The sequence below is a fragment of the Nelumbo lutea genome, chromosome 4 (assembly GCF_056320005.1).
Source record: "Nelumbo lutea isolate HS-2025 chromosome 4, American lotus-T2T, whole genome shotgun sequence".
NCBI classification, from domain to species: Eukaryota; Viridiplantae; Streptophyta; class Magnoliopsida; order Proteales; family Nelumbonaceae; genus Nelumbo; species Nelumbo lutea.
The window spans coordinates 99681987-99754075 of record NC_142687.1 but is presented as its reverse complement, the minus strand read 5'-3'; the positions used below and the strand labels follow the sequence as shown (position 1 = coordinate 99754075).

Sequence of the window (72089 nt, the reverse complement as noted above, 5' to 3'; positions counted from 1 at the left end):
CAAGGGCACCGCCCGTTGCTCCCAGACTTCGGCAAACCGCCGGACGGAGGCAAGGGAGAGGAGATCCAGCTCCATGACCTGTGTGATTAAGCAATGTCAGTCTGAATAAAATAATAATAAAAGAATTAAACTGATGGAATGAAACAACTATAGTGGAATATTGAATAGTGAATACTACTACTCTACTGCATGCACTTTATAGCCAGGGCGCACGATACCTCAACATTAGGAACTTTTCTATAGTGCGCCTCTACCGTCCACTGACGTGCTATGTCGCTTGCAGCCTTGGTGTTCCTGCAAGCCATGATAACGTGGGCCCCCGCGTTTGCTAGTTCCCTGTTGCATGGAGAGATCAACACACTGATGACTACTGACCCAAATTGTAATATCATTATTTGCCTGTATACGCCATCTTCAAATTATATAAGTTTTTCCACTTTTGCTTTCTCTTTTTCTCTTTTGTGGGGTTTTTTTGTTTTCTTCTTTCTATCTATATACTGTGTTCTTCAAAGGAACCAAGACAGAAACTTCTATAATCTATATTTCATTTTGAGAAGAGAAATTGAGAAGTTGTTCTTCTTGACATTATCTTGACAAAACTAATAATAAACACTGCTAAATTCAAAACATGTAATTTGTAGCCACACTTCTATCAATCTAAGATGCATATTTCTTGCTCTGTCTGTTTGAATGGAATTAGAAAAGAGCAATCTAATAAATGCTTACCATATATTAGGAAAATGGCCGAGGAATGAAGAAATTAAGATACTGATCATCAGGGCATGCTAGCTTTTTGTTGTATATATAAATATATATGTGTGAGAGCCTGATCGAGAGGGAGAGAAAAGGAGTTACCTTGCCGTATGAAGACCGATACCGCTGGTTGCGCCGGTGACGATGACGGAAAGACCAGACAGATGGTTGGGTAGGACGGAAGAACAAGGTAGATAATAAGTAAGGAGTTTCTGGCAAAATATCTCCTTCACCACCTCCCACAGACCCCCTAATCTTGCCCTACTCTCCATGCTCTCTCTCTCTCTCTCGATCATCCAAGTTCTCAACAAGGTTTTAAGCAAATCAATGACCGATCGATCGATGTTAGTATTTTACACAGTCCCAATCTTTAGAGGCTTGAAATGATGACAATTATGAACAGCCAAGATCCAACAAATTAAAACTAGCTAGCTAGGGAAAGAAACACCCCCGTCCCCCTGAAAGCTACATATGCCCATATTTATATGTACGAGCCCTAGCTATGCTGAGACTGCTTACAAGCCACCACATATTAAATGGGGTTTAGGGTTTCGACACTGTAGATTCACCGATCGAAATACTTATCTATGTAAGGGTACGGTTGTTTCTCTGAACCTGGATCAAAGTTTCAAACGCCACACCCATGGTGATGAAACATATGTCAGACCATCAGCTTTTAGATGTTTCACTACAGACGTGTCAATTATATGCATGCATGAAGCATGAATGTACGTAATATATATATATATATATATATATATATACGTACGTATGTATGTAGGGTTTTGTCACTTGTCACAACGCTAGCTGGTGGAATTTCACAAGGACTAATTAATATACACACCTCATGATCTGATTGTATTTGACTTGACCCGGCCCGTAAACAAGACTTATTCTTTAGCTGGCATATTTGGCATGTATACATATGAACTTGGCAAGGGTCGTCATATATGATGTACCCCACCTTATGTGTTAGTGCTGTGTCTTAACCTAGTAATAGCTAGTCACCACCATTTAAAGTAAGTTTTAATATTTTTATGATATGAAATTTGTACTTGCCACGTGGAAGATTCTATTGGTCATTCACAGTCTCTTCGTCAAATGACCTGACTAACTCACCCACTTGGCTTGACCATTCAGGTCCTTTAGCAAATGGAATCATGTGCATATGGTAAATCAATTTGGAAAATTCAAACTTTTTCAATAAATAAATAGAAAATTTTATGGAAAGAGAAACAAGAAGAGGGAGATATAGACCTAGCAAAAAGTTGATCCAATCCACAAATCTGACCTAATCCAATCCAAAAAAATAGGGTTAGGGTCTCATATTTAGCTACCCGAATGTGAAAATGACCCGACCTGACCCAATCCAAAAAAAACTGGGTTGAGTCATGAGTCAACCTGCTAACCCAATTGTTAAGTCTAATTGGGATTATTTATGCATTGTTAGAAGTTTCCACTCTTTAATTTTTTTCTATTTAGTCTTTACTTTTTATTGTTTACTCTTTAAATTGTTAAATGTTCAAGTTTTTTATTTTATATTTGGAATTTTGAGGTTAATTCTTTTAATTTTGACATTTTTCATGTAATTTTTCTTTATTATTTTTTTGGATGACCCTAATTGACCCATGGGTCAACCCTAACCCGAACATTTAGGGTTAGGGTCTAGCACCTTACAACCCAACCCGAAATTCAACCCGACCTTAAATCAACCTGAAGTACCTTGATCCAACCGGAAACCGACCCACCCAATCCAATTGCTAGGTCTAGGAAGATGCACATTAAAACTAGAATCATAGCCAACTCAGATCCGAATAAAAAATTCAAAAAAATAAAAGCACCCAAGACGCCAAAGACAATTTCGCAACAAGCTCTCCACAAACCATCGCCCAAAAAACAAGAAGATCGAACAACCCCACAACTTCTCTAGACAAAGAAACACCGATCTCAAATATCAAACCTAAATGGAAAATGCGATCTACACAGTCTTACAAAAAAATGTAAACTCAAGACTCACAACCCTAACTCGCTGGAGAACTAACTCGAAGCCTGACCTCACCCATCCCTTCCTCTCCCTCTTGTCGCTTTTGCCTTTCTCAAATCCACCTTCACCAAAGCGTCAACATAAAAATATATGATGGGAGTAAAACCGACCTCCGGGTAATTAGACACGTGACATCCATAGGAGAGTTGTCAACCGACTCGCAAGCTGGACATCGAAAGCCTAGCGCGGCCTTAGGTCAAGGAGAATCACATCAGGAGTTGTGAGCCTGTCTCGTCAAGAGATGTGCAACTTGGAACGAGCTTCCCCGAGTCCCTGCAAAGTCTTGGTCTAAGAGCGACCTCAAACAACAATTTAGCCGAGTGCCGAGGAAGTAGTTCCAACTGAGACAAATTGCTGTCAAAGGCAAGCATATATAAAACTCTACCATGTGTCCAAAAAGCGACCATTTGGTAGCCCATGCAATAGAATGCTTGACATGTAAGACACTCCATCAATCAATGGGTCCCAATCCTACACCATGCATTCATAACATGGCACACAGGTCAGCCAAGCATGTTATACTCGAGCACTAGGTGGCCATGTCGCTTGACAGGTGGCCCTGGTTGAGCCCCAGGTGGTCCTGGCTAAACCCTAGGTGGCTTGACTGATCTCCAGGTGGCCTGTAGAGATCTAGGTGTCCTGGAGCCAAGCTCTAGGTATCCTGGTCAAGCCCCAAGTGTTCAAGGCCAAATACCAAGTGTTTCGAGGTATGATAGATGTCCCACACTTATCCAACACATACGCTCACGATGTGCTTCTGAAACCTATATAAAGGTCTAAATAGCATTCAATTCATACTTTATGCTTCATTAAATTCTCACCTACCCCTTGGATACCTCGATGCACTAACTTGATCGTTAGAGTTGCAAGCCCGGGATATCACCCTAGGCCCTCTGACCTTTCTTCTTCCTTTGCAGGTGGACTCCAAGATGAGTTCAATGATCTGGTTCACATTGTTAAGGACATGAACCTCAAAGTTCATGCAAGAGATGAGCTCGTATAGATTTTTAGGCAAGCAACGCGAGATGCGGCAATGGAAGCATAGCAGGACCAACAATAGCCACCACCTCATGGAGATCATCCAATACAACCAATTCAGCAAACTTAAGTTGTATAGCTCATCCAACAGATGTAGCAACAACAGCCAATTCCACCGCCGCCTTCGCCGATTGACCCTCTAGCTCGGCACAATGGAAGGCGCCTTGAACAAAGAGATAGGTCTCCATCTCACCATGATTGACACCAGGGATAGAGGACAAAGAGAAGAGGAGATGAAGGACAGGACCGACGTGACAAGCACTACTGGTAGCTAGATCCACCTGCTTGAGGTTCATATTTCTCTAGGGAAATGAGCAGATCAAACTCCTCCCATAGGATGGATCAATCACAAGCGTCTGAGCAGCTCAGGAGGCACTGACATCATTCACCAACAAGTAACTGTGGTGAGTGAAGGGAACGCCCTGATAGACTTGACGTCACTCACCAAGAAGTAATAAGTAAGTTGACCAGTAACGTACCCAACCTGGCCAAAGCATCCCCCTTGTTCCAGAGATTTTGTTGGAACTTAACCTTTGAGAAATATGATGGTATGACTGACCCAGTAGATCATATGGAGATCTTCCAAGCTTCGATGATGTTTCATGACGCTTCAAAAGCTAGCATGTGCATGGCTTTCCTACTACCTTTAGGAAAGCAACCAGGCTATGGTATTCCGGGCTGCCACCTTAGTCCGTAGAGAGTTGGGCCCAGTTTTTGGAGTTTATTTGTTACTCACTTTGTTACCAGCCGCAAGTGCCAGAAGACGGCAGTAATGTTAATGCATTTCAAGAAGAAGCCTAGAGAGAGGTTGTGGGCATATGTGTAGAGGTTTGAGAACGAGGCATTGGAGATGAACGACCTTGATCCCATCATCAAGCTGTCAATAATGGTTCGAAGTGTCAAAGATAAGCACTTTAGATTTTTCCTAATGAAGACCCCCCTTCCCACAACTTGAAGGAGTTCCTAAAGCGGGAAACAAAGTACATGAATGCAGATGAGACATTTTAGATGAAGAAGGACCACAAAGAGAAAAAGCAAAAGAAAGACAGAGAAGATAGATAAGGACAGAAGAAGACCAAGGGGTCCAAGGGTGAGGGGTCAACAGCACAATCTCGAACTCCACGTTGCAAGTTCAAGAGGTATAATCCCCTGAATGCCCCTCGAGGTTAGACTCTGATACAAATATAGAGTGAGAAGTTCTTGAAATGGCCGAAATGATTGAAGGGGAACCCAATCAAGTGGAACCAAAAGAAGTACTATAAATTCCACCGAACAGTTGGTCATGATATGGAGGACTATTATGACCTGAAAAATAAAATAGAAGAATTGATAGAAAGAGGCTATCTGAAGCAATTCCTGAAGAAGAATTCAGCAAGAAATGAGCAGAAAGAAGAGGATGACGTGGACAACCTCCAGGACAAAATCGCAGGTAATGTCATGGTAGGAGGCTCAATGTTAGCTAGGTGCAATTAGACCATGAGAAGATCTCTAGTGAGTGAACTACGAACCGATCAACGAGGCCAACTCGAGAAGAATCCCAAGACCAGTGAGCCCATTGTATTCACTTATGATGACTTGAAGGATGTTCAGTTTCCACATGATGATGCCTTGGTCGCTACCATGACAGTAGAAAACTACTTGGTAAAGAGGATTTTAAATGATTATGGAAGTTCAGTTGACATTCTGATTTTGACAGCTTTTGAATAGATGAAACTAAATAAGAAGAGACTTGCCTTGACCAACCAGCCTTTGGTTGGCTTCTCAAGGGATGTGGTAAGACCAGTTGGGAAAATTTACCTGTTGATAACAGTGGGACCGTGTTGAGACAAGCTAGTGTAATGACGGAATTTCTTGTTGTCAACTCACCATCACCCTACAACATTATTTTTGGTAGACCTTTGCTCCACTCTCTCCATGTTGTGGTATCAACATACCACTTGGCGATGAAATTTCCTACTAAGAATGGCGTGGGGACGGTCTGGGGTAGTCAACTCAAATTTTGACCATGCTACATGGAGGCGCTGAAGGGGAAACAACCTATGAAGGAAGAGAAGCCGAGGAAATAGAAAAAGAAACCAGCCATAGAAGACAAGGAGGTTGTAGCTGTTGATATGGACCAACCAACCGAGGAGAATACCAGCCGAACTCAGACCGTGGTAGTACCCATCTCGGCGACGGAGCCAAACAAGACTATTAAGATTGGTTCTCTTCTCCCTCTAGACTTGCGAGATGAGTTGGTAAGGTTTTTATGTTTAAATTCTGATGTATTTGCTTGGTTCGAGGCTGACATGCCAAGGGTCGATCCTTCAGTCATAACTCATGGGCTTAATGTTGACCCAAATGTTAGACATGTAGTGCAGAAAAGGTAGAAGTTCACCCCTGAGTGTTTGAAGGTGATCAAGGAGGAGGTCGGGAAGCTGTTGAGCTTCATTAGGGAGGTGGAGTACCCGGATTGGGTTAGCAATGTTGTATTCACGAAAAAGGCAAACGGGAAGTGGCATATCTGTATTGACTACACTAACTTAAATAGAGCCTGCCCCAATGATTACTTCCCTTTACCTCGCATAGACCACCTAGTTGACGCGACCTCAGGATACAAGCTTCTTAGCTTCATGGATGTATTTTCTAGATATAGTCAGATCTCAATGGATTCAGATGATGAAGAAAATGCATCATTTTGTAACTGAAACGGATTTATTTTGTTATAAAGTAATGCCCTTTGGCTTAAAGAATGTTGGGGCTATATAGTAAAGACTTGTAAACAAAATTTTCAAGGAATTAATAGGAAAGAATGTTGAAGTCTACGTCGATGACATGGTGGCTAAAAGCCAAGCTGCATATAATCATATAAGCAACTTGAATGAGATATTCGGGGTGTTGAGGGAGTATCAACTTAAACTCAACCTGAATAAGTGTGTGTTTGGTGTCACCTCGAGAAAATTCCTATGATTCATTGCAACTCGATGTGGCATCGAAGCTAACCCTAAAAAAATTCAAGCTATCTTAGGCATGCAACCTCCAAGATCTATTAAAGAAGTTCAATGGCTAACAGGTCGGGTGGCTACCCTTAGCCAATTTATCTCGAAGTTCGGAGGTCGGTGTTTACCATTCTTCAAGTGACTTCGAAGAATTAAAGTAGTATCTCAACTCGCTTCCCCTGATGACAACATCAGAACCTGGAGTGGTATTGTTCTTTTACTTGTCAGCTAGTGATGAAGTTATAAGCTCAGTGCTCACATGGGAGGTAGATCGGGTCCAACGCCCCATCTATAAGCTTAGTGGTCACCTATTGAAGTGTTTTATCAGCAAGGTTTTACGGGACACCGAGACCAGTTACCCGAACATAGAAAAATTATCTTATGCCCTGGTCATCTCAACTCAGAAACTTCGACCTTATTTCTAAGCACATACCATCATGGTTCTAACTGACCAACCACTTCAATAGGTGTTAGCAAAGCCAAAGGTCTCAGGACGATTGGTTAAATCGTCGATTAAACTCTTCAAATTCAATGTGAGATATGAAACTTGACCTCGATCAAGGCGCAAGCATTGATTGACTTCATTGTAAAATGCACTTTTACACCAAAACAGCTCGCCTCAAAGCAACCACCCACCAGCTCGACACTTGTTCCTAGTCCAAATCATCTAACCAAAAGGGTAGTGGTTGAGTATGAATATGCACTACGCTTCGGGTTCAAGGCATCCAAGAACGTGGTTGAGTATGAAGTGCTTATCGCTGGGCTAAACTTGGCCAGAGAATCCATTCAAGCCAATTCTGATTCCAATTCCAAAGGATTTTGATTTTGATTCCAATTTTGATTTTGACTACAAACTAAACAGACCCTTATGGTATTAGAGCTCTAAGATATTCATAGGAAGGTTTACAATCTTCTTCCTCTTCCTCATCCTGGACTGATGTGGTTTGAGCAATGGTGAAATCAAACAAGATGGCATCTTTGTGTCCCAACAACCTGGTTGATATGTATATCCTTGATCTAGATGAAGCCGAGTAGGCGCATTAACTCATTGTAGCCTATTTTGCATGAGGAAGTCACATCAACGCATAACCATCTATTCATAGAGATCATGGCACATGATATCTATCATTGTTAATCATTTTGCTTTTTGAATTAAGATGTAACGGCTTTAGGATAGCTATAGGCCAAGATGCTATCATTTTACTGCATTTATCACCTATGTGAGTAGTGTAGCAAGTTAGCAACACCATAGCTCAAGGAAAGTCCAAGCGAACTATTAGAACCTAAGGAAAAGATGATACCAATTTGGTATTAGAGCCCTTTGATTCCCAGGACAAAATGATGGATCAGTATGAGCAAAGATTGAGCAAGATGGAGAATGACCAATGGAGCTTCAATAGTTGCTTGGACAAGATCCTTGCCAAGTTTAATCATCTTAGCCCAACAAAAGGAATGTCTCACTGTAAATGAGCTCTTAATCCTTCACAAGTTAAGGTGGAGTCCGCTCACGGAAGCGAATCTTGGGGTAGCTATTAGAGGAGGCTTAAGGTGGACATGCACAAATATTTTGAAGCCAATCTTAATGGTTGGTACTGCTTATATAGCAATACTTCAAGATCCAATGTGTTGGAAGAACAATGGGTCTAGGTCGCTAGTTTGGGATTTGAAGGGAAGGTACTAACTGGTACAGGGAATACCAATTGTAGCCTACTTGGAGACAATTTGTCGAAACCCTCAACAACTGATTAAATGCACCAAAGGGCACTAATCACACTATATGTTCATTAACTGAGCTTATTCAAATTGGGTCCGTTCAAGAGATTTAAAGAAATAATGCACTATAGAATAAACTCAAGATGAATGGGTGACAATGGAAGGTCGACCCCTTATGTATTTATAGAGTTAGCAAACATGATTACAATAGGACTCTTTGAGAGTTCTAGATAGAGTACAACAAGAAGATAAGGAGACTAGAGTTAGGATTAGGAGAGGAGAGATGTTAGATAGTTTTGTATGCCCTTAGCTTCAATCAAGATGATGTACTTTATGAGTTTTTTATAAATGAATAAAAGTGCATATTTGATTCATGTTCCCTTGGTATGTTTCTATGCAATACCCTTAAAATTGACACTTAATGAGATTCGTGTTAGTTTAGAATGTTCACAGCTAGTGGGTCGGTCTGGGGAGACCTATCCTGACAAGGCTGACACTGTGGTGCCACCAAGTCGGTTGGGGTGGCCTGTTTCAGCTGCCAGGGTAAGACCCTAGGGACATATAGTGTAGGATTAGTTGAATCTTTGAACTGGACCAGATTTCTAGTATTGCCCTGGACCTTGGTGATTGATGGGCAAAACTGGAAAGTTACACCCGACCCCTAGACTCGATTATGATACTACACTAGGTGTCGGATTGGACTGTCTTTGATATACCAATCAGTGAGATCCTTAGCGGGGGTCAAAACCTGGGTATGTTGGGACAATCTGAGAATTCATCTGAGTGGGTGATCATAGTGACAGGATCAGCCCCTTTGTCGGACAAAGGTAATGATCGGGGATGCACTCTCACTGATAGAAACCAAGACTGTCGGCAGCCGATTTCAATCGTTGAGATTTGTTTTGTAAAATATATTTTATATAAAAGTATATATATTATGGTTTCTAAAAGGTTTGCAAAAGGTTTTAATTCCCGGGATCCATATAAGTAGAGAGTGCAACATTGTTCCTTACAGCCGAGGAAGAGGTCCTCTTGTCGGGCAATGTATGATCATTATGGGCTGAGAGGTTAAATGTGAGACCATTGAGGATAATACCTGATGGGCTAATCTTGCATCTGCCCACAGTCCCTGGGTGTTATAAGGTGGCTTGGCCCAGGGACCACTTAGGGTAAGTGTTGGGCCCATAGAGCCCATGAGATGGGTTTCAAGGGGTGCACTGTTCATAACAGTGTATTCGGCCAGGCCTTGTAACAAAGGCTGGGCCGAACTCATGTGGCAGATGTGTAGATCAATGTTAGGGTCCCACGCCATAAATGAAGCCCAACTAGGCAGTAGTTTGGAATGCTAAATGAATACATAACTTAAATGGGCCTTAAGCCCATTTCGAACTGGGCTAATTTGATTGGTCACTTAAAGGGGCGAATTCTGAGATGGATCAACTGATAGGATTGGGCCCAGCCCCTACCCACCTAGAGAGTCCAAGATCTAAATGAGATTTAGATCTGGAAGCCTCCTAATTAGATTAGGAGATGGCTGATCTGATTTTCAGATAGGATAAGGGTTATCCCTTATCACTTAAAGGGACTTCTTATCCAAATATGATTTGGATTAGCAACTCCTAATGGGATTAGGAGCTGATCCCTTTAAGTCTATAAAAGGAGGAGGGAGTGGTAGCCTTTAGACATGCAACACAAAACTCCTGTCTTTAGAGCTGAAATCACAAGAAGAGAGAACTCTGCACCCTGCGAATACTCTTTTGCCGCCTCCTTCCTGCAACCACCGCCTCCAGCAGTTCGATCTCCTCTTCTCTACAGGAGTAATCAAGATTTGATCTTGATACCAATCTTTTGGAGAAAAGATTGGTTGGAGCTGTATTCACAAGCCACCCAGTTGATTCTTGCGAAGAGTCAAGTTCTTTTGGAAGAACACTATTGATTCTGCTCCATCCTACACTGCGCCATCTTCAGTGGGAGAAGATTTTGGATCCTTCCTTGGGCGTGAACACCTCCATTGGGAGATACTGTTTCTCTGTATCAGGTATAATCTCTCCCTATTCTTTTTGGTTCAGATCTGATTCAGTTTATGGTTCAAGAATGATCATTGAAAATATGATTTTCTAAATAGGGAATGCGATTCCCAGTTGAAGGAGAGAAAAAAAAATTTAAAATTTACCCCCTTATTCCACAATCTTTGGGCGTCCATGTGATGGATATCCTATCCCTTCAAGCGACATATCATATTCAAATTCATAGAAAAGAAGAGTTCTATTAGATTCAAACTCCCTAATATGCCCCCTCAAGTGAAATGTCCATGAAAGACATGAAGCTTGGACCAAAGAGAAGCAAATCGAGCTCCACTAAACGGTTTAGTTAGCAAATCTACCACTTGATCATCCGAGGAAATAAACTGAATAGAAAGAGATCACTTGAGAACAAGATCTCATAAGAAGTGAAAATCAATTCCAATATGTCTAATACGAGATGGAATACTGAGTTCGCAGCAAGATACGTGGCACCAATGTTGTCACACCAAATCACGGCAGTATGTGCAAGAGGCTGTTTTAGATCATGTAACAAGGAACATACCCAAAGAAGCTCGGTAGCAGTACTTACACAAGCTCGGAATTCACTCCGTGCTAGATCGGGCAATGGTGGCTTGCTTCTTAGAACTCCAAGCAACTAGATTGCACCCCGATAAATGAGATAACCTCTAGTAGAATGTCTGTCATCAGGGTAGTCGACCCAATCAGAATCGGAGAAAGCTCGAAGAGTAAGTAGAGCTGATGTGGAGTAAAAATGAAAACCATTATTAGCAGTATGTTTAAGATACCGAAGTATCCGCTTAACAGTAGTCCAGTGTTCTATTGTTGGAGAATGGAGAAATTGACACACCTTGTTCACAGAGAAGGAATTATCAAGCCTCATAATGGTGACATACTGAAGAGAGCCAATGATGCTATGATACTCAAAAGGATCAAAAAGAGAATCACCACTAAACTTGGAGATCTTAGTAGTAACAACCATGGGAGAAGTGAGAGGTTTAGCTTCAACCAAGTTGGTGCGTTGCAAGAGATCCAAAATGTACCATCGCTGAGTAAAAACGATGCCATGGGATTTTGGTGTAATCTCCATGCCAAGAAAATACCGAGCCGAACCAAGATCCTTTAAAGAGAAGTACGACCAAGTGTAGCAACTAAATCATCAAGAGCAGAAGAGGAGGAAACAATGAGAAGGATGTCATTGACATGGACCAACACGTATAGAACGACCGAATCCTTGTGGTAAATAAACAAGGAGGGGTTGACTACTAACATGCAAAAACCAAGTTGAGTAAGATGAGTGCTAAGGCGAGAGTACCATGCAGGTGGGGCCTGTCGAAAACCATAAAGAGCTTTGTTGAGTTTGCAAATATAAGAGGGAGAAGCCAGATCCTTGAAACCCTTAGGGTGATGAAAGTACTCCTCTTGTGAAGAAACTCCAAGGAACCATAACCTTGCTCTAATACCAAGTAGAGAAGTGTTGAAATAAAAAATCTGTAAAAGAAAAGAATATTTCTTGAAGTAGAAGAGAAGAAAGGAGAAAAGGAAGAGAAGAGATTTGAGAGAGAAAAGAGAGCAATAATGCTGGTCGCCCTCTTCACTATTATTTATAGTCTAAAATAATAAAGAGTATAAAGACCAATATACCGTTATAGGTCGGCTAACACACAAAATAGTATAAAACAATTAAAATAATTACTCAAAAATAACTCAACAAGAGTGTTGTGGTCCCTACTTCTTATCTAAACAATAAATAATCAAAAAACTACCACTATAGACTACACAACTTGTCTAAATCCTTAACATGTACCAATGGGGTTAGGTTTATTAACGTAAAGGTCTAAAGTTTTGTAAAATTCCAAAAGTGTCCCTAGTTCAACTAAGAGAGGCAGGGACACTTTTGGAATTACAAAGGTCTATAGACTACCTCTCTTTGCACCCATTGTAAAAATCCCCATGTGTTTATTTTGGTCTTTGTTGTTCCATAGCCTGCTACCTAACAACAAAGAGATGCAGTTTTCAACACCCGATTTTTGCTAGGTCCTCTGCCTAAACCCCCAACTCATTCTTGAATATCCAATTAGACTATTCATACATATATGAATGCATGCTTATATGCAAAATATATAAAATTTCTATTTAAAGGTTTAATTTAGTGATACTAAATAGGTTCATACAATTTTTTACTACATTGGACCTAATAGGCCCACTTAAGCCTAATTGACCAATCCAAGGCCAACTTAAGTTTAGGCCTAGGCCCAAATTGAGTATGTAAGTTTTAAGTTTGGGCTAGGCCTATGTTTGAACGATCAAGCTTGACCTCAAACCTAATCTAGGCTCAACCTTAGACTCAATGTGAAAAGTTGGACCTAGATTGACCTTAAACCTAACCCAGCCCACCTAACTTGTACCTAGGGGTGTCAATTGGACTAGATTTGGTCCAATTCGATCCAGTCGAATGTGAGTCCATTACACTAGGTCCAACCCAATCCAATGAATATTTTGGACCATTTTGGAACGGTGCAATTCAATGTTTGGATGTTCATATTTGCTTTAATGTAGTTTAATTCTAATCCAAACTTGGTCCATTGACACCTATGTTCTTATCTTCTATCACTAGACCAGATATTGGCTCAATCCAACCCAGTCCAATAAATACTTTGGACCATTAAATTTAGACTGGTCCAGTTCAATGTCTTATTGGTCTGTCCAACCCGTCCAAATTAATTTTGGTTTGGATGGGATCCAATCCAAAACCGGTCCATTGACACCCTTCTTGCACCCATGAAATAAATTACTTAAACCTCCCATGTAGTTTGACCAACTTCCTCTCTACTTTGTCCTATGCAAAAAACCTCCCCTTAACTAACTTGATCATCATCATCATCCAAGTCTTATACAAATTAAATTATTGATTTTAAAATTAACTTTTACTAATTTACTGTTATTTTAAAAATACTAGAAATTAAAATACAAACAAAGTTAATTATTTTAACAATTAAAATTTTTAATTTAAAAATAAAATAAAAATTAATAAAATATAAATACAAATTTGCCTACACTTGTTGGGATATACAACTTACTTGATTTGTAATTAGACTAACTAACCAGAGAAAACAAAAAAAAAATGCTTAATTTTTACATAAAAAGACTTAGCTCCTAGCATTTCTAAATATTTTCCCTACCCCAGCCTCCATTCCCTCCTCTCTTTTAATTATTTGCATTTCTGGCTCCTGGGGGCATGCTACCCCCGTCTCCCAGCATTTCTAAATATCATAGGATTCCTTTGTTTTAATTTCCTTTAATAAAATCCGTATATTATTCTGGTGTCAATAGGGAATTTGATAGGACTCCTTTTACTTTCAATCTTGCTCTGCATTGCACGAATCCCAACCAGTAACATATAGCAGTGTTGGGCCGCGAAACATGCAACAAGTGAACACTTTGGGTTTCATCCGAGACCAAGAGGCACAGACCAGTCCTCTTGATTGCATTTATTATTGGAGGAAGTTTGACTGATAGATAGCAAATGCCAAATGGTTTAAGAGTTTAACTACCAAACAGATTTTGACCGAAAGGTCGGTACTTATTCACAAGATTTGGAATGATTGGTGGTCTGGTAGACCCGAATTAAAATCTCTTTCCCTGTCTCCCAATTGTTCAAACAAACTTTTTGGGACATTTGAGTTTCCATCTACAAAGTAAATCCCTTTTGGGGACATTTGCTTTGATCTGTTCAACCCGAACCCGATCTGACTTTCTCCGTTCCACATATAGTATCTTTGCACTCGGTGGCTCTATTTACAAATGTTATGGCACTGTATTAACGATCGGATTTGGCACACCTTACCACCTTACCTCATCCATTTGACATGCCTACATGTAAAATAAAGTAGTTTAGTTTATATGACAATTATTTTAGAAGGTTATTAAGGCTTAATTTGAAAAGAATATAAATACAAATATGTACAATACAAATACATATAAAATAATACAAAATATAAGATTTTGTACTTTATTTATTTGCATTTCTATTCCTTCCAAATTGAGCCTAAATAAATATTTAGGGGTTGCAATTTGTAACCCAATCCAGCCACTTATAACCTATTCAAATCCATCCATTGATTTAAATAATGGGTAAGAAATTAAGGGTCATAAATAATATTTTTAAACTGTCGTTCCAGATGGTTTGGAACCATCCATGCAATCGGTTCCATTTTATCTCAAATCTGGTCTCTGGCCAAAAACTGTTGAATTGGTCAATGATCCATTGATCAAAGCGATTAAACCGTTAACTTGTTCAATCCATTCAACAGTCTTTGGCTGTTTTTTTTTTCATTTAAATTATTTTTTTAATTTATTTTTCAGAACAGGTTATCAGTTCGAACCAGATTTCTTTTTAAAACATTGGTCATGAATACCCATTTGGGTCAATCACATCTCTCTCCCAACTAAAATTGTTTAAATTGAGTCTTATTGTCTACATCACCTAGTTGAATCAGTAACGGCACATAACACTATAAAAAACCCAACAAACCATTTATCAAAAGATACTTGCTGAAATCAGACTCCTCATATGATTCTTAGGCCATGTTTAGCAGTGCTTAAAAATAAGTGCTTATTTGGGCCCTTAAGCACTTATTGGTATTTAGGAAATGAGCCCGAAACAAGTGCTTATTTTTTAAACCAAATTTCCAGCTTTTTTTAAGTGCTTATACAATAAGCACTTATTCAACTTTTTTCTTCCAAAATTATCCCTAATTGAATTTTAAAATACCACTAATAAAATTATTCTTAGTTAAATTTTACAAAAGTACTTTTATGAAAGCATTTTACGAAAACAATTTTATAAAAGTACTTTTATGAAGCACTTTTACAAAAACATTTTTATAAAACTACTTTTACGAAAGAACTTAAATGAAAGCACTTTTATGAAAGTACTTTTATGAAAGCACTTTTATGAAAGTACTTTTATGAAAGCACTTTTATGAAAGGACTTTATAAAAGTAATTTTACAAAAGTGCTTTCATAAAAGTGCATTCGTAAGGGTACTTTCTTAAAAGTGCTTTGGTAAATGCACTTTTATAGAAGTGTTTTTGTAAAAGTGTTTTCATAAAAGTACTTTTGTAAAAGTGCTTTCATAAAAGTGTTTTTATAAAAAGTAATTTAACAAAAGTGCTTTCAAAGGGTATATTTTGAATTTGAAAGAAACCGAAGGACAAAATAGTCACAAATGCTTATTTAAGTACTTATTAGAGAAAAAGACTAACAAACACCCAATATAAAATAAGTGCTTATTTTTTAAAATAAGCACTTGAAAAAGTTGGATGCCCAATGCAAATAAGTGCTATTCTTGTAGCACTTATTTTTAACTTAAGCATTCCCATACATGGCCTTGTCTGCCAAAACCCTGATCCAAACCAATTTCGGTTTTGGAATATTTCTCCTTTTTTGTTGGAGGGTTGCTCTTCTTATAAATTATGACATCATTACACAGATTTTTAGTTAAGACTTCAAGTCTGGTCCTGAGACTTAATAAAAAGCTTGCTTCATGGTGAAGTGTAGAAGTTAGATAGCAGTAGCTACTTCCCTTCTCTGAAATCTGGTAAGCACACCAAGTCAACAGTCCAGAAGGGTAGATGTAGTCTTCTCCTTTAATTCCTTAAAGCGTGCACGGCGCATTCCCTTGTATTTGCATATGTCTATGAGCGATAAATAATCAACTGAGCCCAGTTACAGTGGTTACAAGCAAAACAGAGATCTCTGCACCATGGGACAGAGCAGCGTCAGTGAGCCATTGTTGCTCGGCCTGGAAAGCTTTCCCCGGCTCTCCGATTTGTCTTCCGACGCCGTTGAAGAGATATTGTCACTTGAAGCTATGCCTCTGAGGTGGTGGTCACGGCTGTTCGCTTGGGAGTCCAGACTGCTTTGGCTCCTCTCTGGGTCTTCTATCATTGTCTCCATTTTCAATTTCATGCTCAGTTTAGTAACCCAGATGTTCACTGGTCATCTCGGTTCCTTGGAACTTGCCGGAGCTTCTATCGCCAACGTCGGAATCCAAGGTCTTGCTTATGGCATCATGGTGAGTCTCTCTTCAATCCAGCTTCTTCATGCTTTTCTTTTCACTGCTTATCAGCATCTCTCTCTCTAGAGGCTGGACGTCGAAGTTCACTATAAATTAATTTTGATTCCAACTTATTTTCTAATCCTTTTATGATAAAACTGGGATATCTCACTTATGATAAAGGGGAAACTAGTTCATTAAAAATAAATATTTAAATAGGATATCTCACTTAAAATAAAATAATAAATAGGGTCATTTTCTAGAACACTCCCTATAGTTTTACGGATTTATTTAAATCTATCCTATAGTTTTTATTTTACTAAAACACCCCTATAATTTGCAATCTATTTACATAATCCATCTTTCACTAAAGCCCCGTTTGCTTTTCGATAAATTATGCACGCCTAACACGTTTTCATACAGAAAAAAAAAAAAAAAAAGAGCAAAGTTTACCAAAAGGTTTTTAACCGTTAGATAGAAAAACACAAAGGATTAGTAATCAAGAATATTTATACATGCTTTTATAACTTCATTTATTTTCTGCTGTTAATTTGTCGTGATGCTTTGTCTAGTTGGGCATGTCTAGTGCAGTGCAGACTGTGTGTGGCCAAGCTTATGGAGCGAAGAAGTATGCCGCCCTTGGTATCATTTGCCAGAAAGCCATAATTTTGCATTTGGGAGCTGCTGTGATTCTCTCCTTTGTTTACTGGTTCTCAGGCCCAATCCTCCGAGCAATTGGTCAATCAGACAGCATAGCAGACAATGGCCAAGTCTTCTCACATGGGCTCCTCCCTCAACTTTATGCCTTTGCAATCTACTGTCCCTTGCAGAGGTTCCTCCAAGCCCAGAACATAGTCAACCCATTAGCTTGCATTTCTGTAGGGGTGTTCCTCTTGCACATTCTGCTTACATGGCTGGTTCTCTATGTTTTCAAGTGTGGGCTTCTAGGAGCATCTCTTACATTGAGTTTCTCTTGGTGGGTCTTACTTATAATAACTGGGCTTTATGTACTTTTAAGCCCATCTTGCAAGAAGACTTGGACTGGGTTCTCTATGAAGACCTTCAAAGGACTATGGTCTTATTTCAAGCTCACAGCTTCCTCTGCTGTCATGCTGTGGTATGTGTGCAAAACATTTTCCTAAGTTCTAATCTTTAATCTTATTAACTCAGGTTATCCAATTAATCCTTTGAACATGTTGATACAGCTTGGAGATATGGTACAACCAGAGCCTGGTACTTATATCAGGCCTCCTCCCTAATCCTACGGTTGCACTTGACTCTATTTCTATATGGTATGGCCAAGTAAATCAACTCTCTCTCTCTCTCTCTCTGTGTTGTACACTTACATGTTCTGTGGATATTTCAGCATGAATTACCTGAATTGGGACATGCAATTTATGTTGGGTCTAAGTGCAGCTGCCAGGTTTGTAGCATTAATTAAATTTGTAATTGCATCTGAATTCAATAACAGATAAATGCAGAATTTTAGTGCTTACAGTTTTCTGGGGTTTGCAGTGTTCGAGTGGGTAATGAGCTCGGGGCTGCTCACCCAAAGGTCACCAAGTTCTCAGTGATTGTTGTCAACACAACCAGCATCTTGATCAGTTTGGTTTTTAGTGTAATTGTTCTTGTATGCCGAACCCCTTTAAGTGAGGCTTTCACTTCTAGCAGTTCAGTTATTAAGGCGGTTTCCGAATTGACACCATTGCTTGCAATCTCAGTCTTCCTAAATGGCATTCAACCCATACTCTCAGGTACAATTTTCAGAAATAAATACGCTGTCCAAAAGAAGTTAACCACATTCCAAACTTTGGACTAACGCCATGTTTGGGAGTGCTTAAAAGCAAGTGTTTATTCAAATAAACACGTCAAAAAGCTCTCAATATTCAGATGGACTAGGCTTAAATGAGCATGCCTGAATTCAAAGTTACAAACTCTTTTAGGGTTTCATCAGAAATGTTTTGGGATTTCAGGTGTTGCTATTGGGAGTGGATGGCAAGCCCTGGTGGCTTATGTTAATTTAAGCACTTACTACATTATTGGTCTCCCCGTTGGATGTGTTCTTGGGTTCAAAACAAGTCTAGGAGCAACTGTAAGTGTCTCTCTCTCTCTCTCTAGTCTCTATTGTTCTATGTATTAATTATCTATTCTGATCACTGAACTGAGTCTTTTTCAGGGGATTTGGTGGGGGATGATATTAGGAGTTTCTCTACAGACGGTAACCCTTATCATTTTAACTGCCAAAACAAATTGGATAAAGGAGGTAAGTCTTCTTTGTTCACTTTATATGAATATATATATTAAAATCACATATATTAAAATGGAGCAAGTAATCAATATTTTTTGATCTTTCATAGGTTGATAAAGCAATGGAGCGCATAAAGAATTCTGCAGATCATGAAGAAACTCTAAACTTGGTGGACAACATTGCATGATCATTCCGTGCTCATTCGATTTTCTTTTTGTTGAGATTGAAGAAATTTTGTCTCGGCGGCATATGACAATAAATAGTTTTTCTTTTTTTCTTTGTTTTTTCTACTTCAGCTGCAGATGAATGTGTTGGTGCAGTAAAGTTTCAGCATTAATTTAGATTTGACAATTGAGCATGGAGAAACACCATCACTAAAAATTTAATATACGAATTTTAGGCTTTATTTGTTTGCAAAGCAAATCTGAACCAGATGCAAATTTTGCATTCCATTTAGTTTTGTATATATTTATTTGTAATTGTGCTTTACACTTTTACCTGATATAAAACTTGTACTTTTGTCTCATTTGCACTTACTATCAATACAAATTTTACATCTCAAAAAGATAATCAAAATTTGCACTACCTCCTACCTCAGTTCTCTCTCATATAAAATGGAGACCATATCAATGCAAATTTTACATCTCAAAATGATAATCAATGCAAATTTTACATGCCTTTTATTTTACTCCCAAACAAATAAAGTCCCAATCAGTCACTCAAACTTTTGTTTTTTATCTTATGTTGCTTTTTGATAGGGATGGCAATTTTCCCCGTCTTCAATGGGTACTTGGGCTCTCCGACCTGGCGGGGCTGGGTATGGAGAGTGCTTTAGCGGGGTCGGGGATGGGACTAACATTGAATTCCCAATCGGGGTGGGGAATGCAATTTTCATCCCGCCCTGGCCCCGATTAATATAATATGTATAATATATTATAATGTTATATATTATTTGATTAACAAAATAACAATTTCAACTAACAATTAATTAAACATTACATAAATTACAAAAACTCAAAAAAGAGTAAAAAAGTAGACTAAAAGGACAAAAACTTAAAACTCTCGAGAGACTCTTCTACCACCCGACAGGCGAAGAAGAAATAACAGATGCAGCGGCTGAAAGCCTGAAACTCAAAACTCTAGTATGGTAGTGCCCTACTCTTCAGCTCTTCTTCTGTTGAGAGACTCTTCTACTACCATTTCGACAGACAAATAAGAAAGAACAGATGTGGTGGCTGAAAGCCTGAAACTCAAAACCCTAGTATGGAAGTGCCCTACTCTTCTTCTTTCATTTATCTGTTCTTCCTTCTTCGTCTCTCTCTCTCTCTCTCTCTCTCTCTCAGGTGAGGCAATGCTGCAACTCAAAGCCCGTAATGGTCCTCTCTTTCAATGCTTTTGATTTCTGATTTTTGAAATCTCAAATAGATTATAGATTTGAAAATCTACTCGCAAATCGCAAGTCTGGAGTCTCTCTCTCAAATCGGGGTTTCGAGTCTCCGACAAGGATGAATTCCCCGTCGGGGTCGGGGATGGAGGGGAATTTTTTTCCCCGACAGGATCAGGGTCGGGGACGGGGGATGATTTGGGGGTCGGGGTCTCCCCGCCCCGTTGCCATTCCTACTTTTTAACCCTCCTACCAATTCTCATTTTACCTCTTAAGACAGTAAAATATGAAGCCAAAATACAGCAGAATTTACACTCTGTATATTTTGCTCTCGTGCATTTGCAGTCAGTAGGTTGCTGAGGCTGAGAGCCTGGGACATTAATTGTTGCACCGACAATGTGGGTGGTAGAGTTAATTGTTCAAGATCCAGTTCACCTAACAAGCATTGTATACCTGTTATAATCTTGTAGTAAGGGACTTACATAATCTGCTTTAGGCATGTTCAAATTCTTTGGTTAGGCAGAATTGAAATCTCATTCCTATTTCTGGTGGAATGACATTCCCTCATTTCCTTTCCCTCCCTTAAGAATAAGATTTCATTCCAATTGATTCTAATTCCAATTCTAATTTCTATTTGAACCAAACAATCTATTCTTAGTACACAGTCGCAAGTAGCTGTGAAAACGGTATGAACAGGACTGAATCTGATTTCACATAGATTGTCAAAAATTATTTGACAGAACCTAACCATGAATTTAAGTGGATATTTCAAAATTAATTTGATTAGGAAATATGTGATCATTTGATCCCAATCATCAGAATGCAAGAAATGACTCAGTTATGTACCCTAGATTGTGTCTGCAGGCAACCTTATATTTTATTAGTCCTGGGAAATCTCTAGAAACCTGAAAGACAACCCTATAAAATAACATAAGTCCAGCCTTGGATGTGATCAGGCAAGTTGGACGAATCATTTGGTGGCACATAGCCCAATTTGATTATACATATCAATTTTAAAAATGGATCCGAAGGTCAAATCATTTTTGTTTTCACGTCGTGGGTTATGAATTCGACCATCCGAATGAAATGCGGCAGACCATTATACATCACCATATATATAAATATATTTAACTATATTTTTTAATTCAGTTTTTAATTTTTTTATTTATAGAAAAATGCTAAAATTTACATCTGAATGCAAAGTTAATCATGACCTCCAGAAGTTTGTACATACTTCGAGTGTACAACTCGTGACCCATTACTGGATCGAACAGGTCAATGATTTAACCACCCGGTTTGGGCAGTTTTTGACCAGATAAATTGTTTTTGATCAAATGGTGAGTTTCATGCAAATCAGACTTGGAATCTTGACCAAATAACAATGCAAGCCATTCGACCAGTCGGATTAATGACAGATTGAAACATTATATGCACATGAAATTAGTCATTTTACACAAAATATACAATTTTTCTATTTAATAGCTCAGGCAAATTTTCCCAACTATATGGGTCAGCTACACAAATCCTACTTTGCATTCTATTATATATAAGGATCAGTTTAGAAGAAGTACAAATACAAATATATACTTATAATACAAAATACAACGTTTTACACTTTATATATTTGTATTTCTATTCCTTCCAATCCGAGCTTAAAGTAATATCCATTGTTAAATTATTAGTGTTTAAGTCATTTTTAACCACTTTTACCAAAGTCCTTTTTTTTTCTTCCCCTGACCATTTTAACCCCTTCAATTCTTATTAAGGCTTCTATTGACGATCTTCTTATACACATGACCAAACTATGTCTAATTGTCTACCACTTATTAAATAAAGAAATAAATAAACATCTAAGTGTTCTTTCTCTCAAGCTGGGTTCGGATCCGCTATATCAGGTTTGACCTTCAGCTCATGAGCTCGAGTCTTGTGCCTAAGCCTTGGGCCTGAGTTGACCTTAAACCTGGCCCAGCCCGCCCATGTTGCCCTACCGATCCATGACCTTCCCACCCAGCAATGCTATTAGTGATGCAACTTGACAAGTAAGGCTGTCAATGGATCAGGTCAGACCCGATGGAACCAGACCAATTGGGGCGGTTCTGGTCCCAATGGATCAGTTCCGGTTCTTAAAAAAAAAGTTCCCAATTATTATCAGGTCAGAACCGAATCCACCTTGTCCCAAACTGATTTGGACCCAATCCATATATATATATATATATATATATATATATATATTATTGTTTTTATCAATTTCCTTTTCAGCAGGTTTTTGTATTGTTTTTAGTAGGATTTTTGTTGTGTTTTAGGTTTTTACAGGGTTTTTATTGCACTTTTTAGCAGGGGTATTATTAGCATACATATTCAAATCGGGTCCATTGGATTAGACTCGATTGTCCCAAAAATCGATCAGTTCGGTTCTGGGTCCAGAATTTCAGACCCTATAGGGTCTGGATCGGTTCCAGGTCCATGAGTTCTTCTATCGGTTCTAGGACCAGTTCTACCTGGTTCCAACCCAGAACCAACCCGTTGACAGCCCTATTGGCAAGCTCAGGTTGAGAATATGTTAAAATTTGAGTGCTCCTAACCCAGAAGCCCAGGCCCAATGCAAAGCAAATTCCTCAAGTACATGATTTTCACCTCTTATAACCACATGTGAGTCCAGATCTTCTCCTCACACAGTACATCTTACACCGACCTTACAACATGTCCTAGCTGTACATCAGAAATTTCTCCCATATTTGTATTTATTATTCATAGAGATGTTCTTACAGGGTGAGATGTGGCTGTAAGGTCATTGTGAGCGTGTTCAATGAGTAGCAGATCCCAATTCGCCACATGTACCTTATATAATAATTCATTAAATTCTTTATACGTAGTTTTGATAACACTAATTGATTCAGATGAATTGCGATCTTCTGCCAATAAAATACATACCAACCTTCTACCAATTTGATCTGGGAATAGACATTTTGAACTTGTCATCTTTATTGTTAATATCCAAGACAAAGGTATACAGAATTAATGGTCCTGATTCCTTTTTTCCCAGTCTTTATTAATAAGAATTTTATCACAGTTCTTTATTATTTAGCCTATTATCCCAACAGGGGATAAAGAATGGTAGGAAAATATCAAATAAAATGATTAAAAAATAATTTAGTTATTAAGATAATAATGGAACCGAAGGGATCTTGACTGCAGTTTGGAAGAAAAAGGAGATTTATTAATAACCAATGGTTTTAGTGTTTTACAATATTTAATCAAGATAATGAGACAAGTGCTTAGTAATCTTGAAGATATTTTCTAAATCTCTTGCCCTTCTGCAGGAAAAAACTAAAATTGTCTGGACAGAATTTGGACCGAATACCAACAAAAAAGAGAATTTGGACCATGTCTGCTGTACAATAAATGGGAGTCCGATTCACCTGCCAAAAAAGTACGTTCCAACCCTTTATCAACATTACTTTTATAAAGGGTCTGTCTTAAGTCTTATTATGAGATGTGCGATGGTAGATAAGTTGGTAGAGGGTTGGATTGTATTTTATTGGTAGAAGATGTCAATTCAATAAATTGGTGTTTTAGAAAGGGAAAAAATATCTAGAAGATAATATCCAAGCTTTATTGACCCACTTTTGATTGTCTTCACATATGAGAGTTGATGGAGTGCAATCCGATCGGTCTTAGCTGTCAACGAATTCGTCTCTGAGTTGGAACGTTGGGGAGTCTGAAACGGGAAAGGAGAGAGCTCCGGGGGAATCCGATGTGATAACTCCGAAGCTTAAATCATTAATTTCTCAAAGGCAAAGTGTAGATTAGATAGCGCAAAGTTCACATACCTTGTTTGTTGGGGGCAGGGGGTTCTTATAATCACTTTGTGCACTCGTTCCGAGGCCCTTGTCAGGTCAGGTATGATTACCCTTGCGTCTGTCAATTCGGTCGTCGTCCTTTCTGTTGGGACAGAACCGTCACTGCCTAACTGTCTCTCTAACTAGAGATGGCGGTGTCGGGTGGCGGTGGTAGGTGGCCGTTTAGAGTGCGGCCGTCAAGCGTCAGATCCCAAGTTAGTCCGGTGCGGCACCCTCGGGTACGGACTTCCTCAGTGTCAGGCATGGTACGATTTGTTTGGTTTTGGTGCCCAGAAGGTGATGCAGAGTGGTGAGCGAGGCGAAGTCTTGAGTTCGGAGGTATGTATAGGGCGGGCCAGTTCGGCGAGGTGTACCCCGAACTGTTACAAGGTTGGCCAGTTCGGCAAGGTGTATTCCGAACTGTTACAAGGTTGGCCAGTTCGGCGAGGTGTATCCCGAACTGTTACAAGGTAGGCCAGTTCGGATTACTTTCTGGTTTGGAGCCGAGGGTGAATTTGGGCCCCCAGTAGGGAGTTCGGTCCGCTGGTGTCTCCCCTTGGTGTTCGCGCCTTAGGCTTGCTTTTGTGACGAGCTGTTGTTTTTGCCACGTATCGCGTAACTATGAGGTCGGGCCAAATCTTCCTTAATCAAGAGTAGTTGACCTCTTTGGTCTGTTTTTCAAGGAATAACATGAAGAATTTAATATTTGATTGGCTTGCTTGAAACATTATGGATTATTAGGAGTATTTCTTACAGAAAGGAATTAGGAATTTTCAAAGCCTATCTGCTTTGCTGACTCAGAAATCGTTGGTATGATGTATCATTGTGAGCCTTTCATTCTCATGGGAATGGATAAAAAATGTCTTGTTTGGACACTTTCAACTTTTTTCTAAAACTCTCAATTTGTTGACAGGATATTTATGACAAGTATGTCATATTTTTTACAAAATATCTACAAGTATAATATCTTTTTTTTTTCTTGCTTTGCAGTCTACTTGTATCCTGACATGTCATTGTTCTTTCCATGGTCTTTGAACCACCATTGACGCAGAAGATCGGACCATTCAGCCTGAAAACTATTCAAGCAACCAGTTTAGTTCTGTTTCACTTTTAACCTATTTTTTGAATAAAAATCATTGACTTGGTCAGTGACCCATTAACTTAGGTCAAACCAATAATTCATTTGTCCTAGAGAATGGTTTTTAACTGTTTTTTATTTTTATTTATTTTTAATTGAAATGGAGGTATCCATTCAAATTAGACAATCAAACTACTGACTAGAAAATCAATGGCCAAAGTGATTTCAGTTTGAAGTCAGTTTTTAAATCATTGATTCTTTCTCTATGATTTTGCCTGATGTAATAGACCATAATGTCCATTTACTTTTCTGTAACTCTATCAACCAAGATGAGATGGGGTGTAGTGCATATAATATTTGAATAGTGGTTGGTATAAAATCCAGTTTTGCTTTTGTTGAGAAAAGTTATCGGTTAACTGATTGACGAAAAAAAAAAAAGAAAAAAGAAAAAGTTATAGGTGGGTAGTAATAAGTGAAAAATGTCAATCAGAAAATACTTGTAAGTTTGAAAGAAAAATTTTGTAGAAAATTTTCTACAAAATTTCTATGTATCCAGTGAGAGTAATGAATAGGAGAGTAAATTTTCAAACAATGTCTACTTTAGCAAATTAGATATGTCACATTAATTAATACGTAGAAGATGAATTTAACAAATGACTTCACTAGTGAGAATAAATGATTATATTCAAGTTGATCACTTTAATTAACAAACGTTTTAACCTCTCCAAATTCCTTCCTTATATTTCAAAGAAGAAACCCCCTTCTCTTAGTTTGACATCAACAATCTAATCGAATATGATATTTTCATGTTTTTAATACAAAACTTGAAATCAATCAAATGCCGTTTAAAAGAGTCATTTTTAATACAATTGTAAGCGGGCAGTTCTGATATACGTACTACCAGCTTAGATCGTTTTTGTTGTAGTGATATTCATAATTTAAAAGGATGATACAGAGATGCCACGTATAAGAATCTGATATCTACTCACCTTTCAAATGATTTTGATGCTAGCTGATTTTACTTTCTGTTTACATAGTCCATTCTGCAGCTATGAAAAGATTCTACAAGTGACACTACTGAAATCGATCTCTATGTATACATCTTTTAATTTGCACCCAGTTACATGTGGGAGAAGTATTGCTTATGATATTTACAGTGGATAGAAGATAACAAGGAATAATCAGCTGATCCTTAATTAATTAATATTTTTTTCTCCCTTCTTCCTGAAGGCCCAAAATAATTGCCTTCCATTCAGTATCCAGAGGGTTGTTCTTAATGCATGGGCAAAATAACTGTCTTCCAATATTGTAATTCATGGGAAAATTGGAAATTTTAAAATGCTTTAAAACAAATCTTCATTTTTGGTTAAGTTCTTAATGCATAAAATTTATCATCACAAATGCAAGAAGCTCGATCTACATATGTATGAAACACTGGTATATTTACTCTGATTGGTCAATTGGCCAAATTTGTATACTTGTATTTGCACCAAATCCGGATTCACATATTAATGTCAATCTGACAGATGGGGTGTATTTAGAATTTCATTGGAACGTTGGGGTGGAATTCTAAGAGGTTAAAGCATTTATCTGAAAACACAAAAGGTTTAATCTACCCTTAAAATGATGATGGAATTACTAGGGCCTTTTTGTAAAAGGTTGGATAACAAAGGTTGCGTCTGGAATTGGTGTAAATTAAGAATGATATAAAAGATTACATCAGTTCAGTTTTGTTGGCGTTTGGAAGGAGTGTAAATGAAGATCGATGTAAAATTTCATTCCGCTTTAGATTTGTTGATGCTTGGATGGAGTGAAGTTTTACATCATGAATCGATATAGAGCCTCATCAAGTATAAATTTTTACATCAATTATCGATGTAAATACTACATCGATTTTATTGATGTAAAACCTTACATTTTTTATCATGGTTTTCAAAATGTAATGGTCATCTATTATACGATTCAGTGTAAAACATCATTAATGTACTTTTACATTGATGACGTTTTACACTAGATCCAAGTTTTTTGAAATATTAATTTGGTCATATAACGCAATGAAAAATGTGGCAATCATGGGTAATAATTAAGAAATAGGGTCGTTTGCTGCATAGAGAAATGATAACTTACCCTGATAATTAATAATTGCGGCCATAGTAATAATGGTGACTAAGGAGAGCCCAGATTTCCTACCTATTCTCTACCCGCAGTGAATTGGAGTCACACATCTCTCAATTTATAATAGAGAGGTGTGGCTCCAATTCACGACGAGTAGAGAGTGGGTAGGAAAAATGAGTAGGAAATCCCGAGTGGACTAAGGATGCTCACAATTCAATTAACCAAACCATGGGTCTTTTTTTTTTCAATCAAGTCGGTATCACTAATTTTTTTAAAAGGATAATTGAAACCGAACTAAAACCAAATTGGCTGAGAATGAAAATGTCCAAAAAGCACAGGCTTATGTGCGGACGAGCTACAACCACTGGATATTGGAATATATATAGCTGAAGATGCTGAACTGAAAAACTTATTCTTTTGTGTTTTAGTCAATAAGATTCCAAGGAATTTGTGTGGTCCTAAATGGCTGAAGCTGAAGTTGGGCAAATCGTTATACCTTTTGAAATTTTAATTATTTTATTATTTTATTGGCTAAAAGACAAAGCAATAAGCCTTTAAATTTGGTGTTGAACCAAATTCAGACTTGCTCTCTTTCATTTGGTGTCTTGTCCAGCTATAAGGCATGTTGGCAGCCTTTAAATTTCTTTGGTAACAAAATGAAACTTTTATAAAAATAAAAGAGAAAGAAAGAGGTATACAAAACGGCCCAAAAAACATAAGCAAACCTTGGGCCAAATAGACCACTAATGACCACAGCCCAATGACTGCCCAGCCCAGTAGAGCAAAAAATGGTCCTTATAATACTATAGGTCCACCCCTTGAAATGAACAACTTTACAAAAAGGACCCACTAAAGGCTCATGGTTTCCATTAACAAAACCGAGGCTTATGATAAGCTTTTTCACTATTATGTTATTAAATTCAAAAAAAAAAATAATTACATCCAGGTTTTTCAGGGAAAATTTGCCTATCCAATGCAATTTAGTAATATTGTTCTTGATAGTCCTCAACATATTTGTCCTTTGAGAAGAAAATAGTAAGGCTTAGTTTGGAAGGAATACAAATACAAATATGTATAATATAAATACATACAAAATAACATAAAATATAACTTTTGCACTCTACATATTTATATTTGTATTCATTTATTTTACCCTCAAAATAAATTCTGAACTCTACACTTTCACTACACACATTTTATGGTGGATACGTTTATTTACTGTATAAATTTCCAGAACATAACAAAATTTATGTGCACCTTTACAAGCCTACTTAGTGAGGGGCTTAACCAGTTAAGAGAAAATATGTAAAGTAAAAACCACTTATGCCGAGTGAGATTCAACAAAGAAAATATGTGAATATCGATTACTGAACCTGTTTTAGGAAGAAGAATAAAAAAAAGAAGAAGAAGAAAAGACGATGATGACGACCACGATCATCACAACAAAAAAACTCCTGGAGGACAAGGAAGGAGTTTCATTAACACTGGCATCTCTCTCTTCTTCAACAATTGTATCTAATACTTTCTTCGTTCTTTTCCTCATGATACATACAACTTGTGGCGGAGCAACCTCTGTAACAAACCTCGCCACCCGTGGAGTTGCCATTTTGTTAATTCTTGACGATGAAAAATGTATAGCAGAAAAGAAGAGAGAGAGAGAGAGAATTGGGAATGGCTAAAGAAGCTACGCTTTGGATGGAATTTATAAGCCAATCTTAAAGCCCTTAAGCTCGTATTGACTGAATGGTCCTATCAAGGCCTGAAAAGTTTTCCAGCTACAGTACAAAATACACTTTTTTCTTATCAATTGCTCGGTAGAATCTCATGATACTACGTGTTACGTAGGGAAAGGATAATAATATATTTCAAAAATTTCTTGTTTATTCGGACTCGAAATTCTGTGCTTCTATTACCCAGATTAGATAAACACGTTCGGTGATTATCATTCACAAGTTTCAATTTCCACAATGGAGCTGACTTATCCAACTGCACCCTAAGCTTCAATGGTGACCAATTGAACCATCAACAGCACCTAAACAGTAAGAGCCCGTTTGGATAATGGGAATAGGGGTCTGGAATGGAATGAGTCATTCCAATTTCAATTGTTGCTGGTTGGGCGGAATCGGAATCTCATTCTTATTTTTGGTGAAATGACATTTTTTATTTGATGGGATGATTATTCTTTCTCTCTCTTATAAATAAAATCTCATTCTAGTTGATTCCAATTTCCATTTTAATTCTTGTCTGATCTGAATCAAATAGACTATAGAAATAGATCATTCCAATTTCAATTCTGAAAGACTTTGATTCCAATTCCAACTGTGAACCAAACGGACCCTAAATATTCTCTTACAACAAATCTTTTGATTGGTGATCAGTTACGTTGTTAAGAGGACTTTGTTACTTTGCAAGGATTGAACCCTTAATTACCCACTTGGATGTCCTATTCCATCCCTGGAGTACTAGGCCCCTACTCTGTATATTTTTACTGTTGATTTGGAAAATCTTTTATCCATATAAAGTTTCCAAGTGGATAATTACCTGGCAATGTCAGGGATTGATTTATAGCTACAGGAGTTACTGGATGGCCAATAAGGACCTTAGCTTATAGGTATTAATGCACCTCATTTTCAGATATCAGGACCACCATTGAAAAGGTAAAATCCAATAAGTAATAGTAGAAATCAGGCCGAAAGCAAAGCCAATATCAAATTGTTCTTCATTCTTTTTGTGTGGATAACTCTTTTTGTAGGACCCTTTAATTTCAGTGGTGAGTCACAAATCCTTTAAGAATACAACACATGGTAAATTAATTATGAGGAATTCAGGGCACACCACGAGCTATCTATCAACAGGTCTTTGGCACCTGAAGCTTCTCAACTCCGCCTCAACCTCTCAAGTAGTGGATAAAGACAATTAATTCCTAACACAAGGAAGGATAGAACTTTATCAAGGAGGAAAATGACGATTATATCTATTATATGGCCCTCGCTAGCTGTGTTTCTTTTTTATTTTTATAATTTCTTTAATTCATACACTTCTTACCTTCCAAAACTGTTTTTTCTATCCTGAAAATTTCCCCTCCTATATCTGAACTCTATTCTGGTTCTGGCGAAGCTGGCCGGTCTGCCGTGAAAAATGCTTCCAACATGATCTATACCCGCACTTCTTAAACATGATTGTCATCTCTAAGTGCGACCCTTTTAATGACTGAAAACATGTTTGAGATGTGTGGCCATGCATATATACATCATGTTGGAAGTAGATTCTGGTCACCTCTCCAATCGTTAAACCCAACATTGTTGGTCCTAGCCATTTGGGATCTTGGTAGGTTGGACCCTGGACATGGTCTTAACCTTTGGCAATGACAATCTGAACCAAGGGGAGGAGAGGTGAAAAAGGGGTTGACCGAACCCTATGAGGGGCTGCTTATATGCCCTCTGGTGAGGAATTAAGCCACTGTAGAACGCTAGTTTGGGAACTTTGATGAGAGAGAGAGGATATAGTTAGCATCCCATATTATCAACATGGAACAAATAGATGGTAACATCCCACCACGCTTCCGCAGTCTCAGTGCCCACACAGGCTGGCTTTGCATTAGTCCACTTAGTCCCGGCCAAATACTGCAATACCGACGTCATCACTTGCGCCACATGATTGCAACTGGGAGACATATTGTAGGCTTTGATACCATTTGTTACGTGCCTTAGGAGAACTCACCCCTAAAAACTAGCTGTTAGAGGGAAGAAATCCAAACACATATATGCTCCACAACAACATCCCATTTTACCAATATGGTATACCTCACATTAACATCCCATTCTACCAACATGAAAAAATGAATCTTAAGAGAGGGAACCTTTGAAGGTTGAGGGATGAATAGAGGTTCACACAAATGGAAAAGCTCAAAGAAGATCCTGATATGTCTCCTTCAAGAGACCTCTAGTTATAGGTTCCTAAATAGGTTTCCCCTGCTGGAAAGTCCACTTTTGGGTTTGTCATGCAGTTAACCGATTTATGCCACTTGGACTAACTAAAGTCATACCAAGTTCCCATATGGTTATTTTAGTACTTGTACGTACATGAGGACATGTGCCACTAGAGTCTTTAAGTGTTTAAAGGTAACGTGATAAAAGGGTTGAGTGCAAAGCTGAAATGTGGATGCAAGGTCCCAAGGTTGCGAGGTCGAGGACAAGCACAAGACAAGGTCCCAAGGTTGGCGAATAATAGAGAAATCATATGATACCTGAAATGTTCATTGTTCAGAACCATCCTTAGGGTAAGGTTGTTGTGCCTTGTACCATGAGGTCAATATAGTCCTTTCGATTGCACCGGTGCAATTTTACCAAGTCCTAGGCCTCTAATGTTTCATTAAGGCAATAGCGTAAAATCCTATGAAACTAAGGATTTTCATTGTCCGGGTCTCCAGGATTATCCTTCAAACAACTCAACTAGGTTTAGGTGGTGCCTTACTTGATGTGGTCAATAATATTAATTCAGATGCACTAGTGCAATTTGGCGGCGTTCTAATTCTTCTACAAGTGGTTATGGTTAGCACTGCCTTGTAGATACATTGGTAAAATTTGACGACATTTCAATCCTCCTACGATCCGTTGTAGTGAATAACAGAGAATTAATCTTGCAAAACCACGAATATTCTTCACCCTCTGAAATCGTCTTAAAACAATTGAATCACGTCTTGTCTTGTAATAGGATATCAATTCCACCTTATAAATGCATTGGTACAATTTGGTCAAGACTGTCGACCCTAATAATGAAAACGGCTGCTTCTGGTGGTTGTCAGCTTGAGGTGTTTTCAACATCTCAATGCATTGGTATGTCAAAACCATTGGCTTAGCATTGTTAAAAGTGGAAGTCTGGGCCACCACCTCAGACATCACTAAACAGTAACTAATTCTGTGAGGAAGCGGTTTAGACCACCACCTTGGATATTGCTGATTGTCGCCAAACATAACTACACGTCACCCTTTTAGGCAGCATTCTAGATCGCCACTTTAGACTTCGCCAAACATTGCTTATTTCTTTTAGATGGTGATCCAAACCGCCACCTTAGATATTGCTAACTACCGACTTAGGTTTCACCAGACATTGTCTGACCCTTTTAGACAATAGTTTGGACCGCTGCCTTAGTTCTTATTTATGGCTATGCCATAGATTTTTTATAATTCTTAAGCTATGTTAATTTCAACATTTTTTCTATCTTTTGTACCTACCTGCATTTTTATTTGATTTATCACTTTAATACCTACTTGATGCAAATCCCATACATGAAAGGTTAAACTTATATAAAAAGTGCAATGTAAAACAAAATCTATTAATTTGATGATTAATTATTACAATATCCAAAATAGATTGTTCAAATACACTTGGATGGGGAAATAAATTTCACTTATGGGAAGTTGCTAACACTTAGATGGGACAAATTACCCTTTTAATAGTAGCTTTGTATGGCTATAACGGTCATTGTTTTATTTACTGAAGAATAAACATGTTCATGGACCGGGTAGCCCAACGGATTGGCCTAGCCTGGCCCATTATAAGTCGGGCTTGGTCATAACTTTTGGCCCACAGGCTCGGGCTTGGGCCTAAAGCACTGGGCCCGACTTTTTTTTGGGTCGGTTTGAGCTTTCTCAAAAAAGCCCAATCTGAGCCCAAGCCCGACTTGGTATTATATATTAAATAATAAAAATATATTTTATTTAATAAAATATATATATAATATTTTTTCTTTGTTACTCTTTTTTTTTTCCAAGCCCGGCCTATGAACAGGTCTACCGGGGAAATAAAAGAACATGGGTAAATGCACTAAACCGGATAAGTATTTCCTTACTCGGGTGAGTATTTCCCAATAAACGCTTACCCAAGTAAGCACATATACCCGGGCAAATAATTTCCCGAGAAACACTTATTTACCCAGGTAAGTACAGGGCCTGAAAGTAAGAGTTCCAAGATAAATACGTGAGTCACCGCAATGAGAAAATGGAGCACAAAGCTGGATGTAAAATTAGCACATTAGCAAATTTTAATGAAAATATCTTAACTCAGATGGTTAGAACTCAAAAGATAATGAGCTATTTAATGGAGTCTTGGAAGATGAACAATCCTGGTGGCATTGTGGCATTGCAAAGTAGCATAGATGCTCAAGATAAAGATGTTTTATGATACAAAATTCACATGTTTTATACATCAACAAAACCTTTGGTTTCTAAAGGCAAGGGATATTGGCCATCAAAAATGGTTGCCACTGGTTCATGTAATTTTTCTTTAAAAGATACTAAGCTCTGCTCACTATCATTGTAATCATCATCATCATCTTTGTCCTCATCGTCTTCATCTTCATCCTCATCATCATCGTAATTGTACTTGGATAACCCAGAAACAATTTTATTTTCAACAATATTGTTGGTATTTCCCACAAGCACATTAGCTTCCTTCAATTCCTCCTCTGTTTTTGCCAGAGAGAGAAGGATATTCTTTGCTTTCTGATCAGGAGGGAAACCACAATTTCCCATTTCCTTAAACCAAATTAGAGCACTACCGAAGTCCGTGTTCTTACCATAGGCATCCATTATTGTAGTGAAGATGGTCTGATTGGCTTCAATACCCTGGATCCGCATTTCCTCATATTTCTCCATCATCTTATCTAGATTATTCATCTTTGCATATCCCTTTATTAGTGTTCCGTAAGTCACCACATTGGGTTCAAAACCGTCTTGCTTCAGTCTTCTGAAGAACTTCTCAGCACCTTCCATGTCAGATGCATTGACATAAGCAGATAGCATTGTTGTATAAGAACAAAGGTCGGGCATACATCTGTGGGAAGAAATACAATATGCCTGAGAAAACAAATACTATTTTGCCAAACATGACTAGAATGAATAAGATAATAACCCGCAAACCTAACCAAAATATCTTTAGGTTCTACTCTAATGAAAGAGGCACATTCATAAAGAATTATTTAGTTATGGTATTTTAGGCATGGGAAAGGTAGATAAACATAGCCTAATCTGAAACTTACATCTATAATCAAAAGATAACAAAATTATCATCAGTAAAAATAACCCAAATATTTAACCTGTTAATAAAGTTTGTCTTTGACACAAATTTCCCATCTGTATCATCATCAGAATTTCTATATGAATAATGCACTCTATGTGGCATAATAAGGAAAACTTTACTTGTCTCTTCTCATGCTCTTGAATATAGTTCGAGCTTCCTCCACCATTCCTGATATTGCAAATGCATCAAGCAAAATGTTATATGCTTTGCGGGTTGGCCTGCAAAAGGAAATAAGAACAACCTATTATACTGATAAAAAACATATTAAATCTTCATTAGTAATGATTTGTAGTTTTAAAGTTAAGCATACAACCTCCTTGAAATGGGTATAAATCATGATACACCATGCTGGTTTTTATTGTTACTGTGAAAATGGTAACCCATGCTTGAATACTTGGTAATCACACTGATGCATAAGCTGAACTGTTAAAATGAAGCCAAAGTAGCAAGCAAGGACCACAATCTCACTCAAGGTGTGTTGCCAAATTCAGTTAATAAAAAGATATTTTTTAAATACAACTTATCAAATCTCCTATACAAAATGCCTTCCATCTATTGGAGCATTTGAAGGGCATAAACAATTGCTTGTTTGATCAATTTATAGGTGGGGTTGACTGCCTTTATTTATCTTTTCTATCCTTTAACAATACCAAAGAATCAGATTGATAGCCTTTGGAGGAACTCATGATAATCATTTTCTATCTGTCATTTTCTTTTGGTGTTTTATTGCAACTTTAGTCCCCATAGGGGTGAGGTGCCATATGCTAGACCTAGTGAGTTTGAACCTGTGTGGGGTCTATTTGCACAACACTGAGAATCTGCCTATTTGTGGGTTTGAACCTGTGCCTCCTCACAGAGGGATACATGTAACCAAGTCAACTATGGGGTCATTGGCTTTTATCTTTCATTTCATGTATATAACTTCTCGCTGCTTGTAAATGTTTCCATATCTCATGACCAATGTAGCATTATCTCATGGGGCTTCCAACTATCTACTAGCAAAGATGTGCTTCTGGGGTATTATATGATGACAGATAGATCAAGCTGAAGGGAAAATTTTATGAGCATTATAAGATCACCCATGTTTTATCAGAGAAAATGTTTAAACAACCAAGTAATGAACATATCCATAGTGGTCAATGAAGAAAACCAAGACAGGACCTCAAACTCCTTGAGGGGGCTCAAAGTACATTCGGGGGGTCAAAACTTGATGATAGGCTCCACATAAAAATCTGTGAAGAGACAAAGATTCTCAAGATCCACTTTGGTTAGAGAAATCCTATCTCCCTGTAAGGTAAGATGGTGATATTTCTCTTAATCAGAGCACAGAGCACCATAAAAATATGGCTACCTTCCATATGGCTTCAAGGTATGCTTGTAGTTTGACACTCCACGCTACCAATAACCATATCTATCATCTCAAAGCAGTCAGCTAGGAGATAAGAAATGAGGCACATTTTGAAGCCAGATGCTATTCTATTATGAGATTTCAGCTCCTTGATACATTTGGGAATTTGAAAATTTGTCGTTTTCAAAAACCCTGTCTGAGGATCATCTGTTGATCATTGAGGCTCACATAAATTATTCTTTTTTTCTTTGATAAATATTAACAATCAACAATTTTATGAACCAGACAATCATAACAAAATTAAAAAAGATACAGTCAGGCAGCTCTGTGGATAAAGTATGTTTATGATAATCTGAGCTTTGACAGTCCAGTTTATTACATGATTGGATTTGTCAGCATCCACAGTCCTAAAGGACCAAGTATTTGAAACACAGAAAATGAGCAACATCTAAGCACCTTCTACATCGTGCCTGAAGAAGCTCAACAACTTGTAACTCACCAAGTTTACAATCTTGATTTCATACTCCAGTAAACATATTACAGATTAAATGATACAGTGACACAAATTAGTCTTTTCCATCAATTAGCTAGGTCTAACAGAAAACCTATAAGATAAATTTCGGTCACAATAAACTGAAAGATGAAACAATCAAGAAATAAAGTCCCAAAAATGTCTGCATACCTGACACCCGCATCCAGCATCTCCTCAAAAACTGCCAATGCTTCTCCTTCCCTTCTGGCTTTCCCATATGCACTAATCAGTAGAGCATAGCTCACCACGTCAGGTTGAATGTTGGCTCTTTGCATCTACAAAAAACCACATATAAGAAGCTGACAAATCCATTTTCAATAAAAGATTGACACAACCAACAGAAGGATGTAACAAACTATTTAAGTATTTACATTGCCTTTTTCCAAAACAGTTCATACAGTGACCTTACATGGTTGAAACAAGGCTTTCTTGAGTTGAATTGAATCTTTTAAAATTTCATAACTCAGATTTCTCTTTTTCAAGAGTGCCTGCCATGAATGTCTGGATGTGTTTTAGACTTTTCGTACAATATATGCATGCATACCCACACATGTTTTTTTCCAAAACAGTTCATACAGTGACCTTACATGGTTGAGATAAGGCTTTCTTGAGTTGAATTGAATCTTTTAAAATTTCATAACTCAGATCTCTCTTTTTCAAGAGTGCCTACCATGCATGTCTGGATGTGTTTTAGTACAATATATGCATACATACCCACACATATGCATGCATGTGTACATATAAATACTTGTATATATTAGATAGGGTTCATTGTTCATTAGTTTAAGCAACAGAAGTAAACTATTCAAGACTGGAAAACTATGCCTAAGGTCACGTTGCTTATGGAAACTTGGATCAAATGAAACAATTTGGTGGCTCAGGATATCAAAATTTTTTAATGAAATTATTTCATTAGCACAAGATAGGTAGAGCTGGTCAAAATTCACACAGGGTTCAATTTGCTAACTGTTTTTAGTCTACAATTTCTTTATGCTCTGTTAAATATTTATTTCATTACAACATTGTGTTTAGAACATGGATATCAATAGATTTAAAATTCCACTTTCTTATAGATATGAAGATTTATTTGTTTTTTGCATGAAATTTTTTACCATTACCTTTTTCACTATAGATGCCCATTATGCTTTGTAAAATCTAAAGAATTAATATATGATCTACAATCTAGTTTTGGAGGTTTATTAACTTTGTTCATTGATTATCAAGAATAAAATAATATAGTACATGAATTATAAAACCCTACCTGGTCATAGATATTTGAAACCTCCTTGTAATTGGTTTCAAACGACATGAGGCTATTATAAGTAACTGTAGATTGTGGGACTCCCCTCTCAGACATCTTTGCAAATATTTTGCGAGCCTTTTCATATTTTCCAGCCTTCCTATACATGTAAATCATCATATGGAACATTTTCTGATCTGGCTTCAATGGCGATATCTTGTCATCCAAAAGGGTCTCAAAAATTGCTTCAGCTTCTCTAAATTTGTCCCCCTGCAAAAGCCCCATGTACCTTCATTAAGTTGTAACTTGTAGCATAAAAATCAAATAAAGTTGTTCTATGAAAATGATAGATTCTTAGTATAAATATCTATCTAATCCTTCAAATTGCATGCTACTTTCGGTACAAAATTGCTCCAAGCTAATCTAGAGAACTCACCATAAAAACAGGATTGAACCATTGTTCATTTCAACAGTTCTCCGTATAACAATATTGAGGTACCAGTACGAAAGCAGTAAACCACCTTTGCAATACAATGACAAATAGAATAATCAAGAAAAGAAAATTAAAGGAAGAAAAAACAAAAAGAAATAAAAGGCATTACTTGGAAATCATAAAGAGAAATTAAAGAAATCAAGTCCAAGGGCCTGTTTGATAACAGCTAAAGTTTTTTTGGAAAAAGGTAAAGTAATTTTATTCAATGAGAAAGCCAAATACAACAAGACTCAGGCCAACTAGGCCTTCCTGAGCCCAAAACATATTACAAGAACATCCATGATTTAGTACAAAGGAGAGAAACATTCTGACTTTTAAACTCCTCATTCACCAACACCCAGGAGCAAATCTTCCCCACCACTTTCTGCACAATCTCATCTGAATTTTTAGATTGATTACAGAAAATTCTATTGTTTCTTTCCATCCAAATGGACCAAAGAACAGCCTGCGGAATAGTATTCCAAACAAGCCTGCCTTTCATACTAAGACCCTCCAATCTCCAACTCATAAACAGCTCCTTCACAGACTTAGGCATAGCCCGACACACCTCTAGTTTTTTGAAGAAATGTCCCCAGATTGAAGAGGAGATCGGACAGTGAATGCACAAGTGATCTATAGATTCAGCACCCATGCCGCATAAGACACAGGAGGGATCAGGAATCTGCATACCCCTTCTCTCCAAGTTGACCCTAGTTAGACATTTATTCAAAACCATTGTCCAAACCAGGAAGTTAACCTTGGAGGGACAGGTGGGGTTCCAAATCTGCCCATCTGGGAAAATCTCCTGACCTGAGCTGCACATCTTAAGGAAAAGAGATTTAATTGTGAATCTACCATCTGAATTCCACTTCCAAGTCCATTCATCTTCCATACTCGTATCAATTCTCTGATTTTGAATCTGCCCCAACAGACCTACATACTCCTCCACTTCCCAGTCTAGCAAATTCCTCCTACATAGGGGAGTCCAAGAGAAGGAGCCCCCAGCAGTACTAATGTTATCAGCAACTGAAGAATCATGATTCACTGCAATTTGGAACAGCCGGGGAAAAGCATCAGCCAAGGGGCCTTCCTCACACCAAGAATCCTTCCAAAACTTGATTCTATCCCCTTTTCCAACTTTAAACTTGACCCCTTTCATGAAAAGAGTACTGATCTTAGAAATACCAGCCCAAAGAGAACTACCCCCAAATGATAGGGGATCGAGAGTTTTCCAATTTCCCCAATCCACACCATAGTTAGCCGCAATGAAGCCCCTCCACCAAGCATTTCTCTCATAAGCAAATCTCCATATCCATTTGCTAAGAAGAGCAGCATTGAAATCTTTTACTTTCCTAACTCCCAAACCACCCTTCTCTTTAGGCTTACACACTTGTTCCCACTTAACAATGTGAGTTTTCTTCTCATCCTCCCATCCCCTTCATAAGAAGTTCCTTTGAAGCTGTTCCAACCTCTTTGCAATTTTATTTGGAATTGGAAAGAGAGAAAAAAAGTGTGTTGGGAGATTGGACAGGGAGCTCTTAATCAATGTAACCCTACCACCAAAAGATAAATATTTAGCCTTCCAAAGAGCCAACATCTTCTCCATTCTCTCAATGATTGGACTCCAGATTGAAGAAGAGGAACATTTTGCTCCAAGAGGCAAACCCAAATACTTAACTGGAAGGAGCTCCATTTGGCAGGCCATTATCTGTGCACAATCTTACAAATTTACCACTTGACCCACTGGGATGATCTTACTTTTGTTCAGATTGACTTTGAGACCCGTAACCACTTCAAACCAACTCAGAATTCCAAGAACTGTTTCCAACTGAGGCAGAGATGTGTCCACAAAGCAGAGGGTATCATCGGCAAACTAAAGAATATTAATTGTCTCTTTACCTGGAGAGATAGCAAACCCATTCCATAATCCCGATTCTGCAGCCTTCTTACTAAAAAGAGTGAGGATTTCCATCACACAGATGAACAGCAAGGGTGACAGAGGATCTCCCTGTCTCAGCCCCCTAGAACTACAAAAGAAACCTGTGGGCTGCCTATTAATTAGGATTGAAAATTTAGAGGTCTTGGTACAAACATTAACCCAGTTTCTCCATTTCTGTCCAAAATTCATGCAGTCCAACACCCTATCCAAACAATTCCAATTGGCATTGTCATAAGCCTTCTCAATGTCAAGCTTACGAACAACCCTCGGAATACCCTGTCTTCTCCTTGAGTCAATTAACTCATTAGCAACTAAAACTGAGTCTACCATCTGTTTGCCTGGAATAAATGCACTCTGATTATTTGAAATAACATCACCTATCACCCCTTTCATTCTTTCTGCCAAGACTTTCGCCAAGATTTTATAGACACTGTGAAGTAAGCTAATAGGCCTAAACTCCTTAATATTCATAGCCCCTCAATTTTTGGAATAAGGGAGATAAAAGTGGCATTTAGACTTCTTTGTAGGGACGCATTTGCATGAAACTCCTGCAACACCTTCATCACATCTTCTTTCACAAAGTTCCAGCACTTCAGATAGAACAGATTGGTAAAACCATCCGACCCAGGTGATTTATCACCTTCAAGCTTCTTAATTGCTGCACTGACTTCCTCTTCTGTAAAAGGCCTTTCAAGCCAACTTTTCTGGGTCTCACTCAGTTGCCTAAAGGAGAGATTGAAGGGAAATGGTCTCAGCTTCCACTTTTCCTTGTAAAGTTCTTTATAGAAAAAGGTTGCCACTGCTTTAATCTCTGAATCAGATTCACCACAATTCTCATTCCATGTCAACTTCTTAATAGTTGAGACTCTAGCCCTAGCATTAGCCATTTTGTGAAAGAAAAGTGTATTTTTGTCACCTACCTTTAGCCAATTAACTTTAGCCCGTTGTCTCCATTTCAATTCCTCTTTCATCACCAATTTTTCCATGCTGTTTTTTGCTTGAAGTCTTTTCAGCCTTAACTCTTCAGAAATAGGACCCATTTCTTTTGCTTTATCAATCTCTTCAATAATACCCAATAAGGCTTTTCTTTCAGTCCCCAACCTTAACTTATTCTCCAAGTTCCAGATTTTAATTCTTTTTTTTTAATAGCCATCAGTTTTTCAGTCCCCACACTTTCTTCATCAATGGTCCGAGCGTTTCCTCCTCATACCAAGAGTTTTCAAATTTAAGAGGAGTTTTGACCTTCTCCCTCTCTCCACAAATAAGCTGAATAGGAGTGTGGTCTGAGATAGATCAAGCCCAATCCTCCCCTCCTGTACACAAGGTCGGGTGATCCATGTCGGTTCAAACCGGTCTGGAGAAAAGGCTAGATCCAGGCTAGTCGGGCTGAACTGTCTTGGTCTACTTCCGGTCCATCTTGGTTCACTGGCAGCTTTAAGGTTCTTCTTTCTACTAGGCTTCTGATTAGGCCGGGTAAACGGATTTAGCTAACCAAAATCTGAATCCCTGGACCCTCTTTGAAATTTCCACATCTGCACCATCCCCAACTTCAAAGAGAAGTCTTGCCTCATTAATTGCCGTCAGCGAGCATTCTTCCATAGGCACCACTTTTAGGTCTCTTAGGCACTCTTTTATTAAATTTTTAATATTATCAACCAACTCACCATCTCCAAGAAGACCCATTTTCAAAACAGAGGCACTTCCCTCAAGGCCCGCCCTGACTTTTGAATCTTGGCCCTCTGTTAGTATTGGGATCGAACGGTTCCTATCAGAACAGTAGGACCGATCATCTTCTTCTTCCTTCTCCGCCAATCTCACCCGCTCTAGTCCTCCTCCCCCTAGATTAACTGGATGAGCATGCAGTGGGGAGCATTCACTGACGTCCTCTAAGACTATTGTCTCCGAGCCCATCTAGTCCTCCCTGACCTTTTGATTTCCCTCTTCTGTGAGCCTCTCCGTCTTCCACCTCCGAACTGACGGAAGGACTTCTGACCAGATGGAAACTGAGAAGAGAACTTCCCCAGCAACAATCTCCACCTTCTCCAGAATCAAGCCACCTTTCTTCACCTTCACTCGAATCCATTCGCAAGTAGCCAACTCAGAGGGAGAATCATCTGTTTCAAGAAAACCACCGCACGCATCCCCGATTGCTCTAATGACACTCGGACACCATAGAAGTAGAGACAGGCTGAACACCCTAATCCAAATATCCTCCGACCGGTCGAAGTCCTTTTCCAACTCCAGATAAAAACAGCCCGCGCTAGCTCCCCACCAATCGAGAAGAGGGTTCCTCCCCATTGACCATGGACCTTTTTCAAGGATCCATCGCACCTCTACTTTGGAAGGCAGGATGAATAAGAAGAGCTCATCCGCCAACTTCTTCACCTTCACTCCCCGCACCTCCTTCCAGATTTGATTAGCCCAGATCTCCACCTCCTTTTACCCCACCTTCCACCCAAATCTCCCAACTAAACAATCCCTTAAAAACTTCCTTCTTGCTTCCACCCCTTTCATCTCCGTAAATATCATAAGCTTACCTTCGACAGATTTCAAATCAGAACGTCCAAAGTCCGGCCAAACTCTTGCTTTCACCGCTTTTCTGTAGGAGAAATTTGGTCTTGACCATGCCCCCATGCCTTCTCTCTTGTACCAGTTCTGAGCTTCCCATCTGTTTCCTCTCCTTTGGACACTCCTAGGAAAACTTTTTTGGAACATTTTCATCGACCACCTTCTCGTCGGAGATGAGTTCAGTTCGGTTCCCACCTTCTCCCCGGAGATGAGATCTGTCACCTTCTCGCCGCACTACCAACTTTCAAAGCCATGTCAAGCTCCTTCTTGTCGCACTACCAACACCAAATCTTATAGTTTTGATAACAGCTAAAGTTGCTAAATTGAAAGACTTATAGTTTTGTATTTTAGTAGATTAAATGATTAAATAATAAAATATTCAAGAACATAGTAATCTATCCAACTTCACCTTCAGCCATTATGGGGTCCATAACCTCCTTAAAAGCCTGTTCACTAAAGGTCAAAGCAATAAGCTTTTCAGTTCAGCAACTTCAGTTGTTATCAAACAGCTCCTAACCTGCTATATTGGCTGAGAGGAAATGAATAAGTTTTCCTTGCCTATCGAAAATAATAAATAAAGCAAACGGGCCAATACCCAATGCCCCAGCTATATGAGGCTTGGGAGGGGTAGACTGGAAATGGTCCCAAACTTTGGCAATTTTTTGCACACAGTGGCTATTCTCAGACTCGAACCCATATTCTCATGCTTGCCAGCCCAAGATTTTACCATTGGACCAAGTAATAAAAATAAAAAAGAACAAAAACACAAGATTTCCACAGAAAAAAAAAAAAGGTTTCATAAGACCATTTAAAAGTGAGATTTCATTCTAGAAAAAGAGACTTAAAAGTTTCAAATTTTGAGTTGCAAAAATAGACAAGAGCTACTCCACCTTCTTTACATTATAAACTATACCTTGTAAAATTACTGTTAAGCTAGCTAGAACAAGTGCATCAAAGTAAGTATTAGAATTGAGATCTCTAGGGCCAATACAGTTATTTCATAAAAGAATTTTAGTTATTCCAAGCAGTGTTGTTGCATGGACAAGACATGGATAAAGCAATCAGAATCCAACATGTGTCACAAGTCAGGCTCAGCAAGATGAAAAAACCTTATTGACAAGTCTATATAAAAATACAAACTATAACCTATATTGTTTTCAATTCTAACATACATACCTATAGAACATGCTCTAAACATTTATAGACATTAGCTAATAGCCTTTTATATGAAAATGGCAATCATTGTGTAAATTAGTTGTTCAATTAAACAAAGAGAACTGAAAATGTTTAGAGTGTCCTTCAAGTATACATGGAGTTGGAATATGATGAATGTCCAACAGGAACACTTCATATGTTCAGGAAAGTCCATCCAACATTGATACCAAGTATTTTGCGTGGTTAGAGTAGAAATAACTAATTGCAGATTTAGTCGAGTTTCTTGTGAAATGAAAAAGGGGGAAGATGAAGATTTCAGCAGTAGAGAAGAAAGGAGAAGAAGAAAAAAGTAAGAAGTCAACCAGGATTCATAATTAACCCTAGCTACCTACCTCTCATTATATTTATACTTAACTTAAAGGATGAGATATTACAAGGATGCCCTTAGTAGGGTGGCTACTAATATAGCTGAACAGTCACAACTTAAAAAAACATAAACTAATGGGCCTAAAGCCCAACAACTTCCTAACTAAATAAAAAACAACCCGAACCAACTCAACACTCCCCCTCAAGTTGGGAGTAAATGTCACACATTCCCAACTTGCGTAGATCATGCTCCAGCTTGTTCTTTGCAATACCTTTTGTGAGAACATTAGCGAGCTACAGATCAGAAGCAATATATGGAAGACAAACTACTCCAGAAGTTACCCTTTCTCTGATAAAATGTCTATCCACTTCAATGTGCTTAGTTCGGTCATGCTAGACTGGGTTATGGGCAATGTTAATTGCTACCTGGTTATCACAGTATAGCATCATAGGTTCTTCTGCCTGTACACCAATTTCTTCTAACAGGGAACGGATCCAGAGAAGTTCTGAAACTCCATGTGCCATAGCCCTGTATTCGGCTTCAACACTTGATCTTACAACCACTGTTTATTTCTTACTCTTCCATGAGACAAGGTTACCCCAACAAGGATGCACACTCCTGAAGTTGATCTCTGTAGAGAACACTGATGTGGGCCCCACAGCTACGGTCCCACTATGTTCGTAGGGTAGAAGATGTTCTAGTCTGCCTAGGGTTAGCTATTGGTCATTTAGTTGTTTCAGTTGTTATTTATTTCAGCCCTTGTTTTCTCTATTTGTTATGTAAAGACTAAGGGCAGATCTATCCTTTCCATGTAATGGGCATAACCTATAAATATTAATTAAAGTGGCGGCGGCAGAACATTAAGCTTCTGCTCCTCCTTTCAACCCTTGTGTTCTACTGCTTCTCCTCCCTCTTTCTCTTCTCTCCTCTTCCTCTCTTCTTATATTTGATCCTGAGATTCATTAGGGTTCAAGACTGATAACAGTCCTGAACTTCTAGTTGGTATCAGAGCCAAGTTCTCTCATTTGAGTCTAGTCCAGCCGACCACATGAGAACCATCTAAGGCTGGAAGCTGAGAAAGCAGAGTTCGTTGACTGGTTCTTGGAAATCTCCAGAGGATTAGTAGTTGTTTGAAGAAGTGTCACAGTTGTAGCAAGTTGGTGATCAAGAAGAATCAGAGAAGGCTAGGGTTCAGGTAACCTTGGTAGGCAGCGAACTGCATTCTACTATAAGTTTTTACTTTCTGAGAGAAGTAACATCAGAAAAGATAGGTTGGACCTATCCAGTAAGGGTTGCCGAACTACTCTAGGGTTTTATCTCTCTATTCTCTAGGGTTTCTCTAGGGTTTTGTCTTATCCCTACGGCAAACCCTAGTATTAGGCCGAAACTTGTGATCTTATTCCTACGGCAAACCCTAGAATTCTCCTCAACATTGATCAGTTTTAGGGTTTCATATTAACCCTAATACAAACCTTATCCGTACGGCTCTTAGGACTGATTAAAACCTCGAATTGGCTTCTGCATATCAGATTGCTCTTCAAACTGTGTTTCAGTCTTCTTTTGGGGTTTCGAACACTTTTGAAGGGGTGAAAACAGTTCGGACTGTTGCTGTTGTGTGTGGTTATTGATTTCAGATCAGTCTTATATATATTTCATGCACATCTATCGTGAGTACAGATTGGTTCTCTACTGATTTTGTGACTGTTGTTGGGAGTTCTAGTGCTGGTTTTGACTGTAGTAACCATAATCTTTGATACTTCTGGTTCTTGACTGAAATGGAGTTTAAGAATCAGGCAGAAGGCAGTTTTGGGAACAGCAGTTATGGTGGTGGTTCTGAGACAGGTTTTCAGATTACAACCGTAAAGTTTGATGGATCAAACTACTTGGAATGGGCCCAATCAGCCATGATGGCTATTGGGGGAAGAGGCAAAGTAGGGTATCTCTTGGGAGATGTAGCAGAACCTTCCAAGGGAGACCCTATGTATACCAAGTGGGTCCAAGAAAACTACTTGGTTATGACATGGCTCTGTAATTCAATGTAGCCCCATATCAGCCGAAATTACTTATGGGCAAAGACAGCCAAGGAGATATGGAATGTGATGAAAGAGACTTACTCCCAACCCCTTAATGTTGCCAGAGCATATGAGTTAAAATGTGAGGTGAATGCCCTTAAACAATGAGAGAAACCGGTGTCGGTCTATTTTTCTAACTTGCAGTCCCTATGGCATGAGATTGATCACTTAGAGACTCTTGAGTGGGAGAGTCCCAAAGATGCTCAGATACATAGAAAGCACATTGAGACAAACAGAGTGTTTGAGTTTCTGGCAGGACTGAATTCAGAATATGATATTGTGAGGCAGCAGATCTTGACCAGAGATAGTGTGACCCTCTCTCAGGCATACTCCTTAGTGCACAGTGAAGAGACCAGGAGGAAGGTCATGATGCAACCTCAGCCGCTTACACCTGCCTAGGTAGCTGTCAAACCCAAAACAGAGGGTGATTCATAGAGGGACAGAAAGAAGGAAGATAAAAGGGATGTGGTGTGTGAGCATTGCAAGAAACCTAAACACACAAAAGAAACATGTTGGAAGCTGCATCCACATTTGGTCCCGGCAAAGTTGAGAAATAAAAGGAGTAATGCTCATGTGGCTACGACTACCGATTCAGCATCCTCATCTAGCACGAGAGGCACACCATTAGAGACCTTAGCTGCAGTCCGGGCAGCTCTAATACAATTGGAGAAGGAAGTTGGCAGTTCAGCTCAGTTACCGCAGTCATCATTAGCTTCGGCTACATCGGCCTTTGCACACTCAGGTACTCGAGCCTCAGCCTACCATGCCTCCGCTCCAGGTACTACTGAATCGTGTTGGGTAATAGATTCAGGTGCATCTGACCATATGACCAGCTTGCCCTCTTTGTTTACTACTTATCACTTATATTCTGGTAGGGATAAAGTATCTATAGCTGATGGCTCTCTTGTCCCTATTTCTGGCAAGGGTGACATCAAACTATCAGATACTATATCCTTGTCCTCTGTCTTGCATGTTCCTAAACTGGATACTAACCTCCTTTCCGTCAGTAGCATTACCAAACATTTGAACTGCTCAGTAACTTTCTTTCCTGACCGATGTGTTTTTCAGGACATGGAGACGAAGAAGGTGATTAGGACTGGCTGTGAGACGAATGGGATCTATCTGCTCGGGGAGAGTTCTCGTCGGGAAGAGTCAGTGGATAAGAAGTTACTTGTTTCTCAAGTTGTGAGTCCGGTTATGTTGTAGCATAACCGATTGGGTCATTTATCTTTTCGGTCCTTGAAGAGTCTGTTTCCTATTTTGTTTCAATCTGTTGAGTCATCTCAGTTGAAGTGTGAAAGTTGTGAGTTGGCTAAACATTGTAGAAACTCTTATTCATTGAGTAATAAAAGGAGTAATAGTTCTTTTGATATTGTGCATACTGATGTTTGGGGGCCATATCACATTCCTTCTATGGGGGGGGTACAGGTATTTTTTGCTATTTGTTGATGACCACACCCGGTTTTCATGGGTTTATCTTATGCGATCACGAGATGAGGTGCCTGTCCTGACCCAAAATTTCCACCAAATGATCCTAACACAATTTGATGCCAGGATAAAAGTGCTTAGATCTAATAATGCAAAGGAATACTTTGCTAAGCCATTGGCATCGTACCTCCTTAATCATGGGGTTATCCACCAAAGCACGTGTCATCATACAGCTCAGCAGAATGGGGTTGCAGAGAGGAAGAATAGGCACATCTTGGAGGTGGCTAGAAGTATTATGTTTACCTCCAATGTCCCTATTCGCTTCTGGGGTGATGCTATCCTTACGGCGATATATCTTATTAATCGGATTCCTTCTCGGGTTCTTGATATGAAACCTCCTTTTTCCCTTCTATACCCCAATGAGGAGTTGTTCACTATTCCCCTCAATACATTTGGTTGTACCTGTTTTGTTCAGCTTCTTGGTCCCAATCACTCCAAGTTTCAACCCAAGGCTTCCAAATGCATCTTTCTTGGTTATGCACAAACTCAAAAGGGTTATTGTTGTTATGATCCTGTCTCAGGGAAGAAGTTTGTATCCATGGATGTCACTTTCTTTGAGGAAACACCCTACTATTCTCGGGTCTCTCTTCAGAGGGAGAGTAGTGAGCGTGGAGATTTGGGTCTTTTTCTTCAGGGGGAGGAGGAGTGCAGTGAGGACAGGGTTAATACCTTTGGGGTTGTTCCTTTACCTATTCCAATTGATGATGAGGGTTGTAGTAGCAAGGGTGGTCAAAGGGATCGGGAGTTGAGAGTCTATCATAGGCGATGCAGGCAGATTGATCCTGGTCATCAGCAGTCCCAGGCAGCTACAATCTCTTCCGTGGCTCCAAGTCTAGATATTACAGTCCCAGGGCCCACAAAGACTCCTTCCATTGTTGCTACCTCACCCTCTGCAGATGACCTTGACCTTCCAATTGCCCTCCGTAAAGGAAAACGGCATTGCACTACATCTACAGCCCACTGCATCTCCTAGTTTGTGTCCTATGATCGCCTATCTCCCTCCTATAGGTCCTATCTCACCTCTGTTGCTGATGTCCCTATTCCGAGAACAGTGCAAGAAGCCCTATCAATCCCGGAGTAGAGAGGTGCAATGCAAGTTGAAATGGATGCCCTGTTGAAAAATAATACCTGGGAGCTAGTTGACTTGCCCAAAGGAAAGAAACCAGTTGGATGCAGGTGAGTATTTACTGTGAAGCATAATGCGGATGATTCCATTGAGAGGTACAAAGCTCGGTTAGTTGCAAAGGGGTTCACTCAAACCTATGGTATAGATTACTTTGAGACATTTGCCCCGGTAGCCAAGATGACCACCATTCGGATTCTATTATCTCTTGCAGCAAGCTACACTTGGCCTTTGTACCAAATGGATGTTAAGAATGCTTTCCTGAATGGGGACTTGCAGGAAGAGGTCTACATGCAATTGCCTCTTGGATTCTATGATACAGAGGCAGGTAAGAAAGTTTGTCGGCTCAATAAGGCATTGTATGGTTTGAAGCAGTCACCTAGAGCTTGGTTCGACAGATTCAGACTAGCCCTTGGGAAGTTCGGTTATGTACAGGCCCAGTTAGATCATACACTGTTCATCAAGAGGGTGGAGTCGTCACTGACACTACTTGCGGTTTATGTTGATGATATTGTGGTCACAGGAAACGACAACCATGAGATTGAGTCCCTCAAACAGCTCCTTCATCAAGAGTTTGAGGTGAAAGATCTGGGTACACTACGGTATTTTTTGAGTATTGAGGTTGCTAGATCTAAGCAGGAGATCTTTGTCTCTCAGAGGAAATATGTGTTAGATCTCTTGGCTGAAACTGGAAAGCTAGGTGTCAAACCTGCAGATACACCCATTGAACAGAACCACAGGATTAATGCAGAGAGTGGGGAGCTGCTTGAAGACAAAGTTATGTTCCAGCGGTTAGTGGGAAAGCTCCTATATCTATGCCTTACCCGACCAGACATCAGTTATGCCGTCAGTGTTATCAGTCAGTACATGCATTCTCCTAGAACCACGCACCTTCTAGCAGCAGAAAGAATACTAGCATACTTGAAGAGATGCCCGGGTAGAGGTATACTGTTCAAGAACAATGACCACATGAAGGTGGAAGTCTATACGGATGCCAATTGGGCTAGGAGTGTTGATGACAGAAGGTCTACCTTTAGATATTGTGCTCTTGTGGGAGATAACATAATTTCTTGGCGGAGTAAGAAACAAATTGTTGTCTCTCGATCCAGTGCTGAAGCTGAGTACAAGTCAATGGCTAATGGAGTGGCTGAAATTCTTTGGTTGAGATCACTACTTGAGGAGTTGGGTGTTGAGTATGAGAAGCCCCTGATGTTGTATTGTGATAATCAAGCGGCTATTAATATAGCACACAACCCAGTGCAGCATGACAGGACTAAACATATTGAAGTTGATCGACACTTTGTACGAGAGAGGGTCTCATCACAAGAAGTATGTCTCCCATACATCACCTCCAATATGCAACTGGCAAATATCCTCACTAAAGTTGTATCCCGGAAGAAGCTAGAGGCAGATCTATCCAAGTTGGGAATGATAAACATTTATTCCCAACTTGAGGGGGAGTGTAGAGAACACGGATGTGGGCCCCACAGCTATGGTCCCATTGTGTTCGTAGGGTAGAAGATGTTCTAGTCTGCCTAGGGTTAGCTATTGGTCATTTAGTTGTTTCAGTTGTTATTTATTTCAGTCTTTGTTTTCTCTATTTGTTATGTAAAGACTAAGGGCAGATCTGTCCTTTCCATGTAATGGGCATAACCTATAAATATTAATTAAAGTGGCGGTGGCAGAACATTAAGCTTCTGCTCCTCCTTTCAACCCTTGTGTTCTACTGCTTCTCCTCCCTCTTTCTCTTCTCTCCTCTTCCTCTCGTCTTATCTTCGATCCTGAGATTCATTAGGATTCAAGACTGATAACAGTCCTGAACTTCTAGTATCTCCTATCATCAAGGCATCCTGCCTAATTTGCATCTGTATAAGCCTCTAGTTACAACTGTACATGATCGGTAAACAATATGCCTCTGCCCGGGTGTCCCTTCAGATAAGCAAGAATCCTATCAACTGCCTCCCAATGCTGGACTCGTGGAGCATGCATCTATTGACTTACTACACTTACTGCATAGGAAATGTCTGGTCTTGTCATACACAAGTATAGCAACCGACCCACAAGTCTCTGATATCTCCCAATATCCTTTATTGGTTCACCTTCTAATGCATTGATTTTATGGTTCTGATCAATAGGGGTGTTGATTGCATTTGTTCCAAGCTTCCCTGTCTCTTGAAGGAGATCCAAGACATACTTCCTTTGAGAGATAATAATTCCATGTTTTGATCTTGCAACTTCAATGCCTAAGAAGTATATCAGTTCTCCAAGATCCTTAATTTCAAATTCTTTATGTAGGTTCCTTTTCAGACCACTAATCTCACTCAAATCATTCCTGGTGACAACAATATCATCCACATAAACAATTAGGACTGACACCAAAGATCCCCTTCGCTTCACAAACAAGGTGTGATCGGATTGAGTCTGTGTAGCCAAAAGCAATCAAGGCCTCTCTGAATCTGTCAAGCCATGCTCTGGGAGATTGTTTCAAACCATAAAGTGACTTCTTAAGCCTGCATACCTTTCCCTTTTCAGTATCATTGTAAAAGCCAGCAGGAAGATCCAATATACACTTTTTCTTGCAGATCCCCATTTAGGAAAGCATTCTTCACATCAAGTTGAAACAAGGGCCAAGAGTATGAGGCAGCAAGAGAAAGAAGTATCCGAACAGAGGTCATCTTTGCAACTGGTGCAAAGGTCTCTAAGTAGTCAACGCCATAAGTCTGTGTGTAACCTTTTGCAACAAGTCTTGCCTTGTACCCTTCTATACTTCCATCTGCCTTATATTTTACTGTGTAAACCCATTTGCATCCAATTGTCTCCTTACCTTCTGGTAAATCCACAATGTCCCATGTCTGATTCTTAATCAAAGCTGCCATCTCTTCCCACATAGTTGTCTTCCACTCAGGTTTGGAGAGAGCCTCACTAACACCCTTGGGTATAGACACTGAATCAAGAGAGGAAAGAAAAACACGGTAGGAAGGAGAAAGTCCACTGTAGGATAAGTACTGTGAAATACAATGAGCAGTACACTTTCTCTTCCCTTTTCTGAGAGCAATAGGGAGATCAAGGTTATCTGTAATAGTGTTAGTAAGATCAACGGGAACTGAAACAGTAACGGGACCAAGAGGAATACCTGAATCCATGTCAGTCGAATCTGGAGTCTCCAAGGAATCGACAGGAAGTGACGTGAGTTCTGCTGTAGTGGAATCAACCTCCTTGTGAAGTCTTTATCATAAGTAATGCTGAGAAGCAGAACACAAAGTAGGTGGCAAGGTAGGTGACATAGGGTAGTGGTCAAGCACAGAAGTAGACACAGGGATTGGAACTGGGAGAGGAATAGACTGCTGACTCACTTCCCCAAAACACTCCCCTTGAGAAAGATTCTTTGAAAAGAAGTACGTGGATTCAAAAAATGTGACATCCATGGTAACATAACGGCTCCCAGAGACTGGATCATAGCAGCAGTACCCTTTCTGATTCTCTGCATATCCAAGGAAGACACACTTATTTGCCTTGGGGTCAAGCTTCGAGCAGTGAGGACCAAGGATATGTGCAAAGCAGACACACCCAAACACCCTGAGAGGAATATGAAACATCTCCCCCTGAGGAAAAAGGAGACTAAATGGGGTGTTGAATCCAAGTATACGAGAGGGCACCCTGTTAATCAGATATACTGCTGTGAGAACTGCATCACCCCAAAGCCGAACTGGAACTGTAGATGTGATCATCATGCTTCTTGCAATCTCAACAATGTATTTATTCTTCCTTTCTGCAACACCATTCTGCTGTGGACTATAGGGACAACTGCTCTGATGGACAACACCATATTCTAACAGATATGAGGCAAGGTGTCTTTCAAAATATTCCCTGGCATTGTCGAATCTGAACACCTTTATTCTTGTTCCAAACTGTGTTAGTACCATCTGATGAAATTGCCTCACCAAGGATGGTACTTCGTTGCGGGATCTCATCAAGTAAATCCACGAGTATCGTGAGAAATCATCGACAAATAAGAGAAAATAGCGATAGCCTCTCATAGAAGAAACATGGTAAGGGCCCCACACATCCGAATGAATAACATCAAAAGAAGAAGAACATCTTTTATTACTAGGTTTAAATGAATGTCTACAGTGCTTTCTAAGCTGACACGATGACTCTGATGAGAAGGAAGTACATCTAGAAGGTAGATTCCATTCACTTCACGACCACTCCCAATCGTCCTCTTTGAATCCAAATCCTACAAAATACAATGACCAGGAGAAAAAATTACTAAGCAGTTCAGGTTCTTAGTCAAACTACTAACAGATAACAAATCAGTGCTCAATCTGGGAACATGAAGGACAGAGAGTAGAGAAATAGAATCACTAATCTTGACAGATCCCTTCCCAGCAATAGGAACATGGGATCCATCAGCTGTGGAGACCTTATCTCTACCAGAATGGTAAGTTGAAAAAGTAGTAGAACTCTGGGTCATGTGCTCTGATACCAAGTAGAAACATAATTTGTAGTGGCGTGTGAACTACCTATGTGAGCAAAGGAAGTAAAGTGGACTCCACCAGTGCCACCTGTACCTTGTTGTCCACTTGCGGCTGAACTGAAACTGGTTGTATCCCGCTGGTTCAGAAGTAGTCCATACCTCTCAAGTTCGGCCCTTACTGCAGCAGGTGTAGTAGGAGGGGCCGGAATGTCACCAGTAACTGCCATGTGTGCATTTCCCTTCTTATTTTTCAATCTAGTCGGCACAAGATGAGGGTGAAGCTACCAACAAGTATCTCTTGTGTGTTTAGGCTTCTTATAGTAGTCACAGATCAAATCTTTTATCTTCCTTCTTGATTTCACTACCACCCCGATCTCCACTTTGTTTAGGTTTCACAGCACTTACCATGGTAGAATGATCAGGAATAAGGTTTTTCATCATCACATCTCTCATGCACTCATCCCCTGACACAAAGGCATATGCCTGGGAGAGAGTAACATTGTCCATGGAAAGAAGGTGTTGTCGTGCAATATCATACTCAGGATTAAGGCCAGCAAGAAATTCAAACACCCTATACTTCTCTGGATGTTTCTAATAGGTAGTTGCATCCTTAGTGGTTTCCCAAGCAAATGTCTTTAAATGGTCAATTTCCTGCCACAGGGTTTTAAGGGCTAAAAAATAGGCTGCAACAGATCTATCTCCCTGCCTTGTAGAAATAATCTGATTTCTCAATTGATAAGCCTTAGCAACATTCTCCCTCTGTGAATAGGTTTCTGCAACCCCATCCCATATTTCCTTAGTTGTATTTGCCCATAAAAAATTTTTACTTATATGGAGCAACATGGAATTAAACAACCAAGTCATCACCATATAATTCTCCTATACCTACCGGGAGTTGCTAGTTTCTGATTTCACCTCTTCAGCAATGATATACCCTAATTTCCCACAAGTACCAATGGCCATCTTTGCAAATTGTGACCATTTTAAGTAATTTGCACCATCCAACCTAACTGTAGTAATGGTCCCAGCCTCGAAAGGGTCTCTAGCACCTCCTCCATTGGTCTCATTTCACTCCCAGGCTTATTTTCAACTCCGTGGCCCTCCATGCTTCTCAAAAAATGTAAAGAAAATAACTGAAACTTGCAACAAGATCAAACAAAACAATTTTTGGAACCAACAACACCTTTCTGTTGTCCTAGACTTTCTTCCCACAAAAGATTCATTTTCTGTGGAACGGGAGAAGAGAGAGAAGAGGCAGCCGCTCTCTCTAGAAGCCTCCAAATCAGGTAGGACTTGAATCACCCCTTACAAAAAACTCCAAAGAACCCTAAAAAATTAGGACGCCACTTCCTAGGTCAAAATTGAAGAGTCCAACAGAAACAAAACTCTTTCCCTTTCTCCAGTTTTTCCTGATTTTGATGAGAAACCCTAGACCATCTACAGGGCACATAGATCCACCAAAAAAATCTAAAACTAGGCTTACCTGAGAGCTTCGATCGGCCTCTTAAATCACCATGCAGTCGGTCGATCTAAGGCTGCATGAGAGAACAACTTCAAGGAACCTTCGATTCGCTCTGATACCAAGTAGAAATAATTAATTGCAGATTTAGTCGAGTTTCTTGTTAAAGGAAAGAGGGGGAAGATGAAGATTTCAGCAGTAGAGAAGAAAGGAGAAGAAAAAAAAAGTAAGAAGTCAACCAAGATTCAGAATTAACCCTAGCCGCCTACCTCTCATTATATTTATACTTAACTTAAAGGATGAGATATTACAAGGATGCCCTTAGTAGGGCGGCTACTAATATAGCTGAACAGTCACAACTTAAAAAAACATAAACTAATGGGCCTAAAGCCCAACAACTTCCTAACTAAATAAAAAACAACTCAAACCAACTCAACAGTTAGCTTTGGCTTTTTATATTGTATTTTACCATCCACATTAGCAATAGTAGTTTGATTTTTATTTTCTCCAATATGAGTGTATTTACTATTGACAATATTGAACTTTTTTCAAGCTCTTCTAAGTCCTTGGTTTGGTGGTCAAGTGAGATTCTTGATAGAAATCAGCGTGCAGCTTTAAACATTAGATTGTCGGAGTAGGGACTGGTCCAATATTCTTCCAATAATATTGATGACAGCTCCATTACAAATGCAGATCATGAAGGAAGTGGAGGTGCCTTTATCCCAGTGTTTTAAAAGCGCAAGGCGCAAAAAAGGCATAGGGGTCAATTTGTGCCTAAGGTGCAAGGCGCAAGGCGAGGCACGTGCCCTTTTGAAGCAAAGGTGTAAAAATTTTAAAAAAAATGCTCAAAAATAAAAAATAAAAAAATCAGAAAAATAAAAAATGCCATAAAATAAAAAAAAATTAAACATAATATTATTAAAAAATATAAACTTAAATTTTAAAATAAATGTTTTAAAAACCTATTATTAAAATTAAAATACATAAACATAACATATAAAGCATATTCAAATGAGAATTTAAAAATAAAATCAAACATATAAAACATTTTCAAGCATGCGAAACCCACAATCTCTTTTTTTCTCAATTGCATTACTTCGAGTAGCTAATGTGATGTAAAACATATTACATTCATGATTCTACGAGCCGCCTTTGTGCCATGCCCCTCGAGGCAAGCCCAAACAAGTCCATGTTAGGGTCTTTAATTCTTAATTCTCACACAAAAAATAATGACTTTATAATTTTAATTGCTTTTTAAGAAGATATTTTATTAGGATGAATGAAGGAACAACATTACCAAATAGGGGGTTCTTGAAGCACATCAGGCGCACCAAGCGTGTGCCTTTTGAAAGGACTGCACCTAGGACCTGGGCAAGGCGCCTGCACTAAAATGCACTTTGCCTATGTGCCTAATGCGCCTTGAGAGAGGGAGATCATGGCATGAGGTAGTGGCAAGCATTCATGGCTACATGGAGAATAGCCAAGATACTAGTGTATCATGTTCGGCTATGTTGACAGCACCCTGGAAATTCATGGCTTTATTCCTCAATTTCACAGGTTTGTCAAGTATGATGTGTGTTTAGAGAACTCTATTTGTTTTTGGGAGGATGTTTGTATTGGTGACTCTGGTCTAAAAGACCTCTCTTTCCCTCCTTGTTTCCATCTCTTTTTATAAAACATAGTTGTCAAGTATGATGTGTATTTAGGGAATTCTAATTGTTTTTGGGAGGATGTTCGTGTTGGTGATTCTGCTTTAAAATACCTCTTTCCCTCCTTGTTTTCCATTTCTTTGTATAAAACATAGTTGTCAAAGTGTCTAGGCGATTTTGGGTGATGTTGAGGCACCTAGTCGCTTAGGCAATAAGAATTTTATAATATAAAAAGCTAAGTCTTGGCCAGTTCCCTAGTTTTATATACCATTCAGCATGCATATTAATTGAAAAATAGCAATTCTCTTTATTAAAAACATTAAATTTCCTCTAAAAATGCGTTAAATCATCAGCATGCATATTAATGCTACTATAGTAAGCATTTAATAGAGAAATTTCATATCGATTACCAACTAAAGAAGGTTATTAATTTTATATGATAAAAATTCAAGATGGAATGTAAAATAGAAAAAAAGTTCAAAAAAAAAAAGGTTATTGGCCTGGAAAAAGAATTACATCTCTTTGGAGGGAAGAATCACCTTAATCAGAGCTACTCTCACTAATCTCCCTATTTACTATCTATCCGTTTTTAGGATACTCACTAGGGTAGCTAAAAGGTTAGAAAAATTAATGAGGGATTTCTTGTGGGAACCAGGAGAAGAGAAAAAGGATCACTTGATCAGTTGGGAGGTAGCTAGTCGTTGTAAGGAAGGGAACTTAATCAACAGAAATGAAGCTCTTTTAGGCAAATGGCTCTGGAGGTGGCCTGTCGAAAGAGAGAGGCTCTAGCATGAAGTGCTGGCTAGTATCCATGGATGTTTTGAAACTGGTTGGGATGTTGGGATATCTCGACGAGTTCAACTCACTACTCCTTGGAAGGCAACTTCTAGTATTCTCCCTAAATTCCTCAAGTTTGTAAGGTATGACGTCTGTTCAAGTAACTCTGTTCATTTTTGGGAAGATGTTTGGGTGGAAAATCAACCTTTAAAAGATCTTTTTCCCTCTCTTTATATTATCTCCCTCTTTAAAAAGGAGCTTGTTTCGAGGTTTCTTCATCACCCAGTTCTCCCTTTGTCTCCTGCGTAGGATCTCGGGTTTCGCAGAGGCCTAAATGATGAGGAACTTGCTTGTCTCTAAGCTTTAATTATTGTTGGATTCTACTTGATTGGACCCCCTCAATCCAGATAAAAGAGTTTGGACCCTGATGTCGAATGGCCTTTTTTACTTGTGCTTCCTTTTTTAAGTCCCTTTGCTCTTCTTCTTCCCCTTGGATTTTCCTAGTGAAAGAAATTTGGTCTAGGCCTATCCCCCAAAAAAATAATAATAATAATAATAATAATTGCCTTTGTTGGGAGAGTTATCATGGGAAGATTAATACTTAGGATAACCTGCAAAAGAAGAGACCTTATTTGTGTCTATCCCCAAACTGGTGTACAATGTGCGAAGTGCAAAACGAGGACTATTACCATTTGCTGCTATCTTGTTCTTTTGACGCAGATATTTGGACTTGGGCTTTCTCTTTATTTGTGTACAGGTGGAACTTGCTTTTTGAAATTAAAATGCTTTTTGATCCATCAACTTTTCGGTGGCCAACAAAGAGAGGAAAACTGATGTGGAAATGCACAAAAGCAGCTACAATTTGGACTATTTGGGAAGAACGGAATGCCAGGATATTCAAAGGAAAATAAAGGAGTCTTAAAGAAGTTAAGGAGTGCATTTTAACAAGGACCACCTTTTGACTAAAGATTTCTGATTTGTTTGTGGATTATTCCTTTGATGACATTCGGAGGGGTCGGGTAATGGTGGCTTCTGTAGTCTCTAAGAAGAGTACGACATCCTACTTATAAATAATATAGTTCACGCCACCAACCTATTCTTTTGGCTTTCTTTCAATTTTCTCTCTTCTTCCTTTCTCTTCTCTCCTCTCCTCTCCTCTTCTTTTTTTTTTTTTTCCTCTTTTACTTTTTGCACCAAGACAAGATGGTAACCAAACAAGGTGTAAATGGGTGTTCTTTGTAAAACATAAGGCAGATGATACAATAGAGAGGTATACAGTCCAACTAAATACAAAGGGCTTTACACAGGTGTATGGAGTAGAATATGCAAAGACTTTTGCTCTAGTTGCAAAGATGAACTCTATTAGGGTTCTACTTTCTTTGGCTACAAATTTGGATTGGGAACTTCATCAAGTAGATATCAAGAATGCCCTTTTAAATGGGATTTGGAGGAAGAGGTATACATGGTCCAACGCCTAGTTTTTGTGCTAAAGGCAATGAACAAAAAGTGCACAGATTGAAGAAGTCTTTATGTGGCCTAAAACAGTCTCTAAGGGTCTGGTTCAACAAATTCCATTAGGTTGTGCAACAAATGGGATTCAAACAATGTCAAACTGACCATACTCTCTTTATGCTGCTCTGATAGTCTATGTTGATGACATAGTCATCACTAGTAATTGGACATCAAAGGTGTAGAAACTAAAGAAGTTCCTAGGAACATAGTTTGAATTGAAGGATCTGGGTCCATTATGTTAGATTCTTGGAATTGAAGTTGTCTGCTCACAACAAGGGATCTTCATTTTACAAAGGAAGTACATCCTAGATCTATTAAAGGATACATGCAAGGTAGGGGGCAAAACCAACTGACACCTTATGGTTGTGAATCGTAAGCTAGGTGACTGTCATGGGGAACCTATAAAAGATGTTAAACAGTACCAAAAATTTGTGGGGAGGCTCTTATTCTTGTCTATGACTCAGCCTGACATAGCTTATGTTTTGAGTGTTCTCAATCAATTTATGCATGCTCCTAAGGCTACTCACCTAGAGGTAGCTAAGAAAGTGGTCAGATACCTAAAGTAGTTCTCAGGAACAAGGCTCCTTTTTAACAAGCATGGGCATATGAAAGTCAAAGTCTATACTGATGCAAATTGGGCTGATTCAGTGGATGCCAGAAAATCCACTAGTGGCTATTGTACCTTTGTGGGAGGAAATCTTGTAACTTGGTAGAGTAAGAAACGAAGTATTGAGGCCAGGTCTAATGAGGAGGCAGAATACAAGGCTATGCCCCATGATGTTGCTGAAGTTCTATGGATTAAGAACTTACTATGTGAATTGGGATTTACAATTGATGGTCCTATATCACTCTATTGCGATAATAAATTCATCATCCATATGGCATCCAACCCTATCCTCCATGATAGAACAAAGCACATTGAAGTGGACAAACACTTCAAAGGAGAAATTAGAGGAGGGGGGAAGTGTGCACTCCCTATGTCAGCTCCAAAGACCAAGTTGCATATATTATTACTAAGGGCCTTCATCATTTGTGACACAATGAACACTGACATGTTGAGGATGATTGATATCTATGCCCCAACTTGAGGGGGTGATGTAATCCTCAGTTTATGTGCCTTAGGGGCACTTTTCTCTCTTCATCCTTTCCCTTTTCCTCTCCTCTCTTCTATTTTTCCTTTTTTATCTTCTGCACAAGAAATAAGATGCCTTAATATAAATGATACTATAATAAGGCACCCACCTCGTCATTTCTTTCGCCTAGGTGGGTGCCTAGTTGCCATAGGTCAAGGCGTTTGAGTGAGGAAACCAGCCAAGGGCACCAAGGCCACGTCTTGACAACAACGGGACTATAAAAATCAGTTGTTTCCAAACTCCTCACCCCTCCCATGCTTAGGTGATGAATTGAGATTTTGGGTTTCATAGAGGGTTGCAAAATGAGGAGTTTGATTTTGTGGTCGGGCTTTTGCGTACTCTCAGTAATGTTTGTTTGGAACCCCCTAAACCAAACAAATGGGTTTGGCTTCCTCATCCCAAAGGGTTTTGTCGTGTCTCCTTTTTAGGTCCCTTTGTCAATCTCCTAAACCTCTGGTTTTCACCTACAAGGAAGTTTGGTGTATGCCTATCCCCCCTTTAAATTAATGTGTTTTGTTGGGAAGTGTTCAATGGGAAAGTTAGCACTTTGGACAATCTACAAAAGAAAAGACCCTTCATGTATTTCCCCAAACTAGTGTATACTTTGAAAGTCCAATGGAGACCTATTATCACTTAATTTTCCTGTCCTTTTGTTGTAGATATTTGGGATTGGTTTTCTATTTGTTTGGGTGTAGGTGGAACCCACCAACGGAGGTAAATTTGCTCTTTGATTTGTATATCATTGCTTGGCCCAAAAAAAAAGGAGAAAGAATGATGTGGAAATGTACAAGAGTAGTAGTGATTTGGACCATTTGTGAAGAAAGAAATGCAAGAATTTTTCAAGAAGAGAGAAGCAGACAAGAAATCAAGGATTGTGTGATGAACAAGACAATACATTGGTTAAAAATCATCGACAATTTTCACTAATTTTCCTTTGATGGCGTTTGAAGAAATTAGATTGTGGTGGAAAGAAGTTCTCCCAAGAAAGATAGGGTAAGTTCAATGGGCACCTCCCTTGAAGGATATATAAAGCTTAATTTTGATGGGAGTAGTCAAAGTAATCTAGGCCCTTCCAGAATAGGAGGGGTATTGAGAGATAAGGATGGAAATGTTATGGCATTGTTCTTGGGAACAATGGGAGTAGGAAATTATCTTAGGGCTGGATTGCTTGATGCCATCAAGGAATCCAAATTGCATGTGTTTATGGAGAATTTAATGATTGAAGGCGTAAGTAAGGTGGTTCAAGGATCCATAGTTTGATACTTGGTGTTATAGGAATGAAATCAGGAAGTTCAAGTGGTTAATAAAGAATATGAGCATGAGAATATAATGGGTGGGGAGATCGGAAAATACAATACTTAGCCAAGCAAGGGGCAAATAGGGATCAATTGTATTGGGCTTGGTTGTAATTTGAATTTTCCATTTCTTGTAATTTAACCACTATATTGGGAGAGGTCGCAACCCGTGTCTCTCCTAGAGTTGCTTGAACAATTTGAATCTCCTGATATTAATAAATTATTCATTTATCAAAAAAATCCTTGATTCTTGTGGTACTAATTAGTAACCAATCCTATCATGGCCAAAACAATTCAGCTAAGGGCGTGTTCTCCATTGTGGTAATTGTGATGTCTTGTTTTCTATGTGATGGTTGTTTTTGGTTATCATGGTTTAAAATGTCCCTAATTTCGCTAATATTACCACAACATATTTCCATTTAAATAGGTAGCAACACGAAATTTTACTAGAATCGGCATTCCCCAATGAACACTACCAACACCATGTGAAGTACAAGAGATAGTGTTATTACATTGGTGACAATATTGTAGATATGTGGAGTAACAATGTTATTGTCTACATGATTACCACTTTGAGCTAGGTCAATATTCATTTCAAACATGAAGTTAAATATTAGTTTTTCTTTGTATGATAGATTATTTCGTTGATCTATTACAACCATTTACATTTTCTATGAGTTTAATTTTACTTTAACTCATTCTATTGTGAAGCTTTAAATCTTAAGGTTTATAGAGCAACTTCAGAACGTATTCTTTTGTTTATAACATTAGTTTCTTAGCTTTGTTTTTTTTATGACAAATAGTTTCTTTTTCTTTTGGAAAAGGTAAAGTAATTTTATTCCAACTGAAAAACATACAAGCTGGGATCATACCCAGAGGGGCAGTCTGAATACCACAGCAGTTACACTTTCCTCCAGAATTCAGAACAATAAAAAGAAGACAAATTCAGACTTCTAAATTCCTCAGATACAGATATCCAAGAAATCAGTTTGCCCACAGCTCTCTGAATAGTGTCTTCAGGACTTTTGCCTTTCTTACTGAAGATTCTACTGTTCCTCTCAGCCCAAATGGACCATAAAACAGCGGCAGGAATAGTCCTCCACACCAGGTTCCCTTTCTTACGAAGGCCTCCCACCTTCCAACAATCGAGGAGATCCTTAACCGATTAGGCATTACCCAAATCTGAGAGGAAAAAGGACAATGAATACATAGATGATCTGTCGATTCAGCATGTTGCCCACACAGACTACATAAAGGATCCATAACCTGAATGCCCCTTCTCACCAAATTAACTCTGGAGAGACATTTATCCAGGGCCATCATCCAAACTAGAAAGTTGACTTTTGAAGGACTTATAGTATTCTAGATCTGAGAAGCAGAAAAATCAGTAGCATCCAAACTACCCAATTTAGAGGCAAGGGACTTAACAGAAAATTCACCATTCGAATTCCATTTCCACCTCCATTTGTCTTCCAACTGCTGATCAATCCTCTGATTTTGAAGAAGAGTCATCAAGCCTCCAACCTCTTCTAATTCCCAGTCAAACAGATCCCTCCTAAAAATGGGAGTCCAAGTTAGAGACCCACCTGTCACACAACAGTACTCAGCCACAGAAGCTTCTTGATTAAGAGCACACTGAAAAGGATGAGGAAAAGATTCAGCTAGAGTCACATCCAAGCACCAAGGGTCCTTCCAGAACTTTGTTCTTTCCCCATTACCAACCTTAACAGAAATTCCTTCCATGAACACAGAGAAGCTTTTCATGATAGATTTCCAAGGGGAACTACCCCAACTTAGGGGAGGATCCCTGGATCTCTAGTTACCCCACTCCACCCCATATTTATCTGCAATGAGAGATCTCCACCAAGCCTCCCTCGCAGCCGAGAACCTCCAAATCCACTTGCTTAGAAGGGCAGTGTTGAAATTCTTCACTTTCCTAATGCCTAACCCACCCTCAGCCTTAGGAAGACAGACTTGATCCCAGCTTACAAGATGCACTTTCCTCTCCTCCCCCCAACCCCTCCAAAGAAAATTCCCCTCGATCTGCTCCAATCTTTTGGCAACTTTGATAGGGATGGGGAAGAGAGAAAGAAAGTAGGTAAATTGGAAAGAGTGCTTTTTATCAGAATAACCCTACCCCCAAATGAGAGATATCTAGCCTTCCATGCAGCCAACTTCCTTTCCAGTCTTTCAATAATTGGGTCCCAAATGAAAAATATTTCTTAGCTTTGTTTAATGATTTAGAACAATACAATAGCATAGGGATATAATTTAAAAAGGTATCCCTATGCTTCTTTTATCATTTCATAAAATATCATTCTATTTTTTGCATATTTTATAATGTTTCCACCATGCCTATAATTTTTATAATATTTCCATACAATATTTTTGACATTTCCAACATGTTTCTTATATTAAGACAATCAGCATTTCCACCAACACTAACATTTTAAACCTTGTTAGTTATTGTGATGAATTTCCACTACAAAATAAATATTTGTTATTTGTAAGCTGAAATGTTGTAGTCGAAGTAGTAGAAGAGAGGAGGAGACCAAGAGGTGCTGAGAATGTCAAACTGCTTAACCTAGTCGACAGTACTATCATTTATATTAGATTACAGTACAATGTTACAGGAAATGTCTGGAATGCCCCTGATTAGTGATGGGACACCCAGACTACTTAAAACACCAAATAAACTTAGGCCCATTAACACAGGCCCAGTACACAACAACTTAAACACAAATACAGGCTAATAAGAACACTTATCAGCCGAACCATCAATACATAAAACCCTTCAACCTAACACTCCCCCTCAAGCTAAGCATGGATATCAATCATGTTTAGCTTGCCAAGAAGGTCCACGAATTTTGTTGTAACCAACCCTTTAGTCAGTACATCTACAATTTGCATCTCAGATGGAGTATAAGGAATGCAGAGTTCTCCCGAGACTATTTTCTCTCTAACAAAATGTCGATCGATCTCAATATGTTTTGTCCTGTCATGTTGCACAGGGTTATTTGCAATGTTTATGGCAGCCTTGTTGTCACAATACAGTCTGAGAGGGCCCTCATCTTTAATGCCAAAGTCATTAAGAAGAATCCTGAGCCATAGGAGTTCAGCAACCCCGTGAGCAATAGCTCGATATTCAACTTCGGCACTTGATCTAACAACTACATTCTGCTTCTTATTGCACCATGTAACCAGGTTCCCTCCCACAAATGTACAATATCCTGAAGTTGATTTTCTGTCCCCAATAGAATTGGCCCAATCTGCATCAGTATAAGCTTCAATTTCAATTTTATTGTTTTTTTTCTGAATAGAATTCCCTTTCCTGGGCAAATCTTCAAGAACCTGAGAATCCTTTCAACTGCTTTCATATGAGGGATCTTTGGAGAGTGCATGAATTGGCTGACAACATGCACTACATAAGCAATATCTGGTTGAGTGGAGATAAACATATCAGCTTCCCTACCAATTTTTTGTATCTCTCTCTATCACAGTAGTCCTCCCCTACTGATTCCTGTAGGCCATGATTCTGTTCTATTGGAGTATCTGTTGGTCTACACCCTATCATGCCTGTCTCTTCTAAGAGGTCAAGAACATACTTCCGCTAACATATGTAGATGACCTAGCAACTTCAATCCCAAGAAAATATCTCAAATGGCCCAAGTCTTTGATCTCATATTCAGAAGCTAAAAACTCCTTCAGTATTTTGATCTCTTCCAAGTCATTCCCAGTAATCACCATATCGTCTACATAAATAATGAGAGTTGTAAGTTTGCTATCCTGTCTCCTTATGAACAAGGTATGGTCTGCACCACTTTGAGTGTACCCCACTTTCTTCATAGCCCCACAAAGCCTCTCAAACCATGCACGAGGAGACTGCTTTAAACCATATAATGTTTTCCTCAATTTACACACCTTTCTATCAAAGTCATAGCCTGGTGGAAGTTCCATAAATACCTCTTCATGAAGGTCACCATTTAGGAAGGCATTCTTCACATCCAGTTGATGAAGTTTTCATGAAAAGTTTGTTGTCAATGACAATACAACTCGAATTGTGTTGAGCTTTGCTACTAGGGCAAAGGTTTCTTTGTAGTCAATCCCTTCTTTTTGAGTAAACCCCTTTGCCACAAACCCGGCCTTGTACCTCTCAATGGACCCGTCCTCCCTATGCTTTACAGTAGACACCCACTTGCACCCGACAGTGCTCTTCCCCTCTGGCAGATCCACTAAATCCCAAGTTCTTGCTTTCATTAGAGCTTTCATCTCTTCATTCATAGCTTCTTTCCACTAATTCCCAAAATCAGCAATGGGATGTCGAGTGATGCAAGAACGGATAGGCTTACGGAGAGCAATAGGAAGATCCAAATCAGAAGTATGCGTGTTGGAATTACCTTGGATTGCAGAGACAAATTGATCCGAGTCCAACTGGTTGCTGTCATGAGTTTGAGGGCCCTTTTTCCTTCTGTTGTAGGTGATTCGTATCTCTTTTTGTTCCCTACTAGAGCCTTCAGGGATATCTGTAGTATCAGGAGAGGTAACCGGCATAGTGGGAGCCTCACTAGGTTGACCCGAGATGCCACAACTAGGAGTAGAAGAAGATGATGGAAGGCCTGAGGGAGATAGGGGAACAAAAAAGGAGGGAGAATGAGAATCCTCTTCCATCCCACTAGTCTCCCCATGAAGAGGATTCTGAGAAAACTGAAAATAGGGTTAAGACTCAAAAAAGAGCACATCTCTGGTGACATACTTTCTCTTAGAGACAAGATCATAACACTTGTAACCCTTTTGTGTAGGAGAATACCCCAAAAATAATCCTTTCGTAGCCCTAGGATCCAACTTGGTCTTCTTTAGATCCTTCACATGTATAAAACATATACAGCCAAAGAACCGTGGAGGAAGAGGAAACTCAGGAAGAGTAGGACACAAAACAGAGAAAGGGGTTTTCATAGCCAACACCTTAGATGGCATCCGATTTATCAGATATGATGCAGTAAGTACAGCTTGAGACCAGTATTGCTTGGGAACCTTGTGTTGGAATAGTAAGGCTCGAGCTGTCTCCAATCGATGTTTATTCTTACGCTCAACAACCCCATTCTGCTGAGGGGTATTAGCACAGGATGATTGATGTAACATGCCAGCATCTTCCATGAATAAGTTCAAGGATTTTTCAAAATATTCAACAACATTATCTGACCGGAATTGCTTAATCTTCTTATCAAATTGTGTTTCAATCATCTTGCAAAATGCCATAGTTATCCGTGGCACTTCATCTCTTCCTTTTAACAAGTAGATCCATGTGCATCGAGAGTAGTGGTCAATAAAACTGATAAAGTAACGAAAGCCATCAATAGAAACAATAGGCAAAGGGCCCCAAACGTCAGAATGAACCAAATCAATAGGAGCTTGAAGTTCATTACTGGAAATTGGATAAACAGTTCTACATTGTTTTGACATTTGACATACTTCACAGACTAAACTCTGACTTGAAATGCCCTTAAACAATTCGAGAAACAACATTTCTAATGAAGAGAAAGGTAAATGACCTAGCCTAGCATGCCACAGATGCAACCTAGCTATTGACTCCACAGTCTCCAGACTACTAGCAGCAGATGCTTGCAAGGCTGAACCGATGTCTGCATCAAAATAGTAGAGGCCTCCATACTCATGACCGGTCCCAATCATTCTCCTCGTCAATCTGTCCTGAAAGACACAATGAGTAGGAAAAAATGTTATACTACAGTTCAAATTTTTGGTAAGTTTTGAAACAAACAAGAGATTTGAGGTGAGACTGGGAACATGTAGAACTAATTTAAGAGAGGTCCTTGCTTAGGTCAACCACCCATTTTCCAAAGATGGTAGAGAAAGACCCGTCAGCAACTCTCTTCTTATCCTGACCAGACAACAATTGATGTGAAGAGAATAAGGAGGACATATGTATCATGTGGTTAGTTGCACCGGAATCAATAACCCAAGAAGTAGAGTCAATAGAACTAGTTGCACTAAAGGCATAAACTATACCTGATCTGGCAAGAGAGGTGGAAGCAAAAGAATTACTCCTTAGACAAGCTAAAGCCCAGGTAAGGACCTTTACCTCACTAGCAGTGAAGCCCAAGGTACTGGCTCCAGAGGAATCAGCAACCTGCCCCATGGGAGAAGTCACTGTTGATATACTTTGTGAGTTGTCACCATTGTTACTAGTGACAAGGTTCCCACTTGCCGCATGACCCTTCTATTGCTTCTTGTCCTTTCTCAATGCAGCTGGCTTCAGGTGAGGATACAGGACCCAACACTTTTCTTTTACATGTCTCTCACCCCCACAATGAGTGCACTTAAGATGCTTCATGTCTGGATGTCTGTTTCCCTTAGTGGAAATCAGGGCTGAGTGTTCACCAAATTGTTCAGCTAGTTGAATCTGAGAGTCAACTTGCATCTCCTTTCTCCTGACCTCTTCATTCCTTACCAAATAATAAACATGATGTAACTCAGGCAGTTCATCTCTTCCTAGAATTTGTGACCTTATGCCCTCATACACTGGGTCCAGGCCAGCCAAGAACTCAAAGGCTCTGCTCTCTTCAATCTGCTTATCATGTCTCTCCTTGTCCCTGGCATTTTCCTAGTCCAAAATCAAGTGATGGTCAAGTTCTTCCCAAAGTCCTTCTAGAGCTGCAAAATATGTTGCAATTGTCATATCCCCTTGCCATAAGGCAACAATGTCTTGATTCAGTCTGTAGATTCTAGCATTATTTTTCTTTTGTCCATAGCTTTTAGACACTTTTTCCCAAATCTTGGCTATTGTGGGGAAGTGTTGAACAGTCTTGGCAACTCGTGGAGTCATAGAGGCAAGCAGGCAGGACATAACTGTGGCATTCTCCTTGCGCCACACTGCATACTCCACACTACCAACTTCAGGTTCCTTCTTACTCCCATCTAAGTAGCCTGTGAAATCACAGGAAGTAATAAAAAGCATTGCAGAAACAGACCACTCCCTGAATTTGTATTCATCCAGCAGCACACTTGTAATCTGCAAGCTATGCAGATTCGGGTTTTCCAGATTTGAAGACCTCCCACCAGATCTGATATCCCTAGAAGAGACCTCTCCGGATATTGAAGACATCTTGGTTGCAGACTCTGTGTAGATAACACTGTTTCAGACTAGCCGAAGTGTTCACAGTGCTGAAAAAAGACTAGTTGCAGTATTGAAGAAGGTTCTGATAGCTCGCAACATTGGTTTAGACTTGCCAAAACTGTCACAAATCAGAAGTAGTTCAGTTACAGCAGCAAATAAGGTGTTCTATGAGCTGGTAACCGACTTGAAGCTAAGAGCTCTCCACCACTGCACTATGCAGACTTCTCTTGGGCTTCGATTACTGCAACTGTAGAGAGTGATCCCCCCTACGCCCAGTATTAGGACTGCTGAAATCAGTCCTCAATCTAGGTCTGTCCTATACAGACCTCTCTTAGCAGCCGAATGGCTACTCACTACTAGAAACAGTCTAGTAGGACATCAACTTCTGGGTCTTACTTCCCTTGTGCCCTACAACCAAGGAAAACCCTAGGTTCGAACCTTGTATTGTTCTCCTGCAACCCTAGGGTTTCACCACAGCAACCAAGATAAAAAAAAAAAAAAAAAGAAAGAAAGACAACGAGAGAGGAGATGGCATCGGCTATAACCAGGAAATTGCTTAATGCTCTGATACCATGTAAGCTGAAATGTTGTAGCCGAAGTAGTAGAAGAGAGGAGGAGACCAAGAGGTGTTGAGAATGTCGAACTACTTAACCCAGTCGACAGTACTACCATTTATATTAGATTACAATACAATGTTACAGGAAATGTCTGGAATGCCCCTGATTAGTGATGGAACACCCAGACTACTTAAAACACCAAATAAACTTAGGCCCAGTACATAACAACTTAAACACAAATACAGTCTAATAAGAACACTTATTAGTCGAACCATCAATACATAAAACCCTTCAACCTAACAGTTATTATGGGCTTTGATTCCAAATTGTGAAAATTTGTTATTGCTAGGAGGTTATTTTCGAAAGCTATAAAAAAAAGCTTCCAAAATCTAGAAACAAGTTGCCATCTCAGTGGAAACCACTATTTTTACCTATTATTGATATAATATGCAGAAGCCACTCCTGAAAATAATAAATAAATAAAAGAAGAATTGATTCCCACTTCCCACTATATTCTGATTGTGAAAATGACAGCAATACCCATTTTCTTGAGAAGGCATCCTCAAAGAAACAACCATTTTGGCCCATTTTTTTCAGAAAATTTCCTCAAGCAAGTGGCCACATTGGAGAACACCGCCCACACAAGTTGGTCAAGTATAGTCCAGAATATGTCTGTAACTCTGTACATGGACTTGGTCATTCTTACAAGTTGAAGTTAAACTACACCAGTTAACTTTGGACAAACATATTAAAAAATAAGGATGCTAACATAACCATTTAAAAAGAATTAAGATAATGATGAAAACAAAAGAAAGGCTCAGCATCATCAATGACCTTTTCATAAACGAGTTTAATTCAGCCCATGAAATGCAAAACATGCTGATTGTGCATATTAAAGAAAATAAGGCTGCCAAGACTACTAGTTAAAAATAGAGAAAATTGATGAAAATAAAATATGGGCTCCAGCTAATCAATGACATTTCATGAATGACTCCAATTCAGCCTATGAAACGCAAAACATGCTGATCATATAACTTGATTAAGCCTTATTTGGAGGTTCAGCTACAGAAAATCGTTTTCATCATTCCACTCTATCAAATTGACCGTATGGCAAAGAAAAGATTGATTCTATCATTAATCAAGTGTTTTCTATATATTGAAAATTGTTCGAGTTAGTACTTGGTCCACAATAAGTAAGTCAATTAACAACTTAAAGATTGGTGACCAAAATAAGGCCTGGGAAATTAGTTAAAATCAGTCAAAGTATTCACAAGCCAAACAGCTGCAAGAACTGAAAAATGAAAAGAAAAAGGAAGGCTACTAATATAATGGTTTTACCTCAACAAAAATCTTAAGGATGATTTGATATGTCAAAGCTGAAGGTTCAGGTCCTGAAGTTTGCATCCTTCTAAACATTGTTTCTGCTTTATTATATTGGCCTCCTCTTCCATATGCTTCCATCAAAGCAGTATGGGATATCACACTTGGTGGATATCCCTTCTTATTCATGTAGCTCAGAAGCCTCTCTGCCTTGTTGAACTCTCCTTGTTTTCCATAAGCTGTGATAAGCATTAGGAAATCCATTTCACTAAATTCCCACCAATGCTGAGTTCTGAGCCATTCAAGAATCTAAAAGAGAAAGTGAATCAGTGCACAATAAAAGTAAACGAAAAATAAATGATTCCAGAATATTATAAAGCATTTACAGAAATCATACTTAGAAGTTTCTTGTTCATCACATACAAATGAACCATCACAAATATCAATTTAAACAACACCTTAAAGCAGTTATTATAATATATTTGGGGAATGTTGATGTCATTACCTCACTGACGAGGTTCCATTTCTTTAGCTGCTTGAATCTCACTAAGGTACCCAGAACAAGGTCCCTAGGAAGAGCCTCATTTTTGGTCCTCTTGTTTCTGAGGATTGAGACTGCTGAACCCACCTCATCGATTTCCCTCATTAATTTTCTCCAGTTCTTCTGATCTGCTTCATCAGCTGCATCTTTAAAAACTTCCACTTTCTTCCTCCTCTGCATGAACTTCCTCGGTGCTAACATACCAAGGGAAATTACCTTTCCTCTTTTATGGATTTTAATCTCGGCAAGTGATGGATGGCCAAGCACTTTTACTTTTCTGAAAATATACATAAAAAGCCCATATGGAATCACCACACAACCACAAAGAAGCACCCCAAAATTCCAAAACTAAAATGCATTTGACATGCTCTTCCAAGAAATAGAAACCAGATTATACATTGTTAATACCAAAAATGACGAAAACCACTATATATCTCACAAAATTCACACGGTATAAAGACGTAAATTTCATTCCCTCGTTGATAAATGAAGTCTCAGAAACATAATAAAAAAAAAATGAGAAACATATTCTTGAGAAAGAAACCATGGGCCATTTCCGAAACAATCAATATAAACAGGCATGAAACAAGCAAAGACTTCATAAGGAATCGAGTGGGAACATTACATGAGCAATACCCCACAATAATTCTAAGGTTGAACAAAACAAAATTCACTAGAGTGAAGTAATAACAGCTGATTACAACAACCTGCAAAACCGTAACTCGCATGGTAGATTATGAATTCAAGGAAAATAAACAAAACCCATTCATACTATTCCTAGTTAAAACCAAAAAGTATAAGCTTTTCCTTCAAAGAGTAAAACCCAATTAGGAGTAAAGAAATAGTTCAACATAAGAATTGCATAGCAGAGAATACCCATTTCAAAACTCAACAATAAATTACAAATTAAAAATATCAAGATAAGCAAAAAGGCAAAACATAATAGAACACGGGCAAATATAAACATTCAATGAAAAGAAAACGAGAAAGAAAGGAGCAGATTAAACAATGAAGAAAACCCGGATGTAGATTCGAAAATTACCTTATACTAGAGGAGAAGGAGAGCAAAGAATGCGATTGGATTGCTTCCATTTCTGCAAGGCAAACTCCACTCTGCCTTATCAGCTTTCCCAAAGGACGTCTAAAACCCAAAACCTCTAGTCGCCAACTCGATGCCAACACCAACAACCTTGTAGTAGTATGAAATATTGAAGATTCATCCTTCCTCTGTCTAAATCGTGACACGTGTTCACAATGATGCTGCTTCCGTTTGGATAAAACGGTCTAACCGGATTTGTTCTCACATCCAAAGTCAGACTCTAAACTCCGTGAGAAGCCTTCCGTCGGGTACTTGGGTAAACGGGCACCCACGAAAACTATTGGCTGTGGTCCAATGGCAATTAAGACAGGACTAGGGATGCAACTTGGGCGGGCCCAACCCGAGCCCGAATTGGCCCAGCCTGAAATTTTATACGGGTTGGGCTTGGATATTTGGGCTGGACTCAGGCCCAAGAAGTCCATAGACCAAACCAAGCCTAAGCCCAATTCGAGTGCATCAAA

General features: G+C 39.0%; 3 protein-coding genes across 3 annotated transcripts in view; 1 reads left to right on the top strand and 2 right to left on the bottom strand.

Moving 5' to 3' along the window:
• LOC148862174 (dehydrogenase/reductase SDR family member FEY-like) overlaps positions 1 to 1401 on the bottom strand; it is a 4261-nt gene extending 2860 nt beyond the window's left edge. The window contains exons 1-3 of the mRNA XM_088941630.1: positions 856 to 1401; positions 219 to 336; positions 1 to 78 (exon numbers count right to left, since the gene is read on the bottom strand). The exon at positions 1 to 78 is cut by the window's left edge and continues 40 nt beyond it. Of these exons, the coding sequence (XP_088797756.1) occupies positions 1 to 78; positions 219 to 336; positions 856 to 1049 (390 nt within the window). The 5' untranslated portion in view covers positions 1050 to 1401. The remainder of the gene's footprint in view (positions 79 to 218; positions 337 to 855) is intronic.
• A 14588-nt stretch (positions 1402 to 15989) lies between these two features.
• Positions 15990 to 19403, top strand: TT12 (MATE efflux family protein). The gene is made up of 8 exons (XM_088981919.1): positions 15990 to 16647; positions 17202 to 17746; positions 17835 to 17921; positions 17996 to 18052; positions 18145 to 18383; positions 18603 to 18721; positions 18806 to 18892; positions 18987 to 19403. Exons 1-8 carry the CDS (start codon positions 16336 to 16338, stop codon positions 19062 to 19064), a joined length of 1524 nt encoding a protein of 507 aa, XP_088838045.1. The 5' UTR covers positions 15990 to 16335; the 3' UTR covers positions 19065 to 19403.
• A 13960-nt stretch (positions 19404 to 33363) lies between these two features.
• Positions 33364 to 71728, bottom strand: LOC148862172 (pentatricopeptide repeat-containing protein At3g59040-like). The gene is made up of 7 exons (XM_088986060.1): positions 71572 to 71728; positions 70494 to 70806; positions 70007 to 70297; positions 37515 to 37763; positions 36404 to 36528; positions 34493 to 34591; positions 33364 to 34127 (listed from the first exon to the last, which is right to left on the bottom strand). Exons 1-7 carry the CDS (start codon positions 71619 to 71621, stop codon positions 33494 to 33496), a joined length of 1761 nt encoding a protein of 586 aa, XP_088842186.1. The 5' UTR covers positions 71622 to 71728; the 3' UTR covers positions 33364 to 33493.
• Positions 71729 to 72089: the final 361 nt, after the last annotated feature.

Bases quoted from the DNA above. Each gene is read 5' to 3' on its own strand.
- TT12 (XM_088981919.1), top strand. From the start codon at position 16,336: ATGGGACAGAGCAGCGTCAGTGAGCCATTGTTGCTCGGCCTGGAAAGC. The intron at 16,648-17,201 runs GTGAGTCTCTCT...TGCTTTGTCTAG, and splicing joins GTCTTGCTTATGGCATCATG to TTGGGCATGTCTAGTGCAGT. The intron at 18,893-18,986 runs GTAAGTCTTCTT...GATCTTTCATAG, and splicing joins AAACAAATTGGATAAAGGAG to GTTGATAAAGCAATGGAGCG.
- LOC148862172 (XM_088986060.1), bottom strand. From the start codon at position 71,621: ATGGAAGCAATCCAATCGCATTCTTTGCTCTCCTTCTCCTCTAGTATA. The intron at 70,807-71,571 runs GTAATTTTCGAA...GTATATTTTCAG, and splicing joins TCCTTCTCCTCTAGTATAAG to AAAAGTAAAAGTGCTTGGCC. The intron at 70,298-70,493 runs GTAATGACATCA...TTTCTCTTTTAG, and splicing joins AATGGAACCTCGTCAGTGAG to ATTCTTGAATGGCTCAGAAC.